Raw genomic sequence first — 70,143 nt, 5'->3', positions numbered from 1 at the left:
AATGACGTAATGTCGTGTAATTAGAAGGATATTAATGACGCTTAAGCACAAAAGAGAGACAGGTGTACACAGTCTGCCATTGGACATTGTGACAGGATGCCTGTCTGTCTCCACAAAGCAGTCTGACACAGACAGGATGAGCGCTTGGCTAAGGATGATGATACATATTCTGTATGTGCAGGTGCAAGTGCTCGTACCTCCAGTCATGACGGCCATACAAATTGGTGAAAATCCTGTCCTGATCACTTAAGGGTCCAAACTTAGTCTTCTTTGGCTTCTCCTGAAAGATAGGATATATTCAGCCACCACTGGCAACACGATAAATTAGGAAGATGTCAAAACACAGTGATGTGTATGCCCTCTTTTTCACAGCTGAAACAATCCAGATGTCTGCCATCTACTCCATCTACTAACTCCTTTCACAATGGAGAAGCTTCAAACAGGTTCAAACTGACTGCACTGAAACCTACAGGAAGAAGTCACCAAACAATAAGCAATTACTTGCTTATTAATGCAAGCGCTCTACTACTTCCCAACACTTGAGTAACACCTAATACCTGAACCCTGGAATGTTGAACAAATAAAATTATTTACAATAACCCTATTCATTAGAATTAGAGAACGTTTGTTACATTTGTGTAATGTAAAGGTAATGAGGTAATGGCTTACGGCTGACCCAGGCAAAAAATTCACACTCATGGGACATACCTGCTGAGCAGCGGTGCTGTTGAACCGGGTCAGAGCTGTCGCCCCGCACTGGCTAACCACTGTCGTGGACCGCAACGAAGCGCTCACCAATGTCCGAGACAGGGACAGCATCTTCACTGCAGACACAGAGTTCAGGTCAGTATCCACATACCCATTTAACTTGTGGTGTGGCATTTACTCCCACCAGTGTCCCTAAACCCTGCATTTCTCAACCAGTGTGATACCTGAGCCAACCAGGTGTGCCATGGCAAATTCCCACACAATTTAATGCCATTAATAAGACGATGACCGTGTTTCATGCCAATTCTGAAACTGTGTATACAGAGCGGCTATCCATGTGGGTTCATGATATGCTCTCTCCCAAAGCTTGACAGACTCAGACTCAATCTATATAGCTACGAGAAATCAATTTGATTTGATGATAACAATTGAAGGCAGGAGAAGAAAATCAGAGTCCAAGATCAGACACTTCTGTTGTACTCTAGTGAAACAAACATGTTACTCCTCATACAGGCATGTGCTGGCAGCATTTGTTAAGTCCATATATATTTATTATTGCTACTGTGTGGTGCCGTCTAGGCTATATGCTTACCAGGCATACCAGCTCATCATCTGGCACAAAGCCATAGTCTGTTATTCAACGTGCTGTACCTACTTATTATGTGCAGAGTGGGTGCTGAGAGTTAAATATCTGTCCTTTACCTCGGCAGATTATTTTGTGCATTTACGGCCAATCAGGGAAAAAAACAGCCTTAGAATGATATCCGCAGTTTGAATTTTACTTAACGATACAAAGCAAGCACTTAAGAATAACAAATATTACGCCACACGTCGGATATCATCTCAAACTGTACCCCTAGACTACCACCGATGCTAAAAACAAATGCCATAGGACACGGCCCACTGGCACGGGTTGACAACAAACTTAAAACTGGCGTTGCATATTGTTAAAACAGACTAAAAGGGACACCTATAGTTGTTTTTCCAAAAATCCAGTGACCCGATCCAGGAGCCACCAAAATGTCAGATACGTAACTAGCAAGACAAGGTACCTACTCATGCAACTTTTATCTCCTTGAGGCTAACTATCTCGTAAAGAGCATTAGCTTAGCATTAGCTAGAAACAGTGCATACGCGACAGTGCCTTGCATAAAATAGGTATTTCCACTTAGCCTGGCAAGGCAGATGATTTCGCTATTTAACTTGTGCACAAACTGTACACATTCCCAGAACACGGTAGCCGGCCAGCTCGTTGGACATCACTTCTTGCTAACCAGCACACTCAGCAACTAATCAGCTGCTGCATGTCAGCTATGCAGTAAAGATAAAAAAAAACATGAATTACGAAAAATGAAATATTCCATTATCAAACAAAATGGCAAGCTAGCTAACTAATGATACAGCACCAAATAATGCACTAATATACCAAAGAGCTAGCAATTTAGCTAGCTAGCTGCCATGACCTCCGTTTCCACTTCTCAAACACGGATGATATAGCTTTCTCCTGGAAGCATCGTGACATTTTCATAATTCTGACAGTACTGCGATATCGGAAATACAGAATCCGTCTAAATAACAGACTTTAGCCACAACGATCAGTGACCTGAAAAGGAATAGAGTTAGCTACGGACTCACCTTACCGCTTCGTCCTACAGATCAACACTTCACCAAGTTACAAAAGGAAACCGGAGACGGATCAAGAATTAAAGGAAGTAGCGTGATGTAAGTGCACCACGTGGTTCGGCTTTTTGACAAGACATACGCGTATTATAAGCGAGGCAAAACAGGTTATCGTAGCGTCACTATATTCACCGATTATGTTTAGTATGTGTAACTTCTTATTTTGTAATTTCACGTTTTATACGTTACCTTATACCTTGGTCTCCTTTTCCTCGCAGGGAAATGTAGTGCGGAAGTGGTGTAGCGCACAATAGTTAGATAACAGAACAAAACAACGTTAAGTAACATCTTAATGTCTCAGTTATGAAACGCTGTTCTGCTGTAATTATTATATGCTGCATGTATTTCTCCTGTACTGCTTTAACCATTTACATACCAATACAGATTTATGTCATGACACCAGATAATAGAGTGCAGTCAATAGTACAGTAAATATGCACCCTAGAAGTGGGTCCAAGGGAAGAAATTAACAAAGGCAATCTTAACTTAACTATCCTAGCTAATCAATTTTTCCTTACTTTGTATCAGTAAAGAAAGATAGACTGTTTGAGGGGTAATTACACAGACAGACAAACAGACCAACAGACAGATACACAGTTCTATGCTATTTCTCTTCTACTCTGTGTAAACGCTAACCAAGCTGTCTGAATTTCAGTGACATAATGCACACCAAGGCTCAAACGTCTCCCAGTTCATACTTTTATTTACAAGACATTAACAGTGACAATACATGCATAATACCTCTGTTGCTGTAGCGCATCCCAGCAGTTTTTGTGCGCTACTGTGTAACTGACAGCATGAGCTGGACATTGCTTATTCATGTAACTTTGCAGTTTGACTCTTTATGAATGTTCTTAGGCTTGTGCTTGAAGCAGAAATATTCCAGAATGCATTCATGTCATTACTTTCTGGTCCAAGGCACATATAATTACTAGATGTCAGCCCAAATCAATAGCCAGTCCATATATTATAGAACTATTTTACTACTTTTTTTTTTTTTTAATTGTGATAGGTCATTTGAATTCATAATAACTTTGTCAAGATCTGAAACGAGACAGTTCAACTTTAAATCTTCTCTTTGTGTGATCACCGTCATCACCTTCATCATCATAATTGTCAGCATCATAACACCCTCATCGTTATCCACATATCTATAGACTAGTGCTCACTCTGCTTTGTCTGAAATGCTAAGCACAGCTTTATGGTATCATACAAAAAAATATACATAGCATTGGAACTTAAATAGCAGCCTGCCCTGCAGAGCGATATATAGTATAGTAAATTTAGCGTTCAGTCTGGAAAGGTTTACCCTATTTCACTGGTATAAATAAATAAATAAATAAATAAAAGTGATGAATTTAATATTCATGGCCTTGCTTACCACAATAGGATGACAAAAACATTTATGAGTAGAAAAACCCATAACACACCCTTTTCCGTGTTCCCCACTTTGCCCAGAGACATGTATGACTGACAGGACAATAACCAAGCATCTCTGTGCTGGAGAGATGAGTGGCAAAGCGCTAACAGCATGTCTCTTTCCATATGGAGGTGCCTTCACAAACAATGTCAGCGAGGCAGGCTGCTAAAATAGAACCTGAGATTAAAAGCAAAGACCCTGTTTCATTTAAAGCAGAGAGAGACAGCAACGGATTTTAGCAGTGCTACAATACCAGATGAAAAAAAAAGTGACAGGTAAGAGAAACACATTTGAAAGACAAGACACGTTTCTTGTGCCATAAACTGCACTTAAACCTGAGCTAAGTTAAAGCTAGAAACCCAAAGACTCAATTTTGATATTAATATGGTTTTAAATATCAAGAATCATTAACTCATTAACTAGACTTTTAGGTTTCACATGTTTCTGGCTTTCAATGAATAAAGGGCACTGTGTGACATAATAAACCAAACAACTGAAAAAAAGTGGATTCAAAACAAGTAAAGAAAGAGGAACAACTGAATGGGACAAACACGGATAATGAGGAACTAAAATTATTATTTAACCTGACATGTACCTATAAATAATTTTGATGTACTTACAATTTTGTGAAGGTATCACGAGTGTAGAATTAAAAATGGTGCACATCCAATCTGTCAAATAATGCTGTGTTGATTCAATCTTCTGAGATAAGTGGATATTGAATATATGACTGATCCAAAGATCCACAGTAATTACAATGCACAGCGCCATTACATCAAGTAAATGAGCGATAGGGCTTTATATAAGGATTAATCTTTTCAAAAAAAGTTACAAGCACACACCTTTGGTGATGAGCAAATCCAGACAAAATATAAAGCAGGAAAGCTTTTGCACTGCAACTCCCAGAGGTTCAAAACTTTACAGTACAGGAAACGTAGATAAAGTGCTGATGCATTTTGGAACACTCCCCTTCATCACAGTCAGTGTCCTTTTTCCATTTGTATCTTGGACACATTCCCCATAAAGGGAACTGGTACACTCGTTTATTGCCTACATCACATAAAATCAGACCCATGTTTACAGAATTCATCCATGCCTTTGTAGCTGGAATTCATCAGACACTGGTATTTGATTTCTGTGCTCTGTATGTTATATTAAAATACTGTAGATTAATTACTGAAACACAGTTTGACAGCATACTATTCAAAATAATAACTGAATCACTGTGAGTTGATAGCTGAAAGAATAGATCTGTACAAGCAAGTGTCAAAGTTAATCTAAAATTCTTTGTATTTCAAAGACTATATTGGAATAATTCATGTTTAATCTAGATTGTCTGGCCTAAAAGTAATAATGCATAGCAAATACATAAGGCCTAATGAAATATGAACATTACCAAAATGTGTATGTAATATTCATGTTCTTGCTTATTGTGACATAACTGTTAGGTCAGATCATAGGTTAAATTGGAAATATATATAATTTGGGTTAGACCATTACTGCCATAAATGCTCACATTCAAATGTAAAGGACTATGTATTGACACTATTCTAACATGCCAGAAAACAGTTTTGTGGCGTTCTCAGCTTCAAGGTTCAAACATCGGATGAGGTTGATTTGAAGGAAGTCCTTTTAGCGGATAAGGGAGGGGTGGAGGTGGGAGAGGGTTTGGCGAACGGAGTTTGGAGGCGAGCGGGGTCCAAAGTTCTTGAAGTGGAGGCAGAGGGAAGAGCAGGAGAGGAGGGCCTGAGTTCGGGGCCGGGGTATTGAGGTGTGTCAGGACTGTGTGCGCGCATCGCCCCTGCTTGCACATGGGGGGGTACCTGAGACTGCAGTGGGATTGCACCTTGACTTGGCATTTGTGTGGGAGGAAGCGGATGTGGTACTGGGGGGTCAGTAAAGGTGTCCATTGCCCCTGTGCCGCCCTCCCTTGACATCTGCCATGGAGGGATCAGGAACTGAGCATAGGATAAGTTCTCCCCAGAGGCCGTCCGTTGGAGTTGAGGATAGGGCTGTGCCCATGCCAATCCTCTTTGTGGCAGCGTGGGATTGGAGACAGACTGCTGCTTTGCCTCCTGAGTCAGTCCACCCACGGCTGGTAATCCCTGAAAGTGCCCGCTTCCAAAGTGTAAGAATGGGCCTGTCACCCTCTGTTGGACAAAGTGGATATCCTGAGGTGTGGCTGGCCATTGGTGCTGGGATGAACCCGGCGCCCCGCTTTCGGGGGTACCTGCGTGGAGTTGCAGACTGTAGTGTTCAGTTCTGCCTGACTGGAAGTGTGTTGTGGTAGACGTGGTCGGAGTTTGCGTTTCGGTAAGAGGTGTCCCATCATCTACCTCTCCACCTACATTCATACCAGACGAGGGAGTGGGGGTCAAAGTAGTAGGTGCAGGGGTGTCTCCTCTGGGTAACGGCCCTGGATGCGGAGGTGAGACTGAGACAGAGGATGTGGATAAGGAGATGGGCTGCTGCTCGTTCTGCTGCTGCTCCGTCAGGGCAGCGGGCGTAGCGGTGGTGGATCTAGGGGTGGCAGTGTGACCGTTGCCTGTTGCCTTGGGAGTACCTGGCTGAGGTGCTTCTTCATCCAGCACTGGCGTGATGTCATGTTTGACAATTTGCTGCACAAGAGTGTTGTCCCAGGAGCTGCCCTCTGTTGCACCAGCTGCTCCTCCACCCTTACCGCCCCCGCCGGCGTCACTCGGCTTCCTGTGCCCTGCCAAAGCTCTCCTCAGTGATGCCTGTCGCAGCAGGATGGAGTTCCTTTTACCTGAGATAGAGACAGAGAGAGAGAGCGTTACAGGGAACCAATAAGAAACAGGATCATATAGAGTATGCAAAAAAGTGTCTTACCAGGGCACCATGTAAACTGCATATTAACAGGGCAGCAGTGTAGTATAGTAGTAAAGAACAGGACTCGTCACCGAAAGGCTGCCGGTTCAATTTCCTGCTGGGGCACTGCTGTTGCACCCTTGGGCAAGGTACTTAACCCAGAATTGTCTCAGTAAATATCCAGCTGTATCAATGGGTAACATTTAAAAAACTGTAACCTATGTAAGCTGCTCTGGATAAAAGTGTCTGCTAAATGCCAATAATGTAATGCAATGTAAAACCGCCTGTCTGACAGGAAACCATGTGTCCATGGATGTGTCAGGTGGGAGGATTACCAATACGGTCCAGTCGATCCGCGGCTACGGCCGCGAAGGCCTGCCTCATCAAGGGATGCTCCTCCAGAACGTCATTGAAGCTTTCCACCGACAAAGAATACAGGCGGCAGTAGGTGTCAGCTCGGACGCTGGCCGTGCGGCGGCCTTTTGTCAGCAGGCAAATCTCTGATCGGGGAGGAAGCAGAAGGCGTGAGTCGGGTTGGAGGAGAGGAGACAGAGGAACCTCTGGCTGTGAGCGGTGTGATGCAGTGAATGCAGAGGTTGTATCTCACTTAGCCCAATCACATGCCTTTTACAGCACAAAAAAGTGACCACAACCCAACACCCACTCCCCTGGTTTGCCCTTCCACCCTCTGCCCCCCCTTTCATGTCATCTCACCCCCAAAGTAGGATCCATCGCTGAGCCTGGTCTCTTTGTTGCCCTGGGTGATCACGCTCACAAAGCCGTGCTGGATGAAGTACATCTTGTACCCCACCGTGCCCTCACGGATGATCAGATCGCCCGGCTGGAAGACCTCGAATCGCAGCTTCGTCAGGACCGAGAGCACGAAGTCGGGGTCCGCGTTGGCGAAGAGCGGCATGTTGTCGACCAGGTTTCGGCAGTTGAAACTCACTATCTCCTAAAGGTGATACGTGTGGAGGAAGAGCAGGACAAGAGGGATCAATGGAGGATCCAGCAAGAACAAGTGATAGAAAGAGGGAAGTTTAGATGACTTAAAATATGATTATTTCATTTCTTACTCAACAATAAAATTCCTTAATTTGGGCTGTGAAGAGAGAGAGAGATAGAGAGAGAGAAAGAGGAAGGGAAAGAGAGACATAGAGAAATTGAAAGAGAAATAGAGAGATAAAGAGAGAGGAAGGGAGAGAGAGACAGACAGAGGGAGGGAATGAGAGAGGAAGGGAGAGGGAGAGGAAGTGAGGGAGGGAGTGGAGAGACAAAAGGAGATAGAGACCTCCTTCAGTGGGTCACTCAGTTCTCCCAAAATGTTCTCCTCATCAAACATCTTGCCCTGGTACCGGTGCTCATAGTAGTCATGAATCTTCTGACGCATCTCCGCTGGCAGCTTGTGAAAGGACATGTACTCCTCCACCTGCTTATACTAGGACACAAAGTATTGAATACTGTGAAACAACAGTAGCAACACAATTTAAAAAGTTTGTGGTTTTAGCATTCTAGGTCACATCAAATCAACATCAAATTCAACTATTTTCTTGAAACAAGCACTTTAAGACATATCAAAGAAAGACAATTAGTGAAGCATTTGAGGGCTAAGCACAAGAACTATCCATCAGAAAGTTACACTATCCATGTAAAGGTTCAAATATTGCATAGTTTGCCATCTATATTATTCAACTGAAATGATGTAATTTGTGAGTGTTTCATGGAGTGTTCTGGATCATTTCAATTAGAAACATCTCTCGCCAAAGATACTAAGAGTAAGATTGACAAAACCACAAGCATTATTTCTACAACATTTGGGCATAGTGATTCTGTAAATGTTGTCAAGGACACACGTTAAGAGTGCAGTGGTTTACAACACACAGGTCTACATTGGGTTCTTCATGCAGGGGCACTAAGGGCAGTACCTTCTCCTGGTACTGGCGACGGGAGGAGTCCAGCGACTGGACGAGGGTGGTGGCGTGGCCGAGGAACATGGCGTAGCAGGTGGCGCCCACGATCATGCTGAGCATGGTCAGCCACACGTCGGTCATGTTGGAGGGGGCCTGGATGCCATAACCGATGCACAGCATGTGGCTCATGGCCTTGAACACGGCAAAGGAGTACTGCTCGCTCCATGAGGCGTTCTGCGAGGTCAAGACGGAGACAGGAGGGGAGACAGACCCACAGGCAGTGGTCGCGTGAGATGTGCTAAGGCTGAGCACCTTGGACATGCTCTTATGCTCTGGTGCACTTACAATGCAGAAGCAATGGGCAAAGGAGAAGTTCATGTGACAGGGCAAGGACTATGTGAATGTAACCAAGCATCCCAATAGGTGACACTTCTTCCATGTTTTGATTATTATTAACGAGTGGTGTGCACTGAATAAATATGCTCTCTGCACTGTGAAGTGGGAAAACGCAGTTATTCACCAAGATGTTGATGAATGACAGGTAGCTTCTTCATGCAAACTCGATGTGGGGTTTAAAATTCAATTAAGAGGCTTTATCATAGGGGCGCGGCAATGGTGGGTCATTTTCTGGACAAGGGGAGTATACAGAATATGAAGACTACACAAGGGTTAAAATGGACAACTGTATAGTGCTAAAGTATGCACAAGAACACAAGCCATACCACCATGTGGTTCTTGGCCACCCAGCAGTCGGGAGGGAAGTCCTGCAGCATGGGCACCAGGAACTGCAGGCAGCCGTCCCAGTGGCACAGCAACAGCATCATGCCGATCAGGTTCACGATGCGCACCACCGCGCTGGCCAGGTCGTAGGTCATGTGGAAGATCTGACATCCAGAAAGGGAGACCAGTCAAGGGGAGCATTACTGATGCTGCTTTGCTTGTGATGTCATGTCATTTATTTTACTCTTGGATCTTCTGTGTGTTCCTACTTGATAATTAATAAAGATATGCATGAATTGTACAGCATTACCATCAAAATTATTTTTCACAATTATATATTCAGGAATTCTGGACAGTGTTTGTCCTGTTTTCAACAGACTTGCTCCATGGCTGGAGCCTGTCTGTCACTGCCATAGTGAACACAAAGAAGACTTTGATGCCTTTGCCCCCCTTCCACATTTTCCATTACATTACATGTACATTTATTCATTTATTCTTTTTGAAGACCTCACCTCCTCCCATTGGTGGATGTAGCGGATGAGCCTGGAGAGCCGGAGCAGCCTCAGGAGGCTGAGGATCTTGGCAAAACGCACGATACGCAGGGCACGGGCCGTGCGGTACACGTCCGCCACCATCAGCGACTCCAGGTCCACCACCAGGAAGATGTAGTCCACGGGGATGGAGGACACGAAGTCCACCAGGAACCAGGTCTTCAGGTAGTTCGAGCGGATGACCAGAGGGTCCAGGATGATCTCCGTGTCCTCCTTCACCAGGCCCGTGCGGAAGTTGAGCACCAGGTCCACCAGGAAGAGGGTGTCGGACACTATGTTGAAGATGATCCACGGGACTGTGTTCTCGCTCTCGAAGAAGGTGATGCCCACGGGCAGGATTATCAGGTTTCCCATCATCATGAAGAGCATCAGAAGGTCCCAATAGAACCTGGTGTCGGGGGTAGAGGGTCGTGGGGGGTGTTCACGGAATGGGATAAGCGCAAGTGGGAGGGTGAGGATTATGGGTAGATGTTTGGATAGGGGTGTGGTTAGGAAGAGAACGTGTAAGGTATGGGATGGCAGTGGCATAAAGTAAGGGACCCAGTATTATTTGAGAAGGGAGGGGTGAAGGTTGGGTCAGGCAGGGATGTGGGTAGGGGGGAGGGAAAGACATTGGGTAGATTATGATGGGGGTGGGGACATTAACAGGACAGGGGTAGAAGGAGAGATGTGTCAGAAAGAAGGTTAATACTTGGCACCTCATTTTGTTAAGCTCTTAAACTCCTTGATGCTCCAACACCTGATGAATCATTTGCATGTACAGTATCACAGGTTTACACCTGTACACCTTTATACAGTAAATAACAATGGAGTCCACAACCTCATGGTAATCAGTCAAGAATGGCCTTTCATGACAGGAAATCATTTAGCGGTACTGTTAAACTCCATATGGTGTCATTTACATGCAACATTATTGGACTGAATCACGTCAAATGCTTATGTCTATCTGTAAGTCTATGTGTGTTTTTCTAACATGACAATGGATTCACTGTGTGTTCATATGAATGAATGTTAAGGAGGTTAAGAAAGATCAGTAAAAACCTCAGTTACATTTATTAACATTATCTTTGATTACTCACTAAAGACAGTCCTGGACTTTTAGTTTGTAGTAATTAAAATCGCATGGCATTAACATGGCTTTTTGGTAATATAGTGGCCATTTTTCAAAAGGCAAGAGTGGTACAATCCAGACACCAGTTTAGAAAACAGAGCTTGGCTGTTTGTAATACATCTACCAGACACCCCTTTTTTGATCTCACTGCCTTAATTATGAAGGTATTTAAATGTTTTCTTCTGTGTCTAAACTAATCCAAATCCAAATTTGTTGCTATTTGTAATTTAAGTAAAATCTGAATTTTGACTGATCTGTATACAACAATCCTGAAAATCAAAATGAGCATATAAGATAGTCAAGTTATTTGTGAAGTTCGTGTCAGCCATGCCATTCGGGATGATCTTGTTGATGGGTTTCTTATCAGTCCAACTCACTGCTCATATTCTTTGCCATTCTTTTCTAGCATCATTGCAATTCAAATGTTCTTCAGTTTGACTCCCATACTGTGATTTGCTGTATTGAATTAGTTTATTCTTTTGGTTTTGAAGGGTTTATTTTTTTCCTGAAGATCATTATCTAAAATGGTTTGTTGTAATTTCAGAAATCTCAATGTGTACAACAAGATCAGATGCTTGCAGTTTAGATGGATTTCGACCACTTTCTGCTGCACCAAAGTGCCTTCGGGCCCTCCCCAGGAGAGTGAGCGATAGACAGATCCTTAGTGAAAAGCAATACACTCAGAGCGAAACGCAATACACTGACATCGAAATGTAATCACCTAGACTGAAAAACAAATTACCGACAGCAAAATACAATACTCCGACAGCCAAACGCAATCAACGTGACCAAACACAAACGATCAACCGCAAAACCAAATCATGTATGCACCGTGTTTCTGCTCAAGTATGGTATTTCATATTTGCGTATTGCATTTTATTTAAGCACAAAGAATTTTGATCATTGTGTTTTGCATTTAATTACACTACAAGACAGCCCTCCAAATTATCCTGTCCTATTTCCTGTCCGTATTTGCCCAAAACGTGATTTATGTTTGGCATTATCAGAATTCAACAGGTGTCACCAGAGGGGGAATAAAAGAAAGCTGAGGAGTGGAATTTAACCCATCTGTGGACCAACACCATGCCTGACTGCACTGTACCCGGCCATACAAGATTACAGGCCTTCCTGGCTGAAGGAAGTGAAACACAAGCCTGCATGCTTCACATTACTTTGGTTGAACACGGTGTTTTTATTTATGGAACTGACTAAGGAGGAAGTAGCCCTGCACAGTGCCCAGCAAATTGTGCCATCTCTCACAAATGAAATGCATCTTTTTTTTGGTAAACATTGACCGTGCCCAGCAAGATGTGGGTAACATTAGGTGCATGCAGTATGGGGTAAAACTCTCTTTGCATTTTATTCATGCTAGGGTCTTTTTGGCGAGGCTAAAGTACTTTCTAGTTACAATTAAATAAAAACAGAAAAACACAGAAAAAGAGAACTGCTGACTATCTAATGTTACAGACTATTCTGTCCAGATAAACTGGATTTGCACCTAACTACCTTGCTAGCTGGTGGTGGGTGACCAGTTACTGGTTCTTTTTAGCTACACAGCTAGCAGTTGCACTGGGTGCTAGTGATACCACAAGGAAAGAAACAGGATGGCAAAAGGGGAGACATCTGATGTCCCTCAGTGCCTAAATGCATCTTAAGGTGTCTGTTAGAGCCTAAACAGACACCTGAAGGGTTTTTGTTTCCACTCGTGGGTAAACCTGACTAATGGAAAAAAAAGGTATTAGATGCCTGCTGTTCCTTTACTTTAGACGCCACATATCGTGCTAGTTAGCGCTGTCTTATGTAAATGAAATGTAGCGATCTCTCTGATTCTCTGATACCTGAGCCCTGTGAGAAAACCTCTCACCTTATTACTCACATGGAGAGAGCAGGAGGGGAGAAAGACTGGAAGTGGATGAGAAATACAGCTCTCCCTGTAGAGGGCACAGTGGCAGGTTATGATGTATACATAGGGAGGGCAGAGAACTCACCTATGTCTGATAATCACTCAGAATTTTTTTATTGTTACCATCTGAATTGCACAATAACTGGACTGCTGTGTCAAACTGTCATGGAAAGAGCACAGCTGCTAATCCTTTATGACGGCTTCCTTGATCACAACACCCACTATAGAAAAACTCATTCAGGACCATTATCAGTATAAGGGGATGTTCTCTGCCTCCACTGTTTATAGGTCACCACCTGCCACCACAAACCTCTGGACAATCCAGCATTCCATCACAGGACCTGATCCATCAAAGTGTCAGGCAAAGGATCACTGCAAATCACCATCACAATCATTATGCATTAGGGCACACACAATACTTGTAGGAGAACACTAGACAAGCTTAATACTGAGTATTTGTGTGACAGCACTAAGAGACCTTTCACATTTGCCATTTCAAATTCTAGCCTGTTGCCATCTGGTGTATCACGTACAGTAGGTGTTAAAAAAGGTATAAGCAAATAATTTGGTTTAAAACTGATAGTTTTATTAAATGCTATCTGTTCACTGCCCTCAAGTTATGTTACACAGTTTCTGCAATAAATTATGGAGACGGGCAAATGTACTACTCAGGACAGTGCTATTCCTATAAAGCATTAGATTACTGATTTCGTTTTAAAAAAGGATGGCAAAAAATGGAAGAACTTCAGGCAGATCATGCTTTGTACATGCTCTCTTTTATGTGTGAGTGCCAGCCCTACATTACAACATGTTAAATCATTGCTTAAATTACAGCCATTGTTCAATGTTGGGAACTGTTAACTAGTTCATTAGTGTGCAGTTGCAAATATCTCTGTTTTGCCTTTCACAAATTTCTAGCATTTACCCGTTTTTTTTCTTCACAAAAACTAACTATTGAAACAGCAACGTGTAAGTACTGGGGGAAGTGCAGCTTTGGGAACGTGTTCTGCTCCTTTTTACTTTCTGGAGTATCTCAAATGCTACTTGACATGTGCCTTAAGGAGTGTGCACTTGTACTTCCACAATGTGTATGCCACACAATTAGTCTTCCAGTCCAAGTCTCTGTGCTGGAATCTGAACACCTCCAGCTTCCTGTGGTTTCATAATAGCTCCCGTATCTGTATGTTGAGTGTCAGCGGAGGCCAGCATGCCAGCTGGCAATATATGTGAAAACGCTAAGCTAACCTAAGAAGGGTAATTACTTCAGTTTAACATGAGGTCATTTCTGGTAATATGAAAAAAAAAATCCCCACAACTGAAAATCCTTCTTGTTGGTCCCAGAGCGAGGCTGGGAATTTAGTACGCCGCTGCAACATGACAGCAAGGCTTTGTGAATGTTACAGTACATGCATCTGAACTCGCATTGACCTGATCAGATTATTGGAACATCATAAGGATTCTGGGAAGCTGCAATACCACAGTATATATAGATGATACTTACATAAGCAACTTACTTTGCTGTTGTTGTTTTTTAATGTTTTGTGATATGAGGTTGACTGATGTGCTTTGCTTACTTTACAAGATTATTTCATACCATATACAATTTATATAGACTGGTGGCATTTTCTGCATGTCTTTGATACCAAAAAAACATGTTCAAAGGAATGTATTGTAAATTTAATCGATCAATCACTGGTACACAAATGGCTTCTAAAAAACACAAGGCACTTCGAGGCCCATCTGAGACACAGACCAAAAGACGGAGAGTCCTCCTGGACACATCAGGGAACCACTAATCCAAATCATCTTGCCCTATATTTCCACTCAATCCCTTCATCCCTTTATATTCCGTCTGCACACAATGTTCTTCATATCATTGCTCTCTGTCCAAACTTACTTTCTCCCCTGGTCACTCCTTTGCCTACACTTGCCATCTTCTGCATCTCCTATAGGGTTTTTACGGGGTTTGTGAGGTGGTGGAACTCACTCTCTGGGTGTCAGGAGATCTGTAACCTCACTAAACAGATTATAAACCATAACCCTATAGCTAATCCACATTGCGGTAAACAAGGAACCCTGTGATGACACAGCGTATGACAGGGTTCCTCAACTATTTTTTCATGTGGGCTTTTCATGAGTTTTTAATGGTGTAGACAGGTCAAATATTTTCTGCTTCCGGTTGGATAATTAATACACGGATAAGGAGCGTGTATATGTGTCAACAAAGAAAGGAAATGCATAACTATTATTTGTCAGATCATCAAGACATTTTCATAACCTTTTTGTTGTTTTGGGGTGTGGTAAATGATCTATTTTGTACAGGTTAGTTGTTTTTTGTTTCTCAGTGATGAAAAAGCCAACTGGAAGTCCCTGGCGGATTGCAATTGTTTCCCCTGCTTCTAGCTGATTAGCCCTCCCATAACATTATATGTTTGTTCTGAAATATGTGTGATTTCCCATAAACACACTGAGAGGATTTATGGTGAAATGCTAGTGTTGCATTTTATGGTTATGTGTACACAGATTAAATGACAACAGAGGACGCTCAAGAAATCTGGGAGGAAAGCACAGATTTTGAGAAACTGTCTTCCATTTTATGTTTTGCCTTTTCAAAATTAGTTAAATTATGAATGGCGAGTATCAATTTTCTTAGTTTCCCATCCTTTCAATGACAACTGCGGCTTCCATAGTCTTCTTCATCCCCTCTACCCCAACACCCACCCATCTCTACTCTCTGGTCCCCTCCCTTGCCAGGTACCTGAAGTCACTGTAAGGGTGGATGATCCAGACTCCCATGGACTTCACCCTCTCCTGCTCCATGGCCACTCCCTTGTGGCTCCCGAACATGCGGAGGGAAAATTTGTTGACCCCGGGTTGCAGCATCGCCCCGAGGTGCCTCTGGAAGAAGTTGCCATGGTGTTGTGTCCTGAAGTCCTCCATGTCCGGATCCATGCCCACCCCGTCCCCGGCGCTGATGTTGTACAGATCGGCGGCGGTTTTCATCCCCGCAGAAGCAGAAGTGCGCTCTTTGGCAAAGTGGACACTGTCCCGTTTTGAGCTCCCCAACGACTGCCTCCTGCCAGTTCCGTCACCCTTCAGGGAACTCCGGGAGAAAGAGAACCTTGGGGAGGGGATGCTGTCTTTTTTGTGTTGATTGGAGGCCCCATTTTGGGCCCCTGTTGCCCCCTCGCCTGGTCCCATACCATCCATTTCAAGTGAAAAAGAATCAGTCATAAGAGGCGATGAAATCAGTTACTCTCCTTCCCCAATAAGGCCAAAAGCAAATGTCCATTTATCAGTATTAGACATAAATGCTGACATACATTCCAATTATAACACCATTATTAGTATAAGTTGCAAATGATGAAATAGCCTTAGGTGAATTATTTCCCACGCAAGTAACTTATTTTCTTCTTTATTTTCTTTACAATGACTCCACAGAATGGCTGTCATACTCCCATCCCTGATGTATCAACACTCCATTCCTTGTTAAACAGAACTGAAAAATAAGTCAGCAAATCATCTGCTCAAAAATACAACAAAAGCAGCTGCATCCGTGTCATATTCTTCAGATACCTACATACTGTTCATTTTCCCTGCTTCACCCTCCCCAGCACCCCGCTAACATCCGCACACTCTAACGGCCAGGCTTATTATAAGTTTTGAGTTCGAGCTCCTGCCGGTACGGACACATACAAATTCCACTCTGTCCGTTAACAGAATACAGTACTTACATCCACACTTGTTGCTTGTCAGGGAAGAGTCATCTGAAACATAGGCTTACACTTTCGTACTCGTCCGCGGGGAATTACAGACGCACGGGCAGACAGGACGCTAGCATACAGAAGCGCAGAAGTCAAATAATTGCCATTTAACCTGTTCTTCAGTCGAATACTGACACAACCACGAAGATTCACTGTAACACCTTCATATGTCCATGTTATGATGAAAATTGAAAACTGATGTTGAAGGTAATGCGATAGGTATTGGTAAAAAGGAAGGAATTAATGCAGTTCAGGAATGATAAGGAACTGGAGTTAAACACGGAAAAAAGTTTAACGCAGTTGTCCGTCTCCTATCTGGCTTTTTTCTTTGCGTTGTCCCGCCGAATACTCCACGCTGCGAGGTGCAGGGATGTGTAGTTTTAGTCCTTCACACTCCTTTAATCGCCGTGGTATAATAAAACATAATATAATTAAATTGCACGTTTTCCTAAAAAAAAAAAAAAAAAGAAAAAAATAATAACCCACCAAAGTGGATTGGACAGCGGATTGGTAGGAGGCTATCAACTTTTCTCCAAAAGTTGACTGTGGTCCAAGAAAACTTTAAAAAACAAAAATAAAAACTGAAAAAGAGTATAAAAATCGAACATTAAAATAATATTCCTACACGTTATAACAGGTGGCTGCCGTCCAGACGACTTTCCTCGTTCAGCTGAGGTCTGCGAATACGCAAATCAAATAACCAGCTAAAGGTATGAATCTAATCGGCTTGTTGTCATAGCAGCCCCATTTCTGTCATCTCCGTATTCCCCTGGGATGCGTGCACACACGAGACCCACGGGAAGCAGGTGTTTCAGGCTCGTGTCACAAGCGACACACACACGAGACGGGGGAGGTCCGAAGAAGGAGGAAGGGGCGAACTGTAGAAGGAGAGGATGAGAGAGTCTTTGGTGTAGAGAGAGAGACAGACAGACAGACAGACAGACAGAGCATGAGACCCCGGGACTTCTTGGTCTATTAAATGTGCTTTTTGTTACTTTATGCTGCTGTTTCTCGAGTACATGCCAAATTGTAAATGCTGACAAATCAATTGTTTTATGCAAAGAAACAAGCCACAGAAAACCGGAGTGCGTTAATTCCAACTGTACTGTTTTTGCATCACCTTAATTTAATGAAATTGTGATTTCACCCTCATAAGTCTCATGTAGCCCACAAACGGGTGCATTGGCTGCGTGTATATTGTAACTCTAGCAAGTACAGTAATCTTCAGAAATGTTATAATTTGAGTATACCTTATTAACGTCTTAACTGAGTTTACCACCTGTTAACCAGACAGAAAGGCGGACAGCACGACGGGTGATTCATCATCTAAATGGGACAGGTGTTTCCACACCACAGTAGATACACACTTAAGGTTGCGGAGCACGTTGCTCTCGCCGGTGCCGGGAGGATGCCCCTCTGCTGATATTTGAGGGGGGCGTCTGTCAGCGCTTAAGTCATGCCCTGGGTCTAGTGTTGCGGTGTGTCAATTAACCACTCTGTCAAGGGCTTTGTGTCGAGTTACGGCACAAGAGCACGTCACGTCAGGATGAGTCAGAAGAGCCGGGACGGCCATGGCTCTAACTGGGTCACAGTGTCGCAGGGTTTATTTATCAACAGCGTTTGTCAGTATTAGCTTGATAATCCGGGTAGAATGTCGCCGTGTCCGTGACACGAAGTCAGTGTTTCCAAGGTTGTGAAAGTGAAGGAGGTAGTCTCGCGGCATGTCCCTCATAAACCAGGGAGTGTTCGGGTTACCGAGGTAACCCCTGTGGTGCTGCCGTGCCCAGATCCAGAGCTCCAACAGGTTTCTGCCAAATGAGTGCCAGTCTGGAATAGAGCTGTGACGCCTCCATCATTAAAAAGAGAGGGAAGGTGAGGGAGACCAAGAACATGAGAAAAAGATGAGCAATTACATAAACTTAACTGCAGCTCACAACAGAGACAACTGTCTGGCACTTCATGTTACCACTCACTGGCCTGGGAGTGTTGTTAGTCTTTTCCGACACTGTTGCTCATTCATCTTGAATGGATACACTTCTGTTCTTTTGTGCTGGAAGTTGCTCTGGGTAAACGCTAAATGAATGTAATGTAATGTACACCAGTGCACCTACACACAATAACCTATACGCAATGACGTAAAGAGGTAAAGATGGATACACAGTCATGCAAAGGGAGACAGACAGACACACACGCAAGGGATCACAGCAAATCCTGACCAGTGCCCATTGCGAATGTCACCCAGTTGTGGTGCCATCACTCCTCACGGGTGATTGGAGGAACCAGCGGAAGGCAGGGTGGAGAAAAGGAAGAGAGAGAAAGTCAGAGGAAAGGAGGAGGAGGGAGAGGTAGGTGTGGGGAGAGAGGGTGAAGTGGCACAAGGGTATGTCAGTAAAGGACAAGACAGAGATAATCTGAGATGCAGATATCTCAGAGACACGCTCACAGAGCAATGAAAACCAGAGTTATGTGAAGCATGGTCAAACTGAATAATAAAACTAGAACTTTTGCATATATACAGTACCAGTCAAAAATTTGGACACACCTGATTAAAATAATTTAAACATGCATTCAAAAACATTCTGATCGAAAGACTTATACTTAAATGCTTGAAATTTGTTCCTTTGACAAATATAGATACTAAAGTTGTTGCCTATGCATGGATTTCTTCCAAAAGAAAATTAAATCTTAAAAAATATTTTTGGCTACGTTGAAGAATCTAAAATATAAGATAGTTTTAAGTAGATTAACACTTTTTGGTCACTGCATAATTCCATTTGTGTCATTTCATAGTTTTGATGTCTGTTACTATTATTCTAAAATGTGTAAAATAGTAAAAATAAAGAATAAAAGTTGTCTCTAAACTTTTGACTGGTGCTGTACATGCCATGTGATTTTGCAGAAAATGAACCAGCACAATGCTTAACTATGCAAATGAATTGAATACCCTGCCCCCCAGTGTGAGGTCAGCAAAGTGGTGTTGTGTGTTTGGTTATATAATTACTTAAAAATGCACTCCTATAATGCCCCTCTTAATAATTTAAGTTAAGTCGCAAAGTAATAAGTACAAGACGCACTGGAGGATCGGTGACAATGACTATTCATGGCCGTTGGTGAATAGTTAATTAATTTAATCTTTGCAGCGGCAATATTTGCATCCACAGTGATACAGGGGGCTACCTCTAACTCTCTCATTACAGTTTCTATACCGTCACTTGCCATTTTGAATATGGTCTTTGTGAAATGTAATCACTTTAGGCTGTCTGGCACTTGACAATAGTGATTACTGTGCAGGAACTGTCAAACAAAGGGGCATTAGACACACATACTGGACATGACAGAGAACACACTTACTTCCTAGACCTAGACTATTGGGGAAGACAGAGGGGGGCCAATGTCGTAGTGACAACCCAGTGATCTGCACTCTGTGCAAATCAAGCATACACTCAGAAGCATATGTACTGTACTGTTGCGGTGTGATCACCACAACCCTAAAGTTTTGCCCTAATAAATAAATAAAGACGATCCCATACGCTGCTCCTTTTAATTGACATGTTGAAATGGCAGCCTACTGAATAATTAAAATTAAACAGTTTAATTAAGATGTGTGGATAATAACATGTTTATATCCTCATCAGCTATCCTCACAGATCATGTTATAGGCCTACTTTTCTTCTGTGGTTCACCGATTCACAAAAACGTGAGCAAAGCCTGCTTACTATCTGTAGATGAGATCGTTAAGGCAAGCTTCACGTTTTCTGACGCGGGCATTTATGAGGGCTTTTGAAATTTGACGTTGCAGTATCCGATCCGCCAACATAGGTGGCAGTGATGTTCATAACCAGCGGTTATATCACCAATCATGTTAAAGCGAGGAAGAAGAAAATGAAGAGGCGGGGGCTCAGGCACTGATCGGCCATGTTGATTTGGTAAGAGGAGACACAATAGAAATAGACGAGTTGGTCTAAGTGGATTTGATGAGAATTAAATAAATAAACAGCATAAACATATGCTTTGCTTTGTATCGAACAACTGAAGGAAAATACCTCGCCAGGAAAAGAAGTACAGGTGATTTTATCACTTGGTAAAACGGAGCTTTAAAACAAATGTGTTTTTGAACTGTTGCAAGTCAAGATCCATGCCATGGCTATTTTAGCTAGCTAGCTAACGTTAGCTAAGTTACGCTAACTTGTTAGATAAACGTCCACAGTGAGCAGCTGCACTTTTCTGTCGATAGTTATCTAACCTGCCAAGATGGGACACGATTGTATCCATCAGTCGAGGTAGCTAGTGTGACAACAAGGTATAGTTATAAAAATCCAGCTAGCTAGTCGCTGTTTAATAAAACATAGCTAGTTAGCTTAGCAAACAATGCCATGGGAACTCAAAATCGGTGAAGTTCCTAGTATAGTCTAAGTACCAATGATAAATTAGCATACGTGGGCGGGTATGGGTTTTAGTCTTAGGGAAAGTTTGTTTGACACTGACTCTCTTCACGGGTGTATAGCTAACTGCCCAGTTATCTAGATTGCTACATTACATTTTGGCTATCTTCTGCGTGTTGACTCCAACGGCACTCCGGTGATATCAGAGCAAGTTACTGTACTTTTATCTCCGGTAGCTAGCTATCCCACTGCTGCCACAGTAAATGACCACGTGTGTAACTTTTTGCACCGCTCTCGAGCTACCTAGCTTGCATTTAGGAGGAGCTAGATAGTGACTTTCCCTGGCGTCTCAATGTGGAATCGGGCACTTTCTGTTTTAGGATAGGAGTGGCTACGCAAAGCTGTATCGTAAACGTTGAGGTGTGTCAAAGTAGTCTGCTGTGATTACAGTTCCTACTGCCAAAGCATGCAGTGTAATGGTGTGAATATCGTTATATCTAGTTTGTCTAGTTAGAAGGAATCTAGTCCATAGATGGTGTCAGTTTCACTTTGCAATGCATTTGCAAGGTCTTTCAGTAAAGATGAATAACTGGACCAGAGTTGGCTTGGATGTACCTTGATTAAGTTGTTGGGTTTTCTTTTTTTGTGGTCACCTCTCCCAACTGCAGGGTGGTGTTCATTATGGGCCTAAGGGCCTTATGCATGTGCTGTTATTGTATTAACCTCCGTACAGGAAGCCAGATGTGGACCACCCCCATTTTGATATTGAAATTGCATTGTTATGATATTGCATTTTGAACTTTGTCCTTGTTCTGTCCTCACAGATTTGAATTTTGGTCTTAATACTTCAGAAGAGACCCTCCTCCGCATGCAGAGAGGGAATAGGGAGACCATCAAAGTGGAAGAGCCTCAGAGAACAGAAGTCCAAGACACAAGTTAACCACAGTTTTCTTTTGGATGTGCATCCCACCAGTGCTTTTATGCTGTATTTTTTTCCTTAACATTAACTTTTGTATGGAACAGGTGCTCGAAGTGAAGTTTGAAACAAGACTGTGAATACTGGAAGACAGGAACAAGCTCAGTGATCGGACCAGTATGGGCACAAAGCTGATTTAAAAAACAAAATAGATAGCCTAAGTACTGTTTATAAGACTCAGAAAGAAAGGAGAAGGTGCTTACATTTAAAAAAAAATATATAGTAAATAAAACAAAAATAGGTCATTGCAGTTAAATTGGACCAATAAAAAAGGAATATTTCCATTAATTTCTTCTAATCGCCTTAGGAGTTCTAATTCAGGACAAATATTTTACAACCTTACACGCTCACATATAATTGTCTATATTGTGTGCGGGTATATGATCTATTTATATTTGTAATTTTTCTTCATTTGGAAGAGCTGTTGTCAGATATCTTTTTCATATTTCAGATGCTCTTGTATTTTCAAGAGGTCTGTACTGTACATACTTGTTTGTAAATATAAATATTGTAAAGAAATTCTACAAGCTTAAATAAAATAAATTTTCTGTATTTTTTTTACACCTGTTTATGTGAAAGGGAATTGGAATCATTGAAAAAAGTATAGTAAAGAAAAATTGAAACTAACTTCTCAAGTTGTCAGAGAAGGTTAAGGACAAACGTTATTAGCAATGGCTACAGAGAGTGCTGCGTCCGTGGTTGTGGGACTAAACAAGCAGAACGGGCAGCTAATTGGGCAGACCAAGCCAGCTGCCCCTCAGTCAGGACCCTTACCACTGGCCTCTCTGCCAGGGAAGACCCCAGGTGCTCCTCTGAAAGCCGGCAGTGACCCACAGGAGAGCAGTGGCATCAGGTGAGGAGTGTTGGACGTGCCATTTTTATTTTTCAGTCATCTCTCAGTTACATTACATATTGGCATTTAGCAGACACTCTTATCCAGAGCGACTTACATCAATTACAGGTCTTTACAAGGTTACCCATTTATTCAGCTGGATATTTACGTACCTTGCCCAAGGGTACAACAGCAGTGCCCCAGCAGGGAATCGAACTGCAAACCTTTCAGTTACGAGTCCTGCTCCTTAACCACTATGCTACACACATCTGGCAAAGTGGAAACATTACGCGCTGTCTGTAAGGCACCGTTTCCTGTAATTTGGTTTTGAAATCCACAATTCAGTTCTCCCACAACAAGGTGCTGATACAGCTCCTCATAAAGCTACATCATACAGTCATTCGGTTGCAGCAACTTAATGCTCCTAAATTGAATTACTTTCATGGCGATTGATATGTCTAGTGATCAGATTTTACTAAGGAGTTCTTGTATAATAATCCACTGATAGTTAGGGTGACCATACTTCCTCTTTTTCCCGGAAATGTAATGTCCTCTTTTTGGGATGCATTTTTTTAGGTCCCAAAAAGAGGACATGTCCGGGAAAAAGAGGACGTATGGTCACCCTACTGATAGTATAAAGCAGACTTTCCAAACTAGTTCTGGGGCCACAGCTTGCATGCTGTTTTTTGGAGCTGAGCTGAACTGATATAATGGGATTTTATTTAGCTGTTAAATAAATACAGGTGTGCTTGTTTTAATAAACTTACAAGGTTGTATTATTCAACATACTTCAAAAATGTCACCCTTGAACAAATTTGATGTTACTGTCTCAACTAAGCTTAATTGGTAGTTCAGTTAATAAAGCTCTTAATAAAGCTGCATATTTGGTTTGGATTAATTTAAGGGGCTTAAATGAGTGGGAGTAGTTCACAGAAACTGGCTTCCAAGTACTCCTGTCTGTCTGCAGCCATTTTCATGTGTAGCTCTCAAAGCCCCTCATGCTGTAGGGGGGTCTGAATCAAACTGTCATTAATCTGTTTACCCAATTAATTATTCCTTAATCAAAGCTAGTTACCTTGTTCAGTAATCAGTGCTGTCAGTTAGAGAGACACCTGGTGGATTTCTAATTAGTTACAGGTATAAAAAGTGGGTCACAGAACATGAGATGCTCTGGCCATCTGTGACTCACCGACTTAAAGCAGTCAGAGTGCAAATCGCTGGGTGATGAGCAGCCCCCTCCCACCTCCATCTCACACGCTAAGCCTGACAAACTCGTCATCACTCAGCACATGTGACGGCTGTCAGATTAAGCCTTTCATCCTAGCTTTCTCATACACATTCTTTTTTTTTTTTTTAATCAGTTTTTTTTTTTTTAAATGTCCACTTGAATTTCTCCCGTTTTCGGTTCTGCACTCAGGTTTGGCGATAACTGGAAGAAGAACCTGCAGCTGCCCCCTAAAGATACGAGAATCAAAACCTCGGTAAGTGCCAGTAAGCATGTACTGACACTGACTGCTCGTGCATTCTCAGTGCTTACAGAATCCACGTTCATACCTGCTTCTTTTAAAGCCAGACTGTGCTCATGGAGTTCAGTCCTTTTTAAGGTTCCAAGTTCCCTTCTTTTGATGTCTCCCAGTTCATTGAGCGAATGTATAGACATTACTTTACAAGCATTTAGCAGATAGTGTTATCCAGAGCAACTTCACGCACAGTACAACGTAAGTGTATCTGTTTGAGTTATGAGCAAGTGTCAGCAGGCTAACACCACTCCTAGACTGGTCAGTAGTCAGTCAGCAGTCAGCGTTAACCCCCCCCTTCTCTGTCTCTCAGGATGTGACCGCAACGAAGGGGAACGAGTTTGAGGATTACTGTCTCAAAAGAGAGCTGCTGATGGGCATCTTTGAGATGGGCTGGGAGAAGCCGTCTCCCATCCAGGTGCTGCAAACCTGTCTCAGTCTCTCTTTCTCCTTCACTGTCTTCTGTCATCAGCAGTTGTGTACTGTGTTGCAAGCTTTCACTCAGAGCTGACGGTTTGCAAGCTGTTGCAAACTTTCCTTCAGCTCTGAGTCATAACTACACTCCTCAATAACTACAGCCTGTCCCCTGTTCTCAGGAGGAGAGCATCCCCATTGCTCTGTCAGGCCGGGACATTTTGGCTCGGGCCAAAAACGGCACCGGGAAAAGTGGGGCCTACCTTATCCCCCTGCTGGAGAGGATAGACCTGAAGAAGGATTACATTCAGGGTGAGACATTCACGTGGCTCTGGGGATGCATACATAGCAATGCTGAACCAACACACGCTTATGCCAAGTATAGCTCACATTATTGCGTTCTGCCTGTTAGGCAATATCAGGATCAGTTCCAATGCAGTCAGCTTTTTCCTTTCGAACTGAGTGGCAGTGTATGCAGTTTGTGCCTGCACGACAGGTGGTTGCAGTGCAAACTCCTGCCTTAATTGCCACTCGTGTAGGGGATGCAGCAGGTCGAGCTGCTCTCAAGTCCCCTCTTTAACTGAAGCGATGATTTGGAGGAGGTGGTCAATGCGCATATCCTACATACCTGTCGTAACTGTGCAAATGCATAGAGCAGGACTACAGGGGAGAGTGAGTGTGTGCCTATGTATATACATAGGAAACAGCTTTTGTTAATTTGACTTGGCGTAGGCTACAATGTGTATGATTGTCATTACATGACAAATCTGCTTGCTTTGGGCAAAATTCTGATAATTTTGACATCACAGTGTACGCTGTGTCACAGTTTAATCGTGCAGTGATGATCATGTCGTCGTCCCCCTGTCCCCCCCCCCCGTCCCCCGTCCAGCTCTGGTGTTGGTTCCCACTCGAGAGCTGGCACTGCAGGTCAGCCAGATCAGCATCCAGGTCAGCAAGCACCTGGGTGGGGTCAAGGTGATGGCCACCACTGGAGGAACCAACCTGAGAGATGACATCATGCGACTGGATGAGACAGGTACCCGTCACAAAGCCAGCGCACCTGTGGCTGTCACGCATGTTTTTTTGGCCTGTTTCCATGAACACATATTTCACAGAGCTTACTGAACCAGAAGGAATTCGCTTGTACCTTGTCTGGCCAGCACTTGGTCATGCAGCACTTCAGATATTGCTTATATGGCTATTTTCGTGCGTTGTACTCTGCCTCACTTGTAAATCGCTTCGGATAAAAGCATCTGCCAAATGAATACATGTAAATGTAAGGAATTAGAATGATCTCTCTCTTGTGAATTTCACCTGGTGTCCATTTTGATGACCATAGAGTTTTGACTTAACAAAGGAAGCGTCGGGTCATGTGACTAGTAGTTGATCATGGTTGAAAATGTGATGGTCACAGACTGAATGGGGACGGAATGGATCCTAAACTGATCCACTGCACTGTTCCCTTCATATTTCTCTTGTTCCAAATTTGCTGTATTGTGTCACATCACAGTGCTGTGCAGTGTGTCATTGTATCTCTCCATCCCCACCAGTACATGTGATAATAGCCACTCCGGGCAGGATCCTGGATCTAATAAAGAAGGGTGTGGCCAAAGTGGACAGAGTCCAGATGATGGTGATGGATGAGGTGAGGAGGCGTGTCCGATCTGGTTTGCCTGTGCGGTATCCGTGCGCACGTTGGTTAGAGACGCTGCAGAGAGATGTGTTGGGTGGCTCCTCTGATCTCCGTAAGCTCTCTCCTTCCAGGCAGATAAACTGCTGTCCCAGGACTTTGTGGTCCTGATTGAGGACATCATCAGCTTCCTGCCCAAGAACCGTCAGATCCTGCTGTACTCTGCCACCTTCCCCATCACTGTGCAGAAGTTCATGGTGAGGAGAGAGCCCGCTGTGGCCCGTCACGTGACGAAGCCTGTGTGTCCTTCCTCTCCAGATTCACCAACCACGGGTGCCAGGCCCGCTGTGTGTGTTTTTATGCAGCTATGCCTATGTCTGTCATGCCGTTTGTGAGATAAAAGATAACAAAATGGTTACTTACGGTTACTGATGGTTCTGCTGTGATGCTAGGATTAAAATATCATACTTAAATAAATCGTCATGTTTTCCCAGAAGTACCCGTTGGATATTGTCAGCAGTTTCTTTTTCAGATTCATACTGCATTGCAGTTCAGTTCTTACTGCAGTGGGCTTAGTTTTTGAATTTATCAGTTTTTCAGTTGAATTCCTCTGTTTATCATATTTATAGATAAGAGTAATAGGTTGATATTGAATTGGAGGTTGACATTATTTTTTTTTTTTAATGTGGGTATTCCTCTCAATAACACTAACAATAACAAGTGAGTGATAGTAAAAAAAATGATTTAATAAGCAGTTTGAATGGCAGTGCTGTGTAGGGAAATACTTCATCTGGTGTCAGCATCTATGCTGTCCCTCGGAGAGTTTTGGTGCTGCCTGCATATGCGATGGCCATGCTACCTGTCACTGTGTGCGGTGTTAGCAGGCAGGCTGACTGCTGTAGCCTTAATCCCTGACTCCTGCACTGTTTCCTCTCTGTTAATCAGCCATTTTTCTGTCCCTCTCCTCCAGAACAAACACCTTCAGAAGCCCTATGAGATAAACCTGATGGAGGAGCTGACACTGAAGGGCATCACCCAGTACTATGCCTACGTCACAGAACGGCAGAAAGTGCACTGCCTCAACACGCTCTTTTCCAGGGTGAGCACCGACACACACACACACGCACACACACACACACACACACACACACACACACACACACACATCACTCAGAGGTGCACGCCCACAGAGGCAGATCTTTGTTACATACAACGATACTGTTGTAGTAGTTTTTGGAACAAGCAATTACCTGCAGGTTTTTTTTTCTTTATTGCAGCACAGTAATGCATTAGAGCAAGGTGCATTATACCTTCAAGTCTTTCAAGTTCTGGTGGTGTCATTCAAGTGCACTAGTGTCTGACTGGAATGTCATTAATACTGATGAGGTGACAAGAGTGTAAGACATGGCTTGCTCTGCCAGGAGTTGAGAGAATTCAGTGATAAGGTTATTTATTTACCCAGGCTTGTGAGTTTGCGGTCTGATCAACTTCCTCGTATCAGCAAAAAGAGGACTGATTTATTCTTCTTTCTTTTTTTTTTTTTTTTTTTACAGTTGCAGATCAACCAGTCCATCATTTTCTGTAACTCCACTCAGAGGGTGGAGCTGTTGGCCAAGAAGATCACCCAGCTGGGCTACTCCTGCTTCTACATACATGCCAAGATGATGCAGGTGAGGCCCAGTGGCAGCAGATAGGAGGTTCTTTTGAACTGAATTACCCCAACCTGATTTGATTCCTTGTGTTTTTATGACTAACAAGATTGCTGTTTTAAATAACTTATCACCTTTTAGTAGCTCATTTCACATTAAACCAATGTCAGTATTGATGATAAACTCTAACATGTAAGTTGGAACCCAGTCTCCCATCTCTGTTATTCAACACTTAATTTAACCCAAACTCTGTTGTTATTGAAGTGATCTCTTTAGATAAAAAGAATTAGCTGCTGAAGAGGGATCCTTACTAAAACTTGATTGGACTTGTGTTCAGTCATTATTCAGGACCATTTTTTCATAGGAAGGTAGAAGGATTCAGACATGAGGGGGAGAGTGTATGGATCTTACCAGTTTGTGTTACCGTCTTACCTCTTCTCACTGGCGTGTGATTTCCTCAGGAGTACAGAAACCGTGTGTTCCACGACTTCCGGAACGGACTCTGCAGAAACCTGGTCTGCACAGGTAGGCATTCTGCTCCATTATTATAACGCAGTTGCATTTCTTTGCATTGTTGCATTATGACATTCAGATACTGTTTAAGAAATTTGATGCTAATGAGGACTGCCAGTTATTGTTAGTTAAAGCCATGACACCTGAAGGTGTTTTTCTTAGCGCGTACTTCAAGATGGGAGATGTTTATCCTTCTTGCAAGGGCTAAAGGTTCATTTTTCACCTATAGCTGCTCTTCATGTTAATCAACCCAAATCCAAAATCTTGGAATCTGCTGTACATAGGTGCTGTATTTTCCTTTCCTTCACAGACCTGTTCACCAGAGGCATAGACATCCAGGCTGTGAATGTTGTCATCAACTTCGACTTTCCCAAGAATGCAGAGACATACCTGCATCGCATCGGGAGATCAGGTGAGGGAGCAGCACAGGGGAGAATTCAGGTGTCTGATTTTGACTCAGGTCGTAATTTTACCTGGTGGTGTTTTTGACCTCTTAGTTTTTATAAGCTGTAAATGAGATGTTGTGGTCATCTGGAATGAAGTTCATTGACAAAATAAACTGGGAGTTATTCAGAAAATAAACCCAGTGAAGTTACATTCCAACAAGAACTGAAAAGGAATTTGAAGTCCTGTGATACCCGGGCTAGTTACTGTTCTGAGTTGGAGGGTTGTTTTCTACAGTAGATGTACTTTAAAGAAACTTTGAAAAAGACACCTTTTACAAAGAAACAAAATAACAAAAAGGCAGGAATGTGATCATTCTCTTTCTCTCTTTATCAGGGAGGTATGGTCACCTGGGCCTGGCCATCAACCTCATCACCTCGGAGGACCGCTTCAGCCTCAAGGCCATCGAGGACCAGCTGGTGACTGACATCAAGCCCATCCCGAGCAGCATCGACAAGAGCCTGTACGTGGCTGAGTTCCACTCCACCAACCCCGACGCCGAGGCAGAGGAGGCGGGGAGAGAGGCCGGCCTCAACACCACTCAGCCCCAGCAGCCCTGAGCGGTGAGACTGACATGACCCCTGACCTCTGACCTCTCCCCCTGTGGCAGCGGAAACTCACTCACAGCAAGGGGTCTAAAAGAGCTGAAATCACTTGGGTCGAGTGCGGAGTGAATGCGGTGAACTAACTGCCATTTACTTAGCTGAGTGACAGAGACACTGAACGTCTTTGCTAGAGGGGTGGGTATTGACTTTTCGGCTTGGGAGGCCATTGAAACTGATTGACTTGAAACTTTGATTTCAGGATGGGTTAGTCGTTGAGCAAAGCCTCGCTGAGTGGAATGTGCCAGCCAAACAGACTGATTTAATGTGAAATGAGAGACTGGCAGCCCAAAAATACTTTCACCCTTCAGAGAGCAGTTCCGTCTCACATCTGTCTCCAACTCTACCTGTTTTGTCCCACTTCCAGGAAAATAGAACAACACCAGCTTTTGCACAATATTCTGCTTTTGCACTCAGATTTCAGGCTTATTTGTTTCTGAATTTTTTGACCTCAGTTTCTGTCTGAATCTTTGTCTAACCATTGCATTGGTTATTCTGTCTCAATCGGGTAAAGTTGCAAGGTGAACTAATAAAACAGTCCAACTTAAATGTTTTGCACCTAAACAGCCTGATTTAACCCCTCACCAACCAACTTCTGCTTTGAGAACCACACTCCCAGAAGGTGCAAAAAAATGTCCAACATCTAGCTTTGTGCAGCAGCGTCAGTCAGCCCCAAGCCTTTCAACTGTTGGGTGGTGACTGCTTTAGCCAAGTGTGCATGGCCCACCGCTAATTACGTGGAGGCGGGAGGAAACGATAGTTCCTTCTTCAGACCCCTTGCAAAATTTTAAAGTTGGACTCCTCTGCGTTATTCACCTTGGGATTTATTTTCTCCGGCATACAAGGAGATATTCTTGCTTGTTGAAGTGGAATGTTAGGGGTATGATGAGATGGCATTCCAAGTGAAGCAAATGCGCCAGACCTAAATGCAACCACACGACCATCTACAAGCCCACAAGTCCTATAGGAAACCGTTCTACACACGGTGGGTTTGTGGAAGTCAGCGCGATTGCAGTGTGTTCCTGACATTTACAAAGTGGTCTATACAGGAGATGGTGTGTTATGCACACTTTGGTTGTATGTTTTTACCACAGACTACATTAGGATCAATAACAGGGAGTATCAAGTTTGTTTTTCATCCTCTTAAACTTTTCACCAAGGGGTGCTTAAAGAAGACTAATTTCAGAAAAGGTGATGGGAAGTTTTTTTTTTTATTATTTTTTTTAGCACAATTGTAGCATATCTTTAAACTGGCAGCTGTAATTTCCTACCATTAAATTGGTGTGTTGATAATGATAAAAAAAAGCAGAAAACTAATATTTTGATTTCATTAAGGAATACGTTTGGGGAAGGGAGGTGAGGGCTGTGGGGGCAAGAGTTGCATGTTGCGTTGATTGTTAAAGTTGGACTCCAGTGGAATTTTCCCCATATTTCATTGGTCAGAATATTGGGACTGAATTTATTTGGAAGTGATATATGCACTCTGTCCAATACATTTGTACAGTAAAGAGCGAAAGCTTTTAAACATGATTCCTGTTTGATTACTGTTTGATTTCTAATATTTTATGGAAAACTTGTTTGAACTGCCCACTGAAATCCAAGTTTAGGGCTGTTATCAACTTTCCCAAAACAATGGAATACTAACCCTGTAATGTGGTGTAACAGGATACAACCCAGGTTCTCCAAATAGCGTGTTGAATGGTAATGTTTGACTTCCACTGGAGTCCACCTTTACCCAGCTCCTCTCTGGTTCTTGTGAGCTACAGTACACTCACTCAGGCACCATAACAACCAGACTGCAGGGAGGAAGGGGGCTGTCACCTGGTATGGCACCCGGTATGCTGCCTGTAGGTGCTGAAACCCGGTGCCGAAGTGTTCAAACTGCCTGTGCTGTATGCTCGTCAGAGCCAGTTGTGCTACAAGTGTGAAAGGCTATTGTATACGTTCTTGTGCAGCCAGTTATCACACTTTTTTTGTTCATAGCGTTGTAAAATAAGTGTAATTATGTTAAAGGTACCAGTAGTCCTCCTCAGCTTTACCAAAGGTATGTAGGTGGAAAATAAGAGGACAATTTATGTCTTGGTTTTGAGTCAGGCCAATGGACATTACCTGTGAGGTAACTGGCAAAAGGTTTACTGTACATTAACTGCCTGCTATTGCTGGACACAAGTTTTTTTTTTTTTTTTTCCTGCTGTTGATCAACTCATTGTGTTGCTGTGTTAATGAGTCTTAAGTGGATGTCTTTTTGTAGCTGGGGCTTCAAACTGTGGCTTAGATGTATGATTCAGGGCTGTTAGAATCACGCTTCATTTTGTTGGACTTAATGGATCTGTTCATCGGTCTGTACACCAGGACCCAACACATCAAAGCATTCTTCCTTTACAGGTGTAACGAAAGGGCTTATTTCAAATGTAGTGTTCATGGGTTCGTTTCAGAGTCAGGGAATTGTATTGTTTCACCTCAAGAGTTGATCACTGCACCGGGTCTTTAATGTCTGTGGACTTTTATATTAAAATTTCAGAAAAGACCAAAAAAAAAAAAAAAAAAATCCTGGATGTACATAAAGAGTATACGGAGAGGGGAAGTGGGATGGGGTGTGAGTAGTTTTATGTAATGTTGTGTAATGAGGAAACTAACTGTAAATGATGTAAATAATCTTTTTGCTTCAAATAACAAAATCTGTTGGTGGAGGTGGAGGCAGGTGAAAGATTTGAGGTTTTTTTTTCAGTGCTTAATTTCAGGATCTGAAGCAAAAACAACCAAATGGTGTGCAGAGCTATGTGACAGCCTTTGTGGCTGTGGCTGTGGCTGTGGCTGTGGCTGTGGCTGTGTGTGTGTGTGTGTGTGTGTGTGTGTGTGTGACTTTTTTTAACTCTTTTTTTTTTTTTTTTTTTTTCTTACATGTATGGCTTTAGTATTTTGTGTGTGTGTGTGTGTATGCGCGTGTGCGCACACGTGCGTGTGGGCGTGTGTGTGTGTGTGTGTATGCGTGTGTGTTGGGGTGTTGAGAGAAGGCGAGAGTCCATGTATGCCTGTGTTTAAACTTGCATCTGGTCTGCAGTTTCAAAATGTGACTAGTTAGGAGGTTACATTGCATCATTCCAGTTGCTATAAAATGTGAATAAGGATGATGAATAAGTCTAAACTGGCATAGAAACACAAAAGGCTCTTCAGAGTAATGTGCCTGAGGTGAAGTGAGAAGCATTCTCCCAACACTGAGGTGGTACTTGCTTGTCATGCAAGTTCATTTACTGAGTTTATGGTGTTGCTTTATTGTACAAAAAACAAACAAAAAAAAAACTAACTACGCAAACTATTCAAGTGTATTTGTGAGGAGTTTGAAACACCAGCAGAAAATCTGTGAACTCTTCCAGACAAATATTATAATAACCACACATGTTTCAAATGCTCTGTTAATTAACTTGTTAAAATTCATGTCATTTTTTTTTTTTTTTTTACCATTTGCATTCTTTTTTTGTCCTGTTTTCAGATTTGTGAGTCAGTGGAAAAAAGATTTGTGTGTTAATTTGAGTTTGTTGTGTGTCTATGTTCATATGGCCAGGTGTACTGTATTCCACTGATAGCCTGTGATTTATATGTTGGGACCCAACAACAGAATGTGTTCAACAATATCCTCTAAAGCTTGAGCAACTTTGAGGTGAATTTTATTTTTATTATTTTTATTCCTGAAGAGGACATTGTCATGTCTAATATGTAATTTGGTCTGTTTTGATTGGCAAATGCAAATAACCAGATGAATGGCAGTTTACAAGAAGTTTATTTTATTTGAATATAGGAGTGCCCTACACAAACCAATACATGGGCATTTGTGACAGAGTGTTAAAAAGATAAAGTACTCATTTCAGCAGGTTTTTTTCTTGCACATGGGAATGTACAAACATTGGTGGCTGTTCTTTTTTTCCCTAAACTGTGCAGCTCTGTGAGATTGGGAGATGTAGAGAGACACTCTTTTGCTGTTTCCACTCTTCAGGAGTTCTTAATATTGAAAGCATCGAACTGCAGTATCCCTTCAAAAAATAATGAACTTCTCTACCTCTCTCACTCTGTCCTGAGGTATATTTTAAAAATGCTTAAATAAAATCCAAGGAGGGGATTATTCTGTTTAATAAAAAAAAACATCAACCCATCTCTAGTGTCTTTTCCCTTTTCTCACCATATCCACTGTTTCCAACGGAAAGCAATGTTTTGTCATCATTTTACTGGACATATTTATTCGTCAAGCATTATGACAGCCCTGCTCATCCCAGTTTCTATCCTTCACAATTGCTAATGATAGGTAATACATTTCCATCTATTACTGTGTTAGGCATACTCAGTGTGTATGTACAGAAAAAGTACAGTAACATTGTAGCACATGCTGACCTTCATCAGTGATCTCTTGCGTCACAAAATCTGGAGTGCAACCAAATAGTCTTGACGTCACGCCCCCTGTTCCAATCGGAGGCCTCCGAGCTGCACTAGCCCGCCCCTTAACCCTTGACGGACAGGAAATTTTACTTCCAATCAAAACGGGGGATCCTTTTGCCCCTCTTTATGGGACGAATCACTTTGCGTTTTATTGTCGGGGGTGGAGTTTCTTCAGGAGCCTCACCCAGTGAGAGCAGGACGGAAGGTACTGACAACGAATAGGATTGATACGGAGGCGTGGTCAAGGCAAACGCACACCCTCACATTTGAATGGTCTAACAAACACGATGGTCGCTACGTAGATATTGACATGTATTAAGCCAAGAGTCGTTTAGAAAGAGCATAAATTACCCAATCCGCTGTTACTTTAAAAGAAGTAGGCGGGATGTAGGGGGAAGCCAGCAGTTGTAGGTTGTCCTTTTCGCTTGCGCTGCCGGGTATCACATCGCTGTCCTCTGACTGGGAAATAAAACGTGAGTAGTCGCAACACGAGGTTTAAATGAAAATTGGCGTAACACACTGAAATTGTCTATTGTGAATTATTACATAATTCACAATCATAATTATTAATCATGGGAGTATAATGCCCCTTGTTAGCTCAATAGCCATTTTAGTAACAAGATAAAGAGAAGGACTGTTGTATCATTGCAGCAAGCTAACCAGCAAAATTGCTGTATCGTATTGCTGTCACACACTAATAGCGTTAGCTAGCTGACTTAGCTACAAGAGAATCCGTAAGGTTAGTGACCTAGATTAGAAATTTACTTGTATTACCCGATTTCGATTTTGTGCCATGGTTAGTTATTTAGCTAGCAACTCAACATTTAGCGAATCATGTGATTGCAGCATTAGCTTGTTAGCGTTACTGTATCTGCTGACTGCCTTGCTAGCTAGTTACCAATCATTCATTCAGACACTAGCTAGTTAGCTGGACTGATTTCCTCAAAATCGTTCAACACGACAAGATAGTAAGGCAGTTGTATCATCAGAAAATTTTCATTACTGTGAAATTATTTGTTTTCAAAAAATGCAGAGTTTAGTTAGATCTTTCAGTTTTCCAACGGTGGTGGGTAGGCCTTAGCTAGCTAGCTCCCAATGTCATACTCCGCAGAAATAACTTGGCTGCTAGATCTGGCTAGTTTTGGTCGTCTAGTTGTCAGCTTGCTAGAACAACTAGCTGCCTACCTCAGTATACTGTAGCTAGCTGGCTTGGTGCCCCAAGATAGATTGGTTATGTCAACACTAAAATTAACCACCTTCTAGTACGGTATACTGTACTTAGTCACGAGGGTCACATAGCCAGTTAGCTAACGCGAGCTAACTGAGAGCATGCATTGAAAGTATCAGTTTTAACGATACATTTTCCTGATAGCGAGCTGGTTACGTTAGCTGGCTAGGCAGCTAGAAGGGTAGATGCTGTGTAAACATTGGGTGTCTGCTTTGTAATTTTAGCTGGGAAGCTATCGTGCAATTACAAGGAATCTTGTTTTGAAATTTTAGTCTGGTCTCGTACGAGGATGACATGCCCTTTGTACCAAAATGAATAAGGAGTGCAAAATGGACATCGTTACCCCTTCCCGCTAGCTAATTAGATAACTTGTTGAGGTCGTACTTTACATAAGAAAATTTGTCGCGGAAACGCGTTGTTAACGTGACAGTTACGTGCCGTCATGAAACGCATGTGTTTCTCAGATCGGAGACACGGCCATTCAGCCTGGTTTTGTTTGCAGTCATAGTAGTCGTAGTGTTGAGTTGAACATCGGAGTTCTGTGTTATATTATTTGAGTGAGCAGTTTGTGCTGTCAGTCTTTTTTGATGATTATTTCCCTCTCTCCCCCTACCCCCCCCCGCCCCCCCCAACCTACCTACCTACCTACCTGCCACCTCCATTACCTTTGCCCTGCTCCTTTCTTCTTCTTCCGTTGTTCTTACTTTCTTTTCCCATGTTCTTTCCTGTCCTTGTTTCTGTTGGTCTCTCCCCTTCCTTGTCCAGGCAGCAGAACCCTCCCAGTCTAACCGTCAATACCCATCACCTCACAGCTACCCTTCTCTCTCTCTCTTCCCCCTCCCTCTCTCTTTCTCTTTCTCTCCCTCAGCATGGGCAGTGTGTTGGCTGCCAGCTCACCCAACCCTCCCCCTGCATCGGGCGGCAGTAGTCCGGGGGGAGCGGGGTTGGTGTCGGTACCCCCGGGGTTCACCATGCCCCCGGTCTCTTCCATCCCGTCCTCCACCACCGGTGCTAACGGTTCGGGTCAGCAGGGGGAGACGGAGAGCCCCCTTCCCAACCCCGGCACTTTTGAGGAGTGCCACCGGAAGTGCAAAGGTAAGGTGTGAGGGAGCGTTTGGGGTAATGTGTCACTGTCTGTGTGTAGTAAGGCTGGGTGTCTCTGGTGCAGCAAGCTAACGTTTTCTGTTAGAGCCAATGGGATATCAGGCCCTATGTATAATCTAATGAAAAACATCACTGCAGTGTGATTTAGTGGAATCTGGTGTGTGCTCCAGAGCCATGTTCTGTCAGCAGTATCATGTTTTAATGAGAAAGTTAATAATGAACTGTTCAGAACAAAGTAATAAAAAAAGATGACCACCAAACCTGTCTGTCCATTTATTGGAGAGCTTATAGTTAATTCTTGACCTCTTGCCAAATATTTCAGACTGCAAGCAGTCAAAACAGCTACTGGCACAGCACAAGAGTACTCCAGGCTATATGCAAGTGGCAGAACAGTGAGCAGCGAACAAATGCAAGCCACTTAAAAGTACACTAACAAACCAGAACTACAAGTAATTGAGCAATCATGTTGCACGCTAATGTTGCAGCTAACTGTGACTTATGGATATAATTGCCTAGCTACTAGTACTAGCTAGCTTAGTAAGCGCAATGGCTAGAGATGTATTGACATTGCAGTACTGTTTGAATCCGACCGATATATACCGAGGCACTTGTAATACAAATTATAACTATGTTAATGAAAGCAAGTCAAAAAAATATTGTATGGTATATCCATGTTATCACCACATTTTTTTTACATACCAATTGATAGTAGCTGACAGTTCAAATTGGTACCAGACAGGAGGTTAAAAACTGACCGGAACTCCATAGCCAGACAGTGGAGGAACACATTGTGTGTCTCTGTGGTGATACTCAGTGTCAAGAATAAATGTCTGCTGGTTTCTGTCTGCCTCCTACAGCTGGTCCTTGTCATACGTTTCTCTGTAATACATGCTGTGTCCTCATTTTCATCCCTCACGTCTCACACCTCCATTCTCTCCCTTTCAGAGGTCTTCCCCATGCAGATGGAAGGGGTGAGGCTGGTGGTCAACAAAGGCCTGAGCAACCACTTCCAGGTCAGCACAGGTCACCTGCCCTGTTTGCCTTGTGAACGTTTGAAAAACATTTGTAAAAATTTGAGTATGATTTAAACTGACCAGAAAAGCTGGGCAGTTTGTAGACTGAGGACATATTCAAAGACTGGCAGATGGACTGATTTGTGTGACCGTTTGAAAATAACTGACTTTGTCCAAAGGCAGATGGTGAAGGAGAATGGTGACAGATTAAAGTTGCTTAGAATTTGGCTTTGTGTAGGACGGCCTATTATAATTTGTGTCGTGTTTACACTTCCCATTCATAGGAGACTGATTATTTCTGTAAGTGCATGTACTTCAGCAGCCTATGGAGAAGCAGGAGGTAGTCAGTAGGTTTTTTTTTTTTTTGGTTAATGGCCAGTGCTTCAGCCGTCCCCTGCCTTTCTCTCTCCACCCTTCAGGTAAATCACACTGTGGCCCTCAGCACTCTGGGAGACTCCACCTACAGGTTTGGTGCCACCTACGTGGGCTCCAAACAGACTGGACCAGCTGAGGTACGCCAGCGCGCCGGCTGTTAAATGTTGTGTATTCCGTGTTGGTGGTGGGGCAGTAGAGAGTGGGCACAGTGACTCCGCTGTGACGGGGATTCAGGAGAGATTCTTTAGCATTAATCCATGCAGCTGGCTCTTCATGTGGCACACCACCCAATATGTGGTTTGTTACGGTACATTACATTTGCTGTACACATGAAAAGTACCTATATTGTGCTGTGTGTGTGGTTGTGTGTATAGCAATAATGTGTCTCTGTCTGTCTTTAGTCGTTCCCGGTCCTGGTGGGGGACATGGACAATAGTGGTAGCCTGAACGCCCAGGTCATTCACCAGCTCACCGAACGAGTGCGCTCCAAGATAGCCTTCCAGGTACTGAGAGGGAATGAGAGAGAGTGTGTGTGTGTTTGCACCTCCGGGGTTGAGACTAAAATGTCACTGTCTTTGGATATTTTCCTGAGGAAACTAGACTCTGTTAATATTCCATCCTGCCGATGTCCTCAAACTGCGCCACATCCCTGAGTGCGGTTGAAATGGGTGACTTCTTGGATCATTTTGCATTCCCTCTGCTTGTGTCCTGGGAATTTTGAGAAGGCTACTGCACTAAAAAAAAAAGATGTGATTGATTGACAGTGTGCTTTTTGTGGCCTCAGACTCAGCAGCAGAAGTTTGTGAACTGGCAGTGTGACGCTGAATTCCGGGGAGAGGACTTCACTGCCGCCTTAACCCTCGGCAACCCAGACGTCCTTGTCGGCTCTGGTAAACTCACCATGTCAACTTCTTACACAGTTTTCCCTGTTGTCCATATTACTTGAGCTTTCCGGTTGTCTGCTTTTACTTTCTGGGAGTGTTCCAGCCATAGAGCACTGGCTATCGTGCAGGAAAAGGGAGAGGTTAGGGAATGAAGTGGTGAAAAATGAAAGATTAGATTTTTAGTAGTACTGTGTGCTTATGATTGTGTTGGAAAGAGTATGAGGATGCTGTTTTTGGGATTTCCTCCCAGCTGGGTGTGTTGCCAGTGAAGAAAGAGCTATGTTTAACTGTAGGTTGCAGACGGTTTGTGGGAGCAAGCTGTTTTGAATTTGAAAGAAATTACTAGTCAAGTCATAGCCAGCAGTGTGCAGAGTTTGTATGGGCTGTGGTGAATATGAGATCAAGGGGGGGGGGGTCTTTCAGTATATTACTCGAGAGCTTAGCTGTAGCTTCAAGGGCTTTCTTTGTGGTTATGTAACGTTAATATAACTGAACGGTATACGTATTAAAAAATGGTGGTGTAATTTCTCAGGATCCTGATGGTGTTTCTTAATTTATTTCTTGCTCTGACTCTCAGGTATAGTGGTGGCACACTACCTCCAGTCCATCACCCCTTCTCTGGCCCTCGGGGGGGAGCTGGTGTACCACCGCAGGCCTGGGGAAGAGGGCGCCGTCATGTCCCTGGCGGGCAGGTACACAGGTGAGACCACACGCTGCTGCGTGGAGCACCTCCAATCTGAGTGTGACCGATGACTAAGTAATGTTGACCAACCATTTTGCAGCAATTTAAATGCTATATTTAGATTATTGATAGGATTACTGATGGGATTAGAGACGGATCTGTAATAATGGAATACCGTAAAGACGTCAGAACTTTAAGCGTCCATGGATGAAGCCATAACCACCAAAGTCCACGCCAAAGAACATCACAAAAGCAAGTTTGTCTGCTGTGTTATCAACAAGATGCTTGTTAGTGGGCATGAAGGGATTTTGAATTATATGAACACATTCAGAAAGCTTAACATAACTTTACTCTGACATTGTTTTTTGAAAAACGTTTCCTTTTCTCCCCTATTATCCAATAAATTACAGTGCTGTGGAGGATAAACATCAACCCAAATCTCTTAGTGCTGCTGTAAATTGCTTGAGGTCTAACTTCTTACTTCCTCTTGGCTTGGGTGTGCAGCTCATGTGGAATGGATTAAAGTCAGTGTGGCAGCCGTCCAGCCGTAGGTCTCTGTAATGCTGCGGTGTTAATTAGGATCGGTGTGATTCATTTTGGGTGGCACACAGGACCAGCGGAAGGGGGAGGAGGTGGCTGCTGCCATTTTTATCTCTCTCTCTCTATCTCTCTCATGCTCTTCCTTGCCTTCTCCTTGTCTCAGGCAGTAATTACATCGCCACACTGACTCTGGGAGGAGCAGGGGCCCATGCTTCCTACTACCACAAAGCCAACGACCAGGTAAGGCACACCCACAGTCCCGCTGCCCCAGGGCACCCCTCCAGGGTGTCCTGCACTCTGTGTGACCCCTTTCCTTTGCAGGGTAGTGTTCTTTCACAGGAATGTGCTGCCCAGTCACAGTCCATTGGGCTGGCCCACATCTCATAGGGGTGTTAAAGAGCTGAAGCATTAAGCTAGGTTTTTTAGAATGCGTGTAACTGCCCTGACAGCATGTTTGTGTTATCTTTGCGGTTTGTATTTGTGTGTGTGATTTTGTATATGTGCGTTTTCATTTGGCAGGAGTGGAAGGTGTGTGTGTGTGTGTGTGTGTGTGTGTGTGTGTGTGTGTGTGTGTGTGTGTGTGTGTGTGTGTGTGTGTGTGTGTGTGTGTGTGTGTGTGTGTGTGTGTGTTTGTGTGTGTGTGTTTGTGGGTGAGTGTTTGTGTGTGTGTGTGTGTGTGTGTGTTTTTGTGTGTGTTTTTGTGTGTGTGTGTGTGTGTGTGTGTGTGTGTGTGTGTGTGTGTGTTTGTGTTTGTGTGTGTGTGTCGCATGTTTATTCACGTCATCGGATCTCTGTCTCAGAGCAGTATCAGGCACATTTGCTATACAGCTGTGTGAAAACGCACTTTTTGCTTCATACAGTGTGTCTTTGTCTTTGACCGTGTCCCCTTCTTCTTCCAGCTGCAGGTCGGGGTGGAGTTTGAGGCCAGCACTAGGATGCAGGACACCAGCGTCTCCTTTGGCTACCAGCTGGACGTCCCCAAGGCCAACCTGCTCTTCAAAGGTACATTGGACTACATGATCCTTGTCAGCTACAGCTCTGGCAAACAGTATGGATCAGTGAGGACTAGATTTTCTGCCCTCAACAACAAATACAAGATCAGTTTGCACCTCCTCTGATCCATGTCCCATCCATCAACTTTTAAATTTTAATCCTGGATCAGTTGTTTAGGGTATAATTAAACAGTGTAGCATAGTGGCTAAGGAGCAGGAATTGTAACCGAAAGGTTGCCGGTTCGATTCCCCACTGGGACCCTGCTGCTGTATGCTTGGACGAGGTACTTAACCCACTGTTGCCTCAGTAAAAATCCAGCTGTATAAATGGATAACAAAAAAACTGTAACCAATGTAAGCTGCTCCGGATAAGAGCGTCTGCTAAATGCCAGTAATGTAATGTAATAACGCTCCCTCTCTGTCACAGGCTCCCTGGACAGTAACTGGGTGGTGGGGGCAACACTGGAGAAGAAACTGATTCCTCTGCCCCTCTCCCTGGCCCTGTGCGCCTTCCTCAACCACCGCAAGAACAAGTTCCAGTGCGGCTTCGGCGTCACCATCGGATAGACGCCCAAGCCGCCGAGACTGACTGACGCTGAAACTGACACCCTGAAAGACTGACGGACGGACATGCAGCAGGTGTGACAGACAAACGGAAGCTGTAACATAGAGACCAACGTAACATACTGTACAGAAGGTGGAGGAACACATCGACACACAGACACGGTCCTTAGGAAACTATCAAATTGCAGCGCTTTTTTTTTTTTTTTTTTTTCGTTTGGCTTTTTTTTTTTTTTGCCCATTAGTTTTTTTTTTGTCGGTCATTGTCTTTTTTTTAAGATTTTTTTTTTTTTGTACTGTACAGGCTGTCAGTCTGAGCACGTGATGCATGAAGACTTTTGTGCTGACGGTTGAGTCTCGTGGGGCCTTGAGGGTTGGAGTTGCTCTAGAATGTTTGGAATCTGTCGTTTTTTTTTTGTTTGTTTTTTTAATTCCCCCCCCTCCTCTCATTCATTTTTTCAGTGGTACATATATATGAGACAATATATATTACCTGTATATATACTATTAAAAAAGATAAATGACATTTCTTACAAAATTGGAAGAAAACCGGGTGTGTGTGTGTGTTTCTTTGACTCTGGCAGGCAGATGGATGTGTGTGAGTCCTATTCTGTGTCTTGAGCTGATTACAAATTCTTTGATCTCTTTGTGCTTCCTCCCACATATTTAAGAATGGCAATATTTTATGTGGGCAAACAGATTATTATTTATGTCTTTCTGTAAATCTGGGTGTCTGATAAGCAATTAATACTGGTATGTAGAAGATCTGTGTCCTTTGTTTTGTGATGGTGATAGAATTTATTTTCTGGACATTTGCCACTTTGAATTCAAGGCCATATGCAGATATATACAGAAAGATATGTGAGTGGAGTATTGAGTTTTCATTTAACACGTCAAGTAAAAGCTCAGAAATGGGGCATAGTTGAGATAGGTGGGTGGGTTATTAAAAAGTATAAAGCAGCTAATCCCTGTTCACATGATTGTGACAAAGTCAAGGATTGAAAAGGAAGCTTGAAGGGAATTCCTGGCCATTGGGTTTATGGGTTTGGAGGCTGATCGCCTGGACGAAGATGACACCACGTCAGGTGGGCCTGAAACAATACTGACCGTCTAGATCCAGGAATCCATAAAGATGGCTGATGGTGGCAGGTGAACTGCTTTGGAGGCCAGCTGAATTAAGACGAGGAAAGTTTTCAATTTGCGGGAGTGGAAGCCCTGGAGTAACGGGACAGTTTAGGTCTCATAAATGCTTCACTGCAGTTGAATTGTGAGACTGAATTCAGTATTTCACTGAAATTAGTTTGATCAACTTTTAGTTATTTAGCCATTTGATATTAAGATTAATATTTGTGGGTGAGTAGGGGATCAAAGTTGTCTGAATTCTGCTTTGCATCACGACCTCTTGTAGGCTCTGTTCTTGCTGGTATAGTCGCCTCTTGGCAGGTGAACACTTCCCTCTACTGGTCAAATAATGTAATGACTACAATATCAGCAACAACTGTTTGGTAGTTTTGCAGAACACAGAAAAATGTATAATATTTTTTTAATTTGAATGAATGTGTTTATACCTACATTTTTATTCTATGTGATACATTATATCTTGTGAGCACTCAGCTGTGACCATAGAGCAGGCACTGTCTTGAGGCTGTGACTGCTTTGGTGGATTAATTTTCAGTGCCTTTTCACCATAGAGTGGGAAAATAGACATGGTGTTACCTTGAGGACCCAGCTCATGCAGTCATTGAGTCAGTAAGTGAGTGAATGAGGGACATTGCTCTTTCTCTGGTCTTCTCGGTCACAGTCAGTGAGAAGATTCACAGGTATGTGTTCTTCAGTCCTGCCACCAGATGGCGATAGAAAATATATATGGTCATTTTATAAGACAAAGTTCCATTGAATGACACGGTGAACGGAATATTTTATCCACACATGGTTGGCATTAGTTGCTTAGACATTCTGAGACAAAATACATAATTTGCCCGGCAAACAAATGGCACAAAATCTGTCTCATTGTGTAGCTGTCTGCGAAGAGATGCAGAAAACGGCTCAGCACAAATCGTTACACACACCTGATTTATTTTGTTTGCCTACCAAGTGTCTGCACCCTGTGTGTGCAGGCATGTTTTCCTCAGCATACAGAGGCATGTGACGTGTGTGTGATCAATGCCCCCCTCCCACCCTCAGCTTATCTGTGATCACTGGACTCTGCCTCAGTCTGATGTAGACAGCGGTGACGTACGACGGGAGTGTCACCCTTAAGCGATCAGACAGTCACAGTGAGAGGGACAGAGAGATCACAGCCATGGATGCCGCGGTAATTAAAATGTTCACGGAAGGAGTGAAGACTGGAGCCACGGGAGAGAGTTGGACACAGGCAGTCACTGCATGTTTAAACAGCTACATGGCACAAGCATGAAAAATTCTATGCGTGAACTCATATGATTGGTACTGGATTCTGCTGCACCCGTATGTGTAAATTTTATGAAAATGTACAGGATCAATGTGGGTAATAATGAAGCTTGCTTGCACTCTTGTATTACTGTGCTTGCTAACACCATTGATTTAGGTCATCATTTGTTGTAATTTATTGGGTCGGCAGATCCAGGAATGGTGACTGATGACATATTCCATCATGCGTTACGCAGACAGAAACAAGTAAAAAATGTATCAAATTATTATTATTAAGTTCACCCCAGAACATGAAGTACAGACAAATGTTCTAGATAGCATCCAATCAAAATAATGGGGGTTCAGGTGGATGGATGAAAATAAGAATGACCCCCATGTAACCTCGTCATTTGTATACTGAGATGTGTCTGTAGTGCAGATATAGAAGATGAAATATTCTTGCAGCATCCAGGGGTGTTCTCACGAGGCCAAACATCATCAACTCATAACCTTGTTTGAACTTGCACATTATACTCTCCAACGGGAGTCATGCTTACATAACTATAACCCATAACCAATCAATACAAGAATGTACAGTCATAGGAAGGTATTTATGACGAAGATATTTGAAGTAATCATGACGACACTTGGAAACGGTTAAATACACATGTACTCAGCTTTACAGTTTTATCATTGTAATGATAGAAGATTTTCAGTGGAATAATGAAAAAAAATGGGTGTAAGATGCTGAAAGATTACCTACACCAAAAATTCACATCCCCAGTTCAACCATAAACCTAGACTTCTCTGTAGGGAGTAGGAGGGAGATGAAGTTCAGGTCATTTGGGAAATATGCCAAGCACTACCAAATCCAAACACAATCACGTAACACCTTCCTGGAACAACTTGCTAGAGTGACTTTGTAGGTAGGGAACCAGAAGTGTTGTCATTTCAGATCAGAGTACGACTACTGTTGTTTTACAACAACTTAACGTGGATTGTGTCAGTTAATATCCAGCTGTAACCAAATGAAACTGTTAGCTATTTAACTTGCCCTAAATCAAGGTAATGGCCAAATCGATACATAACATGAACACCTGTATGTGTGCCATTTTATGAATGAGCGCAATACTAGGATTCAACATTCAACATGCTGAGTCCCTCTCTGTCTTTAAGAAACATCTGATTCTGAAGACACAGCTTTTCCGCTCTCACCTGAGCACCTGAAACACCACCCCCTAAAGGAATTTCTCATGTCTCAATTGTTTCCTATGAAACTATAAAAATGTAATCTAATGGCTTAACACACTCGTTAGCTCTACCAGCTACCTTGTCTGGACACCCATTGAAACCTGGTCATGCAGTGCTTCTAATATTGTAGACTCCTTATGGTTTTTTGCTTGTGCTGTACTCTGCCTCACTTGTAAGTCATTTGGATAAAAGCATCTGCCAGATGAATAAACGTAAATGTAAATTACAGTGCTGCAATGTTGATAATGTTCAATGTTTAAGACCCGTGAGTCTCTCAGCTGTAATGCTTATTAAGCCGGTGTTAACATGATTTTTGTGCTGTGTTTGGCGCTTCTGTCAGTAGTGAGGACACCTTAGATTGTTAACGTTAAGCTGTGCCCAGTATCTATGTGTGGCCAATTGATGACAGTGCCACGAATCCTGCCCTTTGTTGTCATGGATGAGCTCAGTGTTCCTGTTGGCAGGGCTCTGTCCAGAGTGGCTGAGGATGTGATGTGGAGCAGGTGTGACAGAGAGACGCAGCCCTGGTGACAGCATGGCACTGCCTGCTGGACTTTGTGTTCTTCATTGGAGCACTCAGCTTCCTATATAAGAAGCCCTGACACACATGCTCACACCAGGAAACACGCTCTCACAGAGACACGCTCGCTCACACAGGTAAGACGCTTCAGCATCACCGGCATTTGCACGCTGGGACATATTTCAGACTCAAGGAACATTGATTCTGAATTATTTACGCTGAAGTTGTGGAAGTGATTGTGGAGAGTAACTGATCATATTTCTTTTTCCCAGAGTTTGAACCGTAGTCATGAAGGTGTTTGTGGTACTTGCAGTTACAGTTCTCACTGGTGAGTTTGCCTTGTTTTTGTTGAGATAATGTTGTAATTGTTATTCTTGTTGTTGCATGTCAGTTCTCAGTAATACTGCTTTTTCTAGTACTTTTTTCATCCATGTAGTAAACAGCTGAAATTGTTAATTATTTTTGCTTGATTAAAAGTTTACCTGTAACAGAGATATGCAGTAGTTATTGCAGTATACCTGAATGAGAAACACCAAGCTGATTTAAATCCGATGTATGGTACAAGTGGAAATTGTGAGAAATTGTAACTCATCAAATAAATAGCTCTATAACTTTGTGACAAAAACAAGAATACTGACAAATATATAAACTAAACTGGCCTTGAATCCATCTGTAATCAGAAGTGTGAATTCAGTTTTTTAACTTCCATACCTGGAGAGCCATGATACTTACATTTACTTCTGTCCCCTGACAGGTTGTCATGCCAACCTTCTTTGGGCAGACCAGCCCAAGCCACAGCTGGACCTGGTGAAGGATGCATTCTGGGACTATGTCGCCGAGGCAACACGCACTGCCAAGGACACTCTTCAGACCATCCGGCAGTCCGAGCTGGGCCAGGAAGTCAGGTAAGAGAAGAGCAAGCACAACAAAGGGCTGTGAAAAAATAACTGTGCACAATGTACCCCCCTCTGTTTCAGCTCAACATTCTGACTTCTCTTTCTCTCACTGTCTGTGCAGCGCCAAGATCACAGAGAGTGCGGATGTGGCCGGCCAATACGTCGCCTCCCTCCGCAAGCAGGTGGCCCCTCAGGCTCAGGACCTGCTGGCCAAACTTTCCCAGGAGGCCGAGCAGCTCAAGATGCGCCTGGAGAAAGACCTGAACGACGTGAGGGTCCAGATGGAGCCCTACGCGGAGGAGCTGAGGACCGACATTCAGCAGCAGGTGGAGGAGATGAAGAAGGAAGTGGCCCCTTATGTGGAGTCCCTGGACCCCGAGACCCTGAAGGCCACCCTGCTCCAGAAGAGTGAGGAGCTGAAAGGGAGCCTGGAGCGGAGTGTGAAGGAGCTGCAGTCCCAGCTGGGCCCCAACACTCAGGAGCTGAAGGAGAAGCTGGACCAGCACCTGCAGGAGTTCCAGAAGAGCGTGGTTCCCCTGGCCCAGAGCTTCCAGACCCAGCTAGCCCAGACAACCAAAGAGCTTCAGCAGAGCCTGACCCCCTACAGTGAGAACCTGAAAGAGAAGCTGGACCCCTATGGCCAGGACCTGAAGGCCCAGCTTACCGCCCTCTGGGAATCCTTCACCAAAACCAGCTAGAGATTGAACAGCGAAATATTCCCCAACAGAATCCACAAAAATGCCTATCCCTCCATTCAGTCTTAGAGCTGCACAGAGTAATTGATTCTCTTAATTTAAGCTCATAGCAGAACAGAATAAAACTTATTCCCAGGCATATAATTGACTGGAGCACCAATAAGTATAACCCAGCCATGAGAAAATCCATTTTCTTTTTTTGCACTGTGAGCTAAGAGAATGCTCAAACGATACTTGATTTTGCACAATATGGCAGTATATATTTATTTGTGTCTTTGTTTACTGTAATATTTGATTCATGTTTGTGGGGTCAGTTTCCCCATTCTGTTCAAATAAATGCAATTATTTTAAAACAGTGGTTAGTGCTTTTTAACAGAGTAAAAAGCATAGGTTGCTCAAGAGGCACCTGCTAAAGTTATATGTACGTCTTCCTCCTTATCTCCAGATGTTCTTTGCAAAGTAGTAGCTATTTTACAAATCACTTCCTCTTTGTATTTTACCTAAGTTGCTATCAGACTGCCTAATGCAATTTGAGTTTCAGAATTTCCCAGTTATTACTATTGTGACCTTAGGCTTTATTCAGACAGTATTAAATTAATATGCAAGAACTGAAAAGTATGAAACATTTTTTCTCTTTATATGAGAGAAGGGAATTAAGTTTATGACAAGATGTTTTGCCGCTTTGTTAAATTCATATCTTGGAGAAATATACTGTTAATTCAGAGTTAATTTAGTAATGGTAGGAATATGCTGCTTAGAAGAGAATACATTCAACACTTATATTTTGCCATTCCTTACTAGTCATATTGCTAGATGGGTGATTAAGCCATAAGGTATTGCAACACTTGTAACTCAGAAATACCAATTGTGTTTGAAGTCCCTGTTTTTCAACGAGAAGTGACCCTTGCTTTGCCTTGAGGTGTTGAAAATAGGCATCAGGTCTATTCTGAGCCCTCCTATCTTGCTTCGACACCAGTGGAAAGACACACAAGATAAACAAATCCCACTGAAAAATTAAACTCATTTAGCAAGATGGAGCATAGCAGTATCCTCACGACCACCCACTGAGCTTCAGTGAAACATTTACATTGTATTAGTCCAAAAACCAGTGTGGATGTACCTTCTGAAGCCGTAAATCCAAGAGTGCAGATACTAATACCTTATGGCTTCAGGTACAATCACTTATGAAAAAGGGACATCATTTAGACAAACTTGTGAGTGTGGATGTCAAGAGGAAAGACGACACTGGCCAAGATGATCCTGGCCCTGATTTTAACAAGGACAGCCAGGTGTTAGCTGCTTAGCTATCCATCTAGCCAGATTTAAGCCTGTCAGTGAAGCTCACCGCTCAGTGCCAACTTAATTATCTAGCAAGCTAACTAGTTAACTTGTAATTAAATGGGTATTTTGCTCTTTAAAATTGTTGCTAGCTAATTACTTACGCAACTGCCTAACAGTTTGTGCTCCTCATGGCCCATACCTTCGCACAAACTACTTAATTGCTAACTAGTAACACATTAAGCAGTTATAGTCTGTGTCACTATTTACTGTGGAATTTACTGCATCTACTGCAGAATATGTAACTCAGTAGCTAGCCATTTGTAATTACTGTAGTGCAAAACAATAAAGTCTAGCTGCAAGTCTGGCTAGCTTGCTAAACTACACAAGTAGCATAGTGTAGCTTGCAAAATAGGCAGGAATTTTTCTTCACTGTGACTCTTGCAATATTCTGGGGGGGGGGGGGGGGGTGATTCTGTTTTGTACTTACACCAGAGCGGCTCAGCTTCACTTGTTGCAGTTTGGTTTGAGATAGCCACAGGGCTGTCAGAGACAACTGTGATCGCCATGTCTCCGTGCTTAAAATTCCTTATCTTACAGAAATTCTTAGCCGAACTCATATACCACAGAGGTCTGGCACATGTGACATAATAAATGTGTCCTGACATTGTAAGAAAAAATGTGTCCTGGCATTGTAAACCTGGTCAAAGTAGGACAGTGTTTTGTCAGCAACCTTGAAACGTAGTGAATTGATTTTAGTCTGTTGCAAGACTACTTCTCATACACTAAAATCAATATTGTACATTCCAAGATACGTTAGTGAGCTTTGTTTCAGGTGAGCTGTAGAATGCTTAGGTACAGATTATATTTCAACCCCTTTTTCCAAACTGCACGGCTGGAAGGGCTAGTATACGTTCAAATTTTGAGTGGCTTTAGCTGCGCTAAACAGCATGCAAGATTTACCAGTACTAGCCCACTGACTGGTGAGTTACAGGTTGAGCCGGTAGGCCGCATAAAGGGCTAAAGAACCACACCACTGTTGCTGATCACAAACCAATAACCAGAGCTAGACAGAAGTAATGTGGATATTTCTTTTCGGGAAAAGTTCAGCCTTGGACTAAACAGGAAGTCAGAGAAATGCTTTTAATCAGTACAGATGCCAGTATTAGATGTGATTCCATGAGCTATAGCTCAGGTCACAGGTAATGCATTGTAAAATAATCACACAGGGCCAGCCTGCTTGGGCCCCAGCTTAACTAGCCTGGATCCAGCTCTGCTGTGGAAAAGATAAACTGGTGTCCCACATATGACTAACGAACTGGCCACTAAATTAACCGCTTCAAGACTAATACATATGAAACTAGCTGCATTGAGTGATACCCCCAGTCTTTGCATGGTGTTTTTACACAGGCTGATTTGAACTACTCCAAGGACCTGAATTCAACTGACTCACCGCTGTTTTTCAAACATTTCAGTCTGTATGATCTGCGTGGTACACAATGTCCAGTGCATAGGTTGGAATGTGCTTATCATGTGCAATGTACTATGTACCATGTGTGTCAGTAGGTGAAATATGTTGAGTAATTCAAACTTGTAATCACTGACATCCTGGGAGCCACGTCTTATCAGTGACCTATTTCCAACAGTGAAAATACTGATTTTACAGGTTAAGATGGAGGACCTAGGATTTAAAAAAAAAACAGCTTTTTTGCTCACTTTGATTTCCATCTCTTCATTGGCAGTGCAGTGAAAAAACACGTCTTTGTTATGGTACACTTCAACGACTGGAGTTTCCCAAAGTAGCTTCGTGTGCTTTATGTGAAAAGTGATACTAAAGACAATAAACAATATTAAAGTAAAGACATGAATCACTGTGCCGTTACATGTTTCAGATATTGCTCGTGTGGTGTTCTGAGCGGTATGAGACACCGGACACAAGTAAAAGGTGGTCTGGTATGAGAAAATACAGTCAAACACCTTCACAGTAACCTCAAAATATAAGCATACGTGTCTGGTTGTTTGTGTGTATTGTAATGTTGTGGATGTATGATGTTGGCAGGGCATTCACTTTTGGACTTTGTATTCTTTAGTGCATCCCTCAGCCCCCTATACATATATAAAAGCCCTGACAGACATATTGGCACCAGGAGAGACACGGTTACTCACACAGGTAAGACTAGTTTGCCTTTATTCACTGCAGCTGAGTGATGCATTTTGACTGAAATGTGAAAAAGAGTGATGGAGATTGATATTGTCTTCTCCCCTAGTGTTTGAATCGCAGCCATGAAGGTGTTGGTGGTGGTGCTTGCACTTACAATATGTAGTGGTGAGTGAAACTTGTTCTGATTTAATGAATGTTATTGTTGTATCTACATATTCCATCTTATAGTATTAGTACAGTGTTAATGATATTAAATTCAGTTTCTTAATGAGTAATATTGTTATACAGTTATTACTGCAGCTTAAGCTGACAATCTACCATTTTTAGAAAAAAATTACAGGATGTATTACAGGCAGAGGTACCATTCGTTACGTAAATTTTGAAAAAACTAAAACCTGTCTTGAAATAAGCAGATAGGGAATCCATTGAAGGAATTCACATCACTATGACAATTTTTTTAAACACTTCTGTAATTAACATACATACATACCCATGACAACTGTATATCTACATCCCTCCAGGTTGCTATGCCAACCATATGAGGGCAGACGAGCCAAAGACGGACCTGGAGCTGATGAAAGCTGCATTCTGGGAGTATGTCGCTGAAGCATCACGTATTGCTGATGACACCCTGAACTTGATCAAAAAGTCTGAGCTGGGCCATAACATCAAGTAAGACCTTTTCCACTGTACGAATTCAGGCCAAATTTTTAACATTACCTACCAACCTATCATAAATTTGAGGGGTGGAGTTATAGCTTAAAATGTGAGGAAATCATAAGGTTTATATCAGGGACCTATATGGTGTGATATAGCCGGTCATTTTTTTCACTAACTCCGTCACCTCACTGACCCACACATGTAGACTAAACCCTCTCTCCATCGATACAGTGCTAAGATCGCGGAGAGCACAGGTACGGTCGGCGAGTACAAAGACACTCTGCAGAAGATCACTCCTCTGGTTGACGACCTGCTGACCAAGTTCTCCCAGGAGGCCGAGCAGCTGAAAGTCCGTCTGGAGAAAGACCTGAACACCATGAAGGTCCAGCTGGAGCCCTACACAGAGGAAATGAAGACCAACTTTCAGGAGCAGATAAAGGAGCTGAAGCAGGAAATGACCCCTTATGTGGAGTCCCTGGACGCCGAGACCTTGAAGACCACCCTGCTCCAGAAGAGTGAGGAGCTGAAGGGGGTGCTGGGAAAGGGTGTACAGGAGCTGCACTCCAAGCTTAACCCCCACACTCAGGAGCTAAAGGGGAAGCTGGACCAGCACCTGCAGGAGTTCCACAAGATTCTGGCTCCGCTGTCTCAGAATTTCCAGACCGAGCTTGAAAAGAGAACCCAGGGAGTTCAGCAGGACCTGGAGTCTTATGGCGAGGAACTGAAAAAGAAGTTCGATTCCTTCGCTGAAAATCTGAAGACCCAGGCAGAAGCATTCTGGGAGTCCCTTACTAAGTTAAGATAGAGATCAGAGTATCTCCATTGTTGTAGCTCCTCTTCCCTATCTCAGAGAACACAGAGACTATCTCTCATTTTAATGTCCTTTACTTAACGCTCACCAAAGTGAACTACAAAAGTGTATCATGCAGGATTGCTCAGAATTCAGGATGAGTGATTTAATGTAACTGCACAAGTATTGTGTATTGTGTGTAAATGCATATTTTTTATGAAAACCTGTTGCTCCCAAATGCTAATTTAGTACTTAATATATCTAATGGATAATGGACTCTGTGTTGTATGGTTACACATCTTTTATTTCACAAATGAATACTAATTCACTAAAGTCAAAGAATTCCATGCAAAATAACCTAAGCAACACAATCATTGCTGCCAAAAACATCAAATTGAAAATATTTGTTTACATGCATTCATAGGCAATTCACATGAATAAACGGTGTGATATGTCATTCCCTTAGGTGAGGATACCACAGACCACAGAAATATCAACACAGTTTCCTATAAGTTGTATATTCTGCTGTGTCTCAGTTCCAAAAAGCTCAGTGGTCTCCCTAGAGGAGTAAAAATAAGCGGTGACCTACATTAGCACACAAAACAAAACAATATGCAGCCTGCACTGAAGCATTAGAGTGAAACTTCCTCTAAACAAGGTAATTTTGTACACACTGACGCCACCCACAGGATTTCACCAATACCAGTGCAGGGCACTTATCCTAAATAACCAATCTGTACATAGCCAACATATAATCATTCACATACCAGGTACACTATCATGTACTAGGTCATACATATACGCATAATACATGTCGTTATAAATGTATGAATATGTTTCTACATGGTATTTTAAGGCACAATTGTTATTTTGTCACTTTATTGATTAGCTGCACCTACAAAGATGGCTATGTTTATCATCTGACCACTTCTGTAAAATGTTAGCAAACTATCTATTACTTTAAATGTTGGAGAATTATAGCATTTATGTTTACATTTGGCAGATGCCCCTATCCAGAGCATTTAATAGTGTTAGGTAATTATCTGCACAGGCACTAAAACATTAGTGCCATCCTTGAAATGTAGTGCCATTGTGGGAGACAATGCTGAAGTCTACAGTTGACATCTTCTACCATTACCATTGTTTATTGGTAGTTTCTGATATGGGATCCTGTGTGGACAGGCAGGTTTTCTTGAAATAGAATAATTACCTAAAGGGGGTGCTATTGAGCTGAGAGAATTATTTCCATCCTACTTAGGCATTCTTTATTAGAATGGCTGATGCAGTTCACACTAAAATTAAATTGCTCCCCAAATGGGAGGTAGTTTATTAAAAACATAAATGAGAAATCACATTTTAAGGAGCACAACCTTTGAATTTCCCCTGGTGAGATACGACACACCAGTCATGCGCTTCCTGCAACTGGCTTTCTGTTCACCCCTTCAGAACAGGGAAAATAGGAAGCACTTTCACTGACTTATATCTGTCTAAATCTTGAATGCCATATTTCACATTATGATGTATTTAGCATGCTTGCCGATGTGCAAGATAGAAATTTCTCATTCTGAAGCCACAAAGAAATTTAATTTCTGAGGATTTCAAACATTTAATTTGTCTGAAGGGCTTGCAGACAAATCTCCTGACCTGAAAACTAGCTAAATTAATATCACCTGTCCTATAATATACTATGAAATGTGCAATGAGATGAGCTGACGAGTTTGTGTCTAATTTAATTTATTCTGCTTTACTGAAAGTGTCTCACACTAAGACACAGCAGCTGCAGAGTAGGAACGGACAGGTGAGAAACACCATTTGCGTTGATGTTGTTAACGCTTCATTTCCTTAGAAGACATTTACAGCTACTGTCTGTGGCTCTGAAGGCAACTGCAAGATGGTAAATGCATTTTAACACGTCCTGAAAAAACAAATTGCATCCATGCTATACGTGTCATTTTCCATCTGTAGAATGCCCTTCTTGATTCTATTTCAGTTGTCTGAGAATGATGAAATTTCTGGGTTTAATCTGATCTTTCCTGTATCTGGGTGATAGTCCACAGCATCTCCCACAAAGAAAAAACAAAGAGCTGCAACTGCTGGTGAAGGTTCAAAATTAATAAGTGATTCAGAGGGGGATGACAGTTACTCATTCTCTTTCCACACAACCACACACACAAACAAACACACACACACACGCACACACGCACACACACACACACACACACACACACACACACACACACACACACACACACACAGAGTGAACAGTATCACAACCTTGTATGTTTTCACACTGTTCATTTGCTCCCCTGTATCCATGCAGGAACCCGTCCTATGGTTTCCTATAGTGTTGTATAACTATTGCATGCAGCGAAAGTATTTTCATTCATTTTAAAGGTAGACCATTACAAATCAAATCCACAAATCGCAAAACAGATGATAATCTAAAAAAGCCCTTCTATCCCTGACCTACAGACTGTGTAGTCAGACGGGGGCACATCGCAGCGATCTGCAACAGGAACTGAAATGTACTATGACGAAGTTCTCCTCCTTCGCAGAGGCGCTGCCCTTTGCCACAATTAAAAACGATTAGACTGTGGTTTCTCTCCTGACTAATAGCTGTGCTGACACGGGTTATTATGGTTTAGCACTCTTGCTCTTACAGACACTATAACACTGGGACAGAGTGAAAAGATATGACTAGACATTGAGAATTACTAAACACAGCAAACTTGATATATACAGACACTGAAACAGACCTTTCCTCCAAAGAATAACATGTCTGATACAATAACATGGAGCCGCTCGGGTTTGGCACAATTACTGGAATGTCTGCTAAAGGGATGATTTTATTTACTGCAGCACTTTCATTGCACTTTTATCACGGTGCAATAAAATAAAATGTTTTCAGAATCTTCAGAATTTCATTGACCTTGAAACTCGCCAAGGCTGTGAGTCTACACCGCCTGTAACAATTTCAGTTTGATTGGAAAAAATATTGTTTAATTCCCCCAAACTTTATTTTGTTTAGTTATTTTTTTTTACAAGAAGGCTATAAGAGGCTTACAAAAAGGTGATGGTACATGTGAGGTCATCTGTTGTAAATCCAACTTTGCACATGCCTCACACTTCCAGCTGTGGTTTAATCCAAACAAAGACATTTTGTGCTCATGTGACAGTTTCTGGCAGCGTTAGGTGAAGCATAATATTGTGTTAGTTTTGCCTGAAAATAAACAGTACTATAAACTTTTACCATTCATTCTGTAAAGGAAATGAAAGAATGAAATGCAGTGTTGTAGATGAGCCCTGGACTCTGGACTTGCATGTCATAGGTTGGAATCATGGGTAGGACTCTGCTGCTGTGCCAAGGTCTTGAGAACAAACACAGAAAGCATTGTGAGTGTGTACTTTTAATATATGTATTATCCGGTGTAACTTCAGTCCAATGCTTTCAGATGATGAAAGCTCCAGCCCTTTGTCTTATGGCTTGGATCGCAGTGGAGTAGAGTACAGAATACATCATGCAGCACATCTGATTGCCTAATGTTAAGGTATTGCACAGCTAATGGTGCTAATGGCATCTTTATCCAGCAGTTCGGGGTGGCAGTAGAGTGTCGGGGTAAGGAGCAAAGCTCTTAACTGAAAGGTTGCTGGTTCGATTCCCCACTGGGGCACTGCTGCTGTACCCTTGGGCAAGCAATGCAAGGTATTTAATCTATAATTGCCTCAGAAAATATCCAGCTGTTTAAATGGATGGCGTGTATAAATTGCAACCCATGTAAGTCGCTCTGGATAAGAGCATGTGCTAAACAGCAATAATGGTTATATAACTGTAGACTTCAGATTTGCATAGGGCTATATACCCTTTCACCTCAAATTCAATTTGAGAAATAGGCGAGAATGTCACAGCAGCAAAGTTTCTGTTGTGGGTCTAATGCAAACTAATGGAGGAGAAAGCTGTGTGTTCAGAGGTGTGAATCAGTATAGATAGCGCTCACTTTTTTGTTCACGCCGCTGATGTTGGCCGGGGTTAAACTTGCGCCATGTAAACACTGCTGTTGCCGTGTAAACACTGCAGTTGCCGTGTAAACACCGTTAATGTGATGTTCAAGTGGAGCTTGTCATTTACTAGCATTCACCTGGAGGGCAGCATGGGTGGGCAGAGGTTCTGAAAGAGTGTTTCAAAAAGAGGTGGACCGGGGGAATTAAAGAAGCGCCCTGGCAATTGTCTTATCTATGTTCTCAAGATGCGTGCACAGCTAATAAAAGAACGCAGTGACGTGGCTGAGTGCTGTGCTCTCTGTCAGCGAGTTCAGCTGCTGGTGATATGATGCAATGCTGATCTTGACCCGGGCTGAAGTCCGGTGATCTTATTAGGCAACCTCTGCCAGGCTTCCTTTTACTCTTGATACACATCAAAATCCCTTTGCCACTGAAAGAGGGTCAAGGTGGCCCTGCTGGCTGACTGTTATTCCCGGTCAACAGCAAACCAATAGATGACAGTTCTTAGGCTAAAATATCACTGGTTGTACCTACAAGAACACACAGTGACATTCTCCTCCAGATAAAACATGCACCTTTATCCAAGAAATATCTGCATATAATTACCTGGATTTTAATTGATTGTGGTGGCCTCTAATGTTTAAGATGTTCCCCTACATGGTCCCTTGATCATTAAAACACTTAAAAACACTACAGGGGCATAAGAGTAACTGAGCAGATTTCCTCTGAACCCCTCCCTGTTAAAATTCTCTCCCTAGTGTGGATTTCAATGAGATACAATGGGCAAACTGTGTTTCAGTAATGTCTAGAACATTACATTGCATTCATATATCAGACATTCTTATCCAGAGCTACTTCCAGCACAAAAGAACAGAAGTGTATCCATTCAAGCTGAATGAGCAACACTCCCAGACCAGTGAGTGTGAGCATAGCACTCTTCAAGCCGTACCACAAGTTAACATGTGGCCCCTGAACAGACAAGGGAGGCAGCAGAACAGTTGACAATATGTGTAACAAATCCTCAAATTTGCAAGTGAAGTAAAGCAAGTGAACCTGACGCACTTTACAAGTGACTAGAGCAGAATTTAGGGAGTTGAGGCTGACACAGCACACGGCTACTAAGCTATTAAGCTGCCTTGATATTAATTTCCACTTATCAAGCGTCTGTGGTGTGTAATGCACTCACAGCTCCTAAGACACAGCATAAAACATCAAAGCCAGCTCGCAAAGGCTTTTAAAAATGAAGCTAAACCCTAACATGCGTACAAAGTCTTTGTACATGAAAGCCACCCTTGCACAGAGTAGGTCCTTATCACCACAAGATGTTTCAAAAGGGTTCATTCCCATTTCCATGACAATCTTTCAGTCCTAACCAATCTGGTGAACCTTAACAACTTTGTTACGACTAAATGTGACTGTCATTGACTACTTGTTCATAACACAGACTAATAATGCTGATTCGTCTCACACTGTTTTCTCACATCCTATCCCAAATCGCGTATATGCGTCGATGTAACAGAAACAGAATTATGTCATTTTTGGCCATCACTCTGCTCACCCCCTAGCCTAAAAAACACTTGAAATCTTCAGGACAACTTATATTTCTTCTAAATTATTATCCATTATCTCTGGATAATTAAGGAAAAAGAGGCTGAGGTTGAGTATGTCTGTATGTGCATGTGTTTTCTGCTGCACATGCGTGCCTACGTGCAGGAAAATATGGACAGCATACGTCTGCTTTTGTTTTGAGTTGTATTAGTGTTCCAGAGGGCATCTGAAATCTTGGCAGAACAACGTGGAATAAAATAATAATATAACAATAAAAAGCTAATCACAAAGCATGCCCTGTAAGGAACTTCGGACAGGTCGCCACTTCATCGCGCCTCATGTCACACAAAGCGCAGACTACACAAAAACGCAGGCGATCACACCCACACGGGCGCCGCTGGGGAGTATAAAACACGCGATGCGCTCAGAGGGAATTCACAGACTCGGGGAAGCACTTACAGTAGGGCTTTTCAGGTGAGTGACAAGGCACTGCATTGAAACGCGAACTGAAGCATTTCATCGCTAACTCATCGATTTTCAGCGTGATTGTTTTGTTTGTTGGAATACCAAATCAAACTTACGATCTGACGGATTCGCTCATATTGACTTGCCTATATTATTGTGAATGTCAGCATCCTTAGTTACTGACGACTCAAGGGATCGGTAAACTTTTAAACAACTTATAACAAGTTATGCCAATGGCATTATTACATGTTAACTGGAAATGCATGCATCTGCGGTTGGTAACTCTCATATCCTCTGTTACTCGCTCAGCCTGGAGCACCACATGTCTTGGAAACTACTTTTGTTTTTGATATGTTTCTTTGCACATACTGTATATCAAATACTATTAACACAATACAGTCAATGCTGAGGTTAAACCACAGAATCACATATGGATTTATATTTCTTTTCTTTATTTTTATTTTCTTTAAAAAGTATTGTTTTTTTTAAATTAATTTTAAATTATTAAAACTATAGAATGAGGTACCTTGTTGAACGTTAATTAAACACGTTGTCAGAAGCGTCAGCTCCACAGATCATGCTTAAAGCGCAGATACGGAGATTGTAGGGGATTAGGTGCAGCATGCTGGGTAATACTGTTGTGTTCTCAAGCACAATACCCAGTCACAGTCTCTTTTTATTTTGGCTAATCTCTCACTCACTCCCACCATCTACGCACTTAGTTCTGCTGATCTCGCTTTCCTTGTTCTTTCATTTCCTGCTCACTTTCATTCTTTCATATCACACTGTACTTTTATGGAAGTGGGAGAGGGATGCTCCATTTATGGTTGAACAGCACTGTTTCTATGGATTTATAATGTTTAATACTAATACCCAGCGCGTTGTGCCTTATGCAGGTGTATTGTCTGTTGCACACCATGAAGGCTGTAGCGGTGATCCTTGTTCTCGCGGTCATTTCAGGTAAATTTCACTCTTATGTTTAACTATTCCTAGTATAGGATTATTCACTGTTAACCTCTTCCTCTTTCTCTCTCAGAAATTTTATTTTTTACAATTGTGAATGCATGCTTTTCCCATCACTTTGATGAGGTATTTAAATCCTGTCTAGACAGGTGGTCTTGGGTTTTTGGATTATCACATGAGCCACGGTGCGCATTCTCTTACCTGAGACACAACACACGTTGACGCGGACTGACTCACTGATTGGCTACTGAGCTGATTACTCCTCCCTTCCCATAGGCTGCCATGCTCGTGCAGTATTCCAGGATGAGCCCAAGACCAAGTGGGAGGAGGCCGTTGACCGCTTCTGGGAGTTCGTGTCGGACGTCAACACCAAGGCCGATGGCGTGGTGCAGGACGTCAAGAGCTCGGAGATCGGAAAGGAACTGGAGTGAGTGTGTCGCATTAACATGCCTCACACAGACATTACGTGTTACATTACATGACTGTCATTTAGCAGACGCTCTTATCCAGAGTGACTTACACAGTTTGCAGTTTTACATGCTATCCATTTATACAGCCGGATATTTAATAAAGTAATTGTAGGTTAAGTACCTTGCCCAAGGGTACAGCAGCAGTGCCCCAACTGGGAATCGAAACGGCAACCTCTCAGTTACAAGCCCTGCTCCTTACCGCTATGCTGCCGCTCACAGACGTGTAAACACATTTCACCGACACTATTACTCACCTCACAGCACGACAGGGCCGATCCACAGGAGGGCTGAGTCAGTCACACGGATGCAGCTAACGTGGGCCTACAATGCAGTACAGCTAAAGGAAGGGATGAAGAGATGTGTTTGTGATGCTTAGGCCATGTCATGAAGAGATGGAGTAGAAGGAGATTTGAGGACCATTTCAGCTTCTACACTGTGGCAGTGCTGGTAGCCCTCTGTACTGTTCAGATACAAGGAAGCCATCACTAACTTTTCTGAAAATCCATCAAAGCAATGCAGGGTTATACACAGATGCTCAGATACAAACATGAGCATGTGCTCCGGCAAAACAGACCTGTGTTCAAGCTAAATGTGAAAAGCAGCACCTTGACAGTTGTTTGCACATTGTGTGAATATATAAACAAAATTTCACCTCAGCTTGTGGAGTGAAGGACTGTAAAGATTCAAGCAAAAAAAACTGCTTTGCTGTCTTCTGGGGTGTTAGTTTGATTTCCTGTATGCTGGCTCACTTTGTTGACTCAAGAGAGAATGCATTGGTCATATCCGCCCTGGTGCGTCTTGTAATGTACAACAAGATAATTAGTGCCCACGAATCAAGAATGGTAATTAGTCCCCAAGAACTGCCATTCGTCCATCGTCATTGGGTTGGTGTGTAGAGGGCATTTAGCAGCAATAGGAAAAAAAAAACAATTTAAATCACCCACGGTAGGTGTGGATTGACATCATGTGCAGAACCATAACCACCCTGAAAAAGATCATTTAACCTGTTCCTGTCCTCCATGCCCTACTCCCCTGGTGAAGCTTGCCAGTGTCACTAACCCTGTCCCCCCAACCCCCCCCCCATCCACAGCACCCTGATCCAAGATGTCATGGCCGACCTGGCCGTATACAAGGACGACCTGGAGACCAAGCTGGGCCCGTACGCCAAGGACGCGGCCGAGAAGCTGGGCGAGGACCTGCAGCTGCTGGGGAACAAGCTGCAGGAAGACATGAGCAACGCCAAGGAGCGCCTGACCGATTACACCAAGGAGCTGCAGACCATGGTGGAGCAGAACGCCGACGACGTGAAGAACCGCATCAACCTGTACTGCCGCAAGCTGAAGAAACGGCTGGGCAAGGACACCGAGGAGATCCGCAAGTGAGTGCGGGGGGGGGGGGGGCAGGAGGGGCAGCGTGGCCGCAGGGGGAGGGCCATGCCTACTGGATAAGGGGAACATTCTCGGTCACGATTTCTTTCAATGTCATATTTATACTCTTAGAAAACTGTGAATAAAGCAGTGAACTACCCATGAGTTAAATAAGGCCATTTACCCACTGAATTATCCATGGGACCACTTTATGAAAGGTTTATAAAAGTAGGGAGGAAATGTTTGCAATTGTTTTAAAAAATGTGCCTCTTCTATGCTCATATTTTATGTTTTGAATTGATGTCAGGTACTTACAGTTAAATAGAAAAAAAAAAAATCAACAAAATAGAAAATAGGTGACCCCATTCTCACACTTCTTATGACACTTTTAGCTCATAACACCAGTGCATTCTTGCCTGTCTATTATTGATCGAGTGTACTAAAATGCTAACCCTGCCCCTGGCCCTGCTTCCCCTTTCCGACCCCAAACAGGAAGGCGGCCACATACTTCGAGGAGATGCAGTCACGGGCAGCGCAGAACGCGGAGGCCGTGAGGGACCGGCTGGAGCCGTACTTCACGGAGGCTCGAGAGCGGGCGGAGGAGAAGCTGGGCAGCGTGCAGCAGCTCCTGCAGGCCCAAGCTCAGGACCTGGGCGGGCGCATCGAGGCCCAGGCCCAGGAGGTGCGCGAGCAGCTGGAGAAGACGGCCGAGGACCTCCGCTCCACCCTGGAGGGCAAGATGGAGGAGCTGCGCGATTGGTTCAGCCCTTACGCCGCCAAGATCCAGGAGCAGCTGCAGGCCGCTGCCGACCACATGAAGTCCCTGAGCTCCTAAAGGGGATGAAGGGGCGAACTGCTGTTCTATACGGACGGGTCGTCACACTCTTCCTTCCCTAGACAACTAATCTAAGTTCAGCTCACCCACCTCTCATTGTTAGCCCTAACCTGGTTAGTGTAACTCTGACTCTGATCCAGGATCAGCTGATAAGGGCAAAAAAAAAAAAAAAGAAAAAACTACCTGTGCTGGTTATCTCTGCACTCTTCCTCTCATCACAAAGAGCTAAAGGGAAGGAGAGTGACATGCAGAATGATCATGCTGTGTCACTGTGCTGCTGCTTTTGCTGCTAAGAACAGGGTATTTGAATGAGCAAAGCATTTGGAAGCCCCCAGGTCCCCTGCGCTTTGTGAGCTGAAATTAATGTGCTCTCCCTCTCAGTGTCAGCTAGCTATATCACAAAACATAATCCCATGCTCTTGAAATTAGCCCCCAGAGGCTCCTGAAAGGGCAATGATATAACCTGTCAGCCTATATTACACTATGCAAGGAGATTCAATGGATTGTTTGCATTAATAACGTTTTGCCCTACTCCCATTGCTCTTTTTGTAGGATGTTAGATGGATGTTCAGATGGCCTTAAAAATGTCCTCAAGTTGAAACTGAACTCATTGTGGCTCAGACCAGATAACAGCATTCCTGTGTGCCTTGCCATAAACTGGGTGTTGAGTGAGAGATGGCTGACTCTGTTCCAAAAGCAAATGCACTGTTTAAGTCACGGCGAGGGCTGTCTGCACACAAACAGGACCAATTCACCATGCCAGTGCAAATCAATCCACTGGACTATTGAAATGCTTTGGGTTTTAGTTTGTTTCAGTGCTTGTTTGTCATTGTGATGTGTTTGTATCTCTCCGTTTTATGGCATTTGCAATAGTAGCTGTCCCATAACTTTTGAGAACTGCTACTACGTTTGAACTGCCTGTTTCTGTAAAGCACTCTCCTCCAGAAATAGTTTGCTGGTTTGCCTGTCTGGTGTGTCTGTCTGGGTAGCATGTCTCTCACACATAGCTGCCTTTTGCTGATGCTTTCTGTGCACCTCACATTACTCACAGTGCCTTCTAGTGGTAACAGCCAAAGCTGCATTAAAAGAGTCAAATAATGCTATACCTGTGTCTCTGACCTACTGTACCTTATAACAACTTGTTACATAACAAGTGTGTGATATAACAGACAATAACAGAAAAAATACCAAAACAAGCTATTCCAGTGTACTCCAGTGTACAGTCTAATAATACACTATATATATGACATTTTATATAAGATACATACTTTTATTAAAATTCTTAAAACATTCTTAATAAAACTTCATTGGATGTTTTTGGAACACAGGGAATAGAAATATATGCCTTCAGCACATATCTTTTAAAATCCAATTAAACACTAACACACAGGCCACAGGAGTTCATGTATTCACTTGCTGTTCTCTAGTAAAAATCCCCCCCCCCCACCACACCACCACCTTAAGCCCCCCAGAGTTCCTCCTTTTGCCCTCTGGTCACACATGTTGTGAGCTGCTGTTGCATTCCTACCAGTTCTGCAGTGTGCGATTCGGGAACACAGCGTACCTCCCCCTACCCCCACCCCCACCCCCACTCCCACCCCCACCACAGTCACTTTGCTCACAAAGTGAGGTGTGTTTTAACCGTTTTTACAAGGTATGGTCATCAAAAAGCTTTTTTTTTGCCCTTTACAGTTATGATTTGGCCAAGAGGAGCTACACAAAAGACAGGGGGGGTACATGAACAGTTCTAACTCAGCCTGGCATGCGCAACCATCAACAAAGTGCTCAACATTTGTACATACTAAAATATCGTTTTTCTTTAAAGGTTTAACCTCAGAATTTAAAATGGACATAGGCAATAAAGTGCACAGACATAGCCTTTGTTGCAATAGAGTCCCTCCAACCCCTTTGTATGTTGGAATGCTTTGCACCCCACAGGGCTGTGAGCTTTCAGCGGGGTCCAGGTGATGATGAGTGATCACGACTCAGTAATGTAATGCAGTCTTTTCATCACAAGTTACAGGAGAAAGCAGAGTTCTGGAATGTAAAAATAGGTAGCCAAGTGACGTCCTTGAGATACAGTTATACGTAAAGGTGTACCGGTGATGTCCATGTCTGTTTTGAGGTGATGGTAAACTTCTCATTTAGTAAGCCTACTGTAATGAGTATTTTAAGGGATTCTTTTGCGAAATCTATTTATGGAATGGGAGGCACTGTCCAATCTTGGCAGTATTAATTCTAGGGCAGATTTGTTAACATATCAATACAGTGTAGAAGGGGGTGGAATATAAGCTTTGACTTAGTTATGAAAAAACTGGATTTGTTTTGACAAAGGGAGCCCAGCCCTGGTGCAATTAGAAATCATTAAGGCCTTCAGTTGCTGAACATGAAGTTGATGGGCTGCTTTATTAGTGAACTTACAACACATTTTGCAACAGAGGCTGAGCCATATTAATGATCTGTTATGACTATTTGCATTTTGTTAGGTTTTGCACTTGAAGCTCCAATTTCAAATGTCTGGCCTGCGCGTGATTACTGAGAGCATTTCATTTATTTGTTTTTGTGTAGCCTGTATTTGAAAGGTATGTATCAATCTAAAGAAACGATTACAGCCCTGATAAAATACCTCTCTAATTTTGAGAGAGAAAATAGAATAAAACTGTCTGCACAATGATTGATATGTTAGTATAAAATTCTCTGGGGCGATGTGAACAAAGCAATCAAATGCTGAGAGTTATTGTAGGCTATGCCTTCAACACCTGCTTTCTGATGCTTATTACAGTACAGGCACACTCTGAAACTTATTCAAGTGCTGACTGGCATAATGTACGTGGCTTTCCTGCTTTGTGAATTCTTAGATTTCAGATGCTTTACTTCCTCACTCTGCTGACCAACAGGGAGTGAGGAGGTGGAGGTGCTTTCTTAAGGTCAGAGAGTTGCTGATCTTTCTTGCTTTCCTGGCAAGTGAAACTCACAGACAAAGACTGCATTGTATAACATTGTGGAGAGAGAGCGAGAGAGAGAGAGAGAGAGAGAGAGAGAATGAGGGAGGTAATCAACACGTTACTTATCGTAGTTCATTTAAAAACGAAGCTGGCAGGACAACCCTGATTCAATAAAAGCGCTTACTTCATTTTAAACGATTTTCGTGTGGTGTATTTCATTTCCCGCTGGCTGAAGTCTGCCTCTCCCACCCGGCTGCTTCCCTCTGTTTCACTCAGTCCCAGTAGAGTCATGCGGTTTTAGTACACTTTTCCAATACAACTTTTTAGGCTGCTCCAAAGGCCTTCACAGAGAGTCCGGGCGCATACTGACATCATGCTGTATTATTTATATTCATATTTTATTCTGCATTCAGTGCAATGCTATGGTGGCAATCAAATACAGTGGAGCACTAGATGCAGGCAAGTCCTGACTGGTGTCATGTCAAAATGGTGGCACCATTAGCCTCACTGTCTAGACAGCAAAGAGTGACAGGATGAGGTCAGTGACAGTGCAAGGTTCTGTCATCTGGAAATTACTTTACATTACATTACATTACATTACATTACATTACATTACATCACTGGCATTTAGCAGACACTCCGTTTTTAACATGTTACCCATGTATACAGCTGGATGTTTACTGAGTCTCACTCAAGGGTACAACAGCAATGCCCCAGCAAGGAATCGAACTGGCAAACTTTCGGTTACAAATCCTGTTACTGGAGGACTTTGGGGGATTTGAACGCTGATGACCCCTCCTCATGGATGCCTTCCACTCTTCCTGCCCTTGGGCCAGACCCGGCTGCAGAGGGGTCAGGTCGGGGGCCTGGCACCACCATCCCTCAGAAAATGCTTACTCGGTTGGACTAGACTCCAAGTCAAACCAAATATTTTTTTTGCTGACCTGCTCCCCATGCATTTAATCCTGCAAGGTTCCATTAATAAATGTCCTGAAACATACTGCAGTCAATTTATTTTCATAATGAGTTATGCCATGCTTGTATTTTAGCGCCGGCTTCTGGCTTGATGTTTTGCTACTTGGTCCGCACCTACTTTGTGTTGGTGCTGCTCCTGCATTAAATGTTTAATTTATCTTTCAAAAGGGCCTTCTCACTTATTCTGGATAATTGCATCTACCAAATAATCTAATAACAATATCAATTATAATAAGTATTATTAATGTTCAACCATTTTACTTCTTCATCTTTGTCCTGGTTAAATTCAGTATTTATCTTTTGTTAATGATTATACCTTTGCCTTGATGCCGCATAGTCTTCCAATCAAATTGCAACGATAATCAGCTGTTGTTAAAGAAAAAATGTGGGGGGGGGGGGGGGGGGGGGGGGAGTGAAGGGTTATGATAACCTGCATTTCCACAATATGTTACTGAATTTCTCAGAAACCACAGATGTTAACCGTTGATACCTCACATATTCATGCTGGATAATGGAGAGTGACTTTTTCATGTCTAAATGATAAAAACCCAGTGTTGCTTAGATTGAATCAATCCTTCTTCAAGGGACTGCTTGTATGCAATAATACAAACTCAAAACACACCTGTATAGGGCACAGGGACATGAAACGGCCAGGCTTTTCCATTTTGGCCCAGGTAATTCTGCTTGTCACTCAGGATTAACACTAGCCAGTGCTCGTTCACCCATCTAAATATAGTCTTGATTAATTTGCTTTTGTGTCATACTCATGTGTTCATACTTACTTGCCTTGTTCCCGCATGTTACTTCTCAGAAATTTCTAACCTGTCTGTTTCCACAAGTAGGCAAGTGCACATCAAGCTGCAAGAAACTCAAGCCTAATTCCCTCCTTTGGCTGGCCTTAATTTTGAGAGCACATCAAACTGCCAGCGATACTGTATGCAGCAATTATTTGAATAATTCAAGCATAGTTTTGAAAAATAGGAAGCTAACTTTGTGATTCGATAAGAGCTCATTCAACTTTTTCAAAGAGAATAAAATCCTAGAGTGGGGGGGGGGTAAACAAAGAAAGTAGAACCATGAATGTGACTCCTCTCAATCCATCCGTCTGACCATTTTTCTTTGATACAGCATTCCTAAAAAAAGAAATGTCAGAGTACGTCAGAGAACGCACTTTATAGATGAAAGAGAAAACGTACAGTATAGCAGATAGAAAGAGATGTGAAGCAGATGAGAAAGACAGAGCAACAACCCTTTGGAAACTGACATGATACACCCCTTGTGTGATTTTAACAGAGTGAGTGAGAAATGATTATCTATGCCTCATGTCAGACAGAGGAATACATTGGAATACATTGCGGTCACATTCAATTCACAGCGAAGGATCGGCTGGCTGTGAATGCAGGCGTTTGTGCAACATTGCCACGGCACCACAGATCTTGAACTTTGGTAAATCTCATGTCTGGCTGGGCTCCTCTCAAGGGCACTGGATCAAAATGGGACACTGCAATTAAACACACACCCTCTCTCTCTCTCTCCCCCCCCCCCCCATACAACATGGATGCACGGCTGACATTTATCTTCAGTTAGAGATAAAAAGGGGGTAAAAAGCCCCCTCCGAGATTAAATAACATCTGATCGAGCCCCCGAACAGGAGCAAACAAAAAGAGCTAGCTACTCCTGCCACACAGAAACACAGGTAAAAATACCTTCACCTGTGGACAGTTTCTGATGGTGACTGTAGTTCAGTATAGTTTTCTGCGTGTATATGTGTTTTATTCTAAATTACTGTAACCTCATTTGCTAATATGCAGTAACTAGTGTGTCCTCATGCTCACTCTTTCCCTTCTCTCAGAGATGTCGGGGAAGCTGAGAATACTCACTCTGGTCTTAGTGTTTCAAGGTAAGACACTCATTAGTACATGTGCATCTATCCTCCATTATTAAGTTGATGAATTTGCTTGTGCTGCCGTTGAGAATCCCCAGACTGCTTTAAGTAATCAAGCTGCCTTCAGTTTCACTCTACCATTTGTTAGCTTTGATCTTGTTAATAATTCTCATCTAATGTGCATGTTCTATATTACACAGTGCAAACTTCCACAAAGCAATGCTTTGGCTGAAGTTCACATTTTCACAGAATGAGAGTATTGCCTTATACAGACAGCAAAACAAATGGAATACTTAAACCTGACTCTTACAGAGTATACATTATATTACATTACATTCATTTAGCAGATTCTCTTATCCAGAGTGACTTCAAGCACAAGAAAACCAGAGTGTGTCCATCCAAGTTAAATGAGCAACTGTCAGATCAGGCTAGTAACACTGCAAGACCAGTCAATACAGGCACAACGACATTCAAGCAATTCCACAGATTAACTTGTGCTAACCTGAAAATAGACAGTCAAGTCAAATATACATACACATACACTAAAATATATAGTATATATTTCTTATTGCCACTAGACATACTATATGAATATGTATTCATTTGTAATGTTAATGAATGACTTCATGAGCAATTCACTTTGCCAGTATGAAATTGTCTAATTAAATCATATCATTAAGTCAATATGTCAAATATTTTGAGTTATAAGGTGTACTTAAGATTATTATGACTGTTTTCTTGAGAACAAAAAATGAATACCTAGGAAGTCTCATCTCCACCTGCCTTGATGAGTAATACCATATGCTCAGCAGTGCCTTGCTCTCTGGTGTTCCCTGGTGTAAATTTTGTGCTGGATACCAACCAAAGACACTGCCTATTAAAATATCACAATTTCTTTCTGCTAACATAAATATACAAGAATATCTTGCTTTCTGAGTAGTTTGTTTAGTAGTTTAGATTTTTTAGCAATTCCAGCGTTGTATTGCAATTTATGGTCAGAATTTTCAATATTTTGGCATAGTTAAACCTATTTGTATGACATGGCCCCATTCAGTTTAAAAAGAACTGTTTCCTCATGGCAGAATGTTGTCCTTATTTGCAATATCTGCCAAGTTAGGTAAAAATAATGAACACAAGAGCAATAGGTCTCCTTTTTACTTGCTAGTAAAATGGACCATATTGTAGAATAGTGTTAAGGAGCAGAACTTGTAATCAAAAGGTTGCCGGTTTGCCAGCACTGCTGTTGTACCCTTGGGCAAGGTACTTAACCCAGAACTGCCTGAGTAAATATCCAGCTGCATAAATGGGTAAAATGTAAAAAAAAAAAATGCAGCCTGTGTAAGTCACTCTGGATAAGAGCATCTGTTAAATGCCAATAATGTAATCTACAGTGCTAAATGGTGGATATAGATATCAAGATGACAAGACAGGATAAACATACCTATTTCTAATTCTCTCACCGGGGCTCTGGGCTGATTTTTTTTCCTTGTAGCATGCGTGATGACAGCAGCTGATACTCAGGATGGGGAAGATGACTCCGCAGGCATTTTGGATATGGCAGGAGAGGCATACAGGTACGCACAGACAGAGGATATCCAGTGGAAACCAGTGTCACTTTTTTTGGGGGGGTTTCATTACCAACATACCCTCAAAAGAGTCTGTTGCAGACATAGTGTTTATTATACTGTACCTGCAGGCACAGCATTGTAGTAGTATTTGACTACTTAGTATTTGACACACAATCAGTTTAGGACTGAATGTTCTGCTGAACATAGCACTTCATGTAATACTTATTACAGTGATGAACATATAGTTTCGTTGAACATAATTTAATATATCCTCAGGCATAATATTGAGTGCTTAACATAAGTACTGAACATAGCCCTGAACATTATGCATAGCAGAGCACTGCATTATGAACAAAATGATAATACCGAGGATGCCTGTTCATGAAACTTGACAAACATAATCCAGGGGTTTAACTTTACAAGACCAGGGTTGGCCCTACAGATTATAATTTCAGGTAGTCTTATGGAGCCTTATTGGCCATTTAGACAACTTCTTATTTCCCTAGACACAACAATTTCTACTGTTTCAATGTTGAGGGTTTTTTTGAAATCCAGTGTGATATATACATCCATTTATGGGTGTAAAGACTGGACAAAGAGGCAAGTCTGAACAGGAATGAGAACGGAATGTCAAGGCACGGTTTGAGTGGTCCTAAACATGTTATTTGCATGGGACAGACCACCCTTCTGGCAAAGGCTAACAGCTGACATGTTGTCTGCACTGTGCTTTAATTAGACAGCACATTTTAGGAGCATTCCAAAAGTGTATGGAAATTCCTTTCTCTTATATTTTTTTGAGTCACGCACACACACACACACACAAAAGTGCTCCAAGTATTTGCACATTGTTTGCACAAAGATCATATGATCATCGGTTGAAATAAGCACAAAATTATATCCATGGTATTTATTAACAAATGACATCACAAGGGGCCAATCAGGAATGTTATCTTTGGCACAGCTTGCCCGCCGGTCCAGAGGTTGTTGACCACCCTGTAGATGCCATAGACCAAAAAATGACTGACAGGAGAGTAGAAGAGAGAAAGCAGGACTACGGAGACTTTCTCATGAAATAAATGGTTTAGATAGACAAGAGGTTATGTGTGCTTTCAATTTTCCATT

General features: G+C 42.7%; 6 protein-coding genes across 10 annotated transcripts in view; 4 read left to right on the top strand and 2 right to left on the bottom strand.

The window, feature by feature from the left end:
* The window catches only part of LOC118796631 (NADH dehydrogenase [ubiquinone] flavoprotein 1, mitochondrial), a 6,427-nt gene extending 4,030 nt beyond the window's left edge, over positions 1 to 2,397 (bottom strand). Inside the window, exons 1-3 of one of the 2 annotated variants that reach the window (XM_036555628.1) lie at positions 2,344 to 2,397; positions 709 to 824; positions 198 to 280 (exon numbers count right to left, since the gene is read on the bottom strand). In XM_036555628.1, the coding sequence (XP_036411521.1) occupies positions 198 to 280; positions 709 to 819 (194 nt within the window). In that variant the 5' untranslated portion in view covers positions 820 to 824; positions 2,344 to 2,397. The remainder of the gene's footprint in view (positions 1 to 197; positions 281 to 708; positions 825 to 2,343) is intronic. The other variant, XM_036555629.1, reaches the window with a different exon arrangement.
* A 3,043-nt stretch (positions 2,398 to 5,440) lies between these two features.
* LOC118769103 (potassium/sodium hyperpolarization-activated cyclic nucleotide-gated channel 2-like) lies at positions 5,441 to 16,042 on the bottom strand. Its single transcript, XM_036516117.1, has 9 exons — positions 15,591 to 16,042; positions 9,780 to 10,206; positions 9,270 to 9,431; positions 8,563 to 8,781; positions 7,929 to 8,075; positions 7,352 to 7,592; positions 6,973 to 7,137; positions 6,157 to 6,575; positions 5,441 to 5,515 (listed from the first exon to the last, which is right to left on the bottom strand). The coding sequence occupies exons 1-9, from the start codon at positions 16,040 to 16,042 to the stop codon at positions 5,441 to 5,443; spliced, it is 2,307 nt and encodes a 768-aa protein (XP_036372010.1).
* A 6,529-nt stretch (positions 16,043 to 22,571) lies between these two features.
* LOC118796630 (probable ATP-dependent RNA helicase ddx6) lies at positions 22,572 to 32,325 on the top strand. Its single transcript, XM_036555627.1, has 12 exons — positions 22,572 to 22,807; positions 24,204 to 24,267; positions 24,617 to 24,721; positions 24,900 to 25,029; positions 25,607 to 25,753; positions 26,268 to 26,362; positions 26,482 to 26,604; positions 27,318 to 27,446; positions 27,901 to 28,017; positions 28,458 to 28,521; positions 28,820 to 28,921; positions 29,290 to 32,325. Exons 1-12 carry the CDS (start codon positions 22,626 to 22,628, stop codon positions 29,511 to 29,513), a joined length of 1,482 nt encoding a protein of 493 aa, XP_036411520.1. The 5' UTR covers positions 22,572 to 22,625; the 3' UTR covers positions 29,514 to 32,325.
* A 2,072-nt stretch (positions 32,326 to 34,397) lies between these two features.
* Positions 34,398 to 41,588, top strand: LOC118796642 (mitochondrial import receptor subunit TOM40 homolog). 4 transcript variants are annotated; one of them, XM_036555645.1, is made up of 10 exons: positions 34,398 to 34,456; positions 35,977 to 36,306; positions 37,261 to 37,328; positions 37,748 to 37,840; positions 38,105 to 38,206; positions 38,488 to 38,593; positions 39,165 to 39,287; positions 39,973 to 40,049; positions 40,709 to 40,811; positions 41,229 to 41,588. In XM_036555645.1, exons 2-10 carry the CDS (start codon positions 36,081 to 36,083, stop codon positions 41,366 to 41,368), a joined length of 1,038 nt encoding a protein of 345 aa, XP_036411538.1. In that variant the 5' UTR covers positions 34,398 to 34,456; positions 35,977 to 36,080; the 3' UTR covers positions 41,369 to 41,588. The 4 variants fall into 4 exon arrangements, with proteins under 4 accessions (XP_036411538.1, XP_036411542.1, XP_036411541.1 ...); XM_036555649.1 differs by having other exon boundaries at positions 34,401 to 34,456; positions 36,080 to 36,306; XM_036555648.1 differs by having other exon boundaries at positions 34,430 to 34,456; positions 35,981 to 36,306.
* Positions 41,589 to 45,607: 4,019 nt separating this feature from the next.
* On the top strand, positions 45,608 to 47,465 carry LOC118796650 (apolipoprotein A-I-like). The gene is made up of 4 exons (XM_036555658.1): positions 45,608 to 45,658; positions 45,794 to 45,849; positions 46,276 to 46,426; positions 46,539 to 47,465. Exons 2-4 carry the CDS (start codon positions 45,810 to 45,812, stop codon positions 47,113 to 47,115), a joined length of 768 nt encoding a protein of 255 aa, XP_036411551.1. The 5' UTR covers positions 45,608 to 45,658; positions 45,794 to 45,809; the 3' UTR covers positions 47,116 to 47,465.
* A 10,497-nt stretch (positions 47,466 to 57,962) lies between these two features.
* LOC118796646 (apolipoprotein Eb-like) lies at positions 57,963 to 61,820 on the top strand. The gene is made up of 5 exons (XM_036555654.1): positions 57,963 to 58,022; positions 58,910 to 58,973; positions 59,253 to 59,403; positions 60,537 to 60,824; positions 61,306 to 61,820. Exons 2-5 carry the CDS (start codon positions 58,931 to 58,933, stop codon positions 61,646 to 61,648), a joined length of 825 nt encoding a protein of 274 aa, XP_036411547.1. The 5' UTR covers positions 57,963 to 58,022; positions 58,910 to 58,930; the 3' UTR covers positions 61,649 to 61,820.
* Positions 61,821 to 70,143: the final 8,323 nt, after the last annotated feature.

This window comes from Megalops cyprinoides, chromosome 21 (assembly GCF_013368585.1).
Source record: "Megalops cyprinoides isolate fMegCyp1 chromosome 21, fMegCyp1.pri, whole genome shotgun sequence".
NCBI lineage: Eukaryota > Metazoa > Chordata > Actinopteri > Elopiformes > Megalopidae > Megalops > Megalops cyprinoides.
This window is presented reverse-complemented; position numbering and strand designations above follow the sequence as displayed.

Bases quoted from the DNA above. Each gene is read 5' to 3' on its own strand.
- LOC118769103 (XM_036516117.1), bottom strand. From the start codon at position 16,042: ATGGATGGTATGGGACCAGGCGAGGGGGCAACAGGGGCCCAAAATGGG. The intron at 7,593-7,928 runs GTCTCTATCTCC...TATCACCTTTAG, and splicing joins TGAGTGACCCACTGAAGGAG to GAGATAGTGAGTTTCAACTG. The intron at 6,576-6,972 runs GTAATCCTCCCA...TCTCTATCTCAG, and splicing joins GGATCGACTGGACCGTATTG to GTAAAAGGAACTCCATCCTG.
- LOC118796630 (XM_036555627.1), top strand. From the start codon at position 22,626: ATGGCTACAGAGAGTGCTGCGTCCGTGGTTGTGGGACTAAACAAGCAG. The intron at 26,363-26,481 runs GTGAGGAGGCGT...CTCTCCTTCCAG, and splicing joins AGATGATGGTGATGGATGAG to GCAGATAAACTGCTGTCCCA. The intron at 28,522-28,819 runs GTAGGCATTCTG...TTTCCTTCACAG, and splicing joins CAGAAACCTGGTCTGCACAG to ACCTGTTCACCAGAGGCATA.
- LOC118796642 (XM_036555645.1), top strand. From the start codon at position 36,081: ATGGGCAGTGTGTTGGCTGCCAGCTCACCCAACCCTCCCCCTGCATCG. The intron at 37,329-37,747 runs GTCAGCACAGGT...TCCACCCTTCAG, and splicing joins GCCTGAGCAACCACTTCCAG to GTAAATCACACTGTGGCCCT. The intron at 37,841-38,104 runs GTACGCCAGCGC...GTCTGTCTTTAG, and splicing joins AACAGACTGGACCAGCTGAG to TCGTTCCCGGTCCTGGTGGG.
- LOC118796650 (XM_036555658.1), top strand. From the start codon at position 45,810: ATGAAGGTGTTTGTGGTACTTGCAGTTACAGTTCTCACTG. The intron at 45,850-46,275 runs GTGAGTTTGCCT...GTCCCCTGACAG, and splicing joins TGCAGTTACAGTTCTCACTG to GTTGTCATGCCAACCTTCTT. The intron at 46,427-46,538 runs GTAAGAGAAGAG...CTGTCTGTGCAG, and splicing joins GAGCTGGGCCAGGAAGTCAG to CGCCAAGATCACAGAGAGTG.
- LOC118796646 (XM_036555654.1), top strand. From the start codon at position 58,931: ATGAAGGCTGTAGCGGTGATCCTTGTTCTCGCGGTCATTTCAG. The intron at 59,404-60,536 runs GTGAGTGTGTCG...CCCCATCCACAG, and splicing joins GAGATCGGAAAGGAACTGGA to CACCCTGATCCAAGATGTCA. The intron at 60,825-61,305 runs GTGAGTGCGGGG...GACCCCAAACAG, and splicing joins GACACCGAGGAGATCCGCAA to GAAGGCGGCCACATACTTCG.